At 42.1% G+C, this 56,556-nt stretch overlaps 3 protein-coding genes across 9 annotated transcripts; 2 read left to right on the top strand and 1 right to left on the bottom strand.

The window, feature by feature from the left end:
• The first annotated feature begins 3,766 nt into the window (after nucleotides 1-3,766).
• On the top strand, nucleotides 3,767-31,079 carry cep78 (centrosomal protein 78). 2 transcript variants are annotated; one of them, XM_020468965.2, is made up of 16 exons: nucleotides 3,767-3,927; nucleotides 13,709-13,974; nucleotides 14,072-14,241; nucleotides 14,326-14,398; nucleotides 14,490-14,593; nucleotides 21,844-22,018; nucleotides 22,167-22,280; nucleotides 22,465-22,529; nucleotides 22,670-22,775; nucleotides 23,482-23,596; nucleotides 23,769-23,811; nucleotides 23,944-24,078; nucleotides 24,289-24,366; nucleotides 27,936-28,105; nucleotides 28,352-28,487; nucleotides 28,669-31,079. In XM_020468965.2, exons 2-16 carry the CDS (start codon nucleotides 13,716-13,718, stop codon nucleotides 29,236-29,238), a joined length of 2,313 nt encoding a protein of 770 aa, XP_020324554.1. In that variant the 5' UTR covers nucleotides 3,767-3,927; nucleotides 13,709-13,715; the 3' UTR covers nucleotides 29,239-31,079. The 2 variants fall into 2 exon arrangements, with proteins under 2 accessions (XP_020324554.1, XP_020324562.1); XM_020468973.2 differs by having other exon boundaries at nucleotides 3,770-3,927; nucleotides 28,352-28,469.
• Nucleotides 31,080-31,249: 170 nt separating this feature from the next.
• Nucleotides 31,250-46,966, top strand: golm1 (golgi membrane protein 1). 3 transcript variants are annotated; one of them, XM_031818299.1, is made up of 12 exons: nucleotides 31,250-32,146; nucleotides 35,017-35,151; nucleotides 35,292-35,380; nucleotides 35,543-35,719; nucleotides 36,611-36,665; nucleotides 36,811-36,913; nucleotides 37,041-37,158; nucleotides 40,727-40,925; nucleotides 41,173-41,340; nucleotides 41,592-41,756; nucleotides 41,921-42,031; nucleotides 42,093-42,805. In XM_031818299.1, exons 3-11 carry the CDS (start codon nucleotides 35,372-35,374, stop codon nucleotides 42,028-42,030), a joined length of 1,104 nt encoding a protein of 367 aa, XP_031674159.1. In that variant the 5' UTR covers nucleotides 31,250-32,146; nucleotides 35,017-35,151; nucleotides 35,292-35,371; the 3' UTR covers nucleotide 42,031; nucleotides 42,093-42,805. The 3 variants fall into 3 exon arrangements, with proteins under 3 accessions (XP_031674159.1, XP_031674156.1, XP_020324544.1); XM_031818296.1 differs by lacking the exons at nucleotides 35,292-35,380; nucleotides 42,093-42,805 and adding an exon at nucleotides 46,311-46,966; XM_020468955.2 differs by lacking the exon at nucleotides 35,292-35,380.
• naa35 (N-alpha-acetyltransferase 35, NatC auxiliary subunit) lies at nucleotides 42,732-55,444 on the bottom strand. 4 transcript variants are annotated; one of them, XM_020468939.2, is made up of 23 exons: nucleotides 55,316-55,444; nucleotides 54,618-54,746; nucleotides 54,215-54,248; nucleotides 53,938-54,052; nucleotides 53,689-53,763; nucleotides 53,415-53,582; nucleotides 51,558-51,624; nucleotides 51,402-51,445; nucleotides 51,103-51,153; nucleotides 49,167-49,250; nucleotides 48,857-48,971; nucleotides 48,544-48,722; nucleotides 48,351-48,410; nucleotides 48,166-48,272; nucleotides 47,883-47,949; nucleotides 47,543-47,641; nucleotides 47,210-47,388; nucleotides 46,968-47,113; nucleotides 46,795-46,862; nucleotides 43,657-43,797; nucleotides 43,370-43,492; nucleotides 43,187-43,267; nucleotides 42,732-43,104 (listed from the first exon to the last, which is right to left on the bottom strand). In XM_020468939.2, the coding sequence occupies exons 2-23, from the start codon at nucleotides 54,736-54,738 to the stop codon at nucleotides 43,045-43,047; spliced, it is 2,184 nt and encodes a 727-aa protein (XP_020324528.1). In that variant the 5' UTR covers nucleotides 54,739-54,746; nucleotides 55,316-55,444; the 3' UTR covers nucleotides 42,732-43,044. The 4 variants fall into 4 exon arrangements, with proteins under 4 accessions (XP_020324528.1, XP_020324522.1, XP_020324534.1 ...); XM_020468933.2 differs by having other exon boundaries at nucleotides 42,737-43,104; nucleotides 53,938-54,055; XM_020468945.2 differs by having other exon boundaries at nucleotides 42,737-43,104; nucleotides 53,466-53,582; nucleotides 53,938-54,055.
• Nucleotides 55,445-56,556: the final 1,112 nt, after the last annotated feature.

The raw sequence follows: 56,556 nt of genomic DNA, 5'->3' as shown, positions 1-56,556 counted from the left end.
CTCATAGCCTGGTTCCTCTCTAGGTTTCTTCCTTGGTTCTTGCCTTTCTAGGGAGTTTTTCCTAGACACCGTTCTTCTACACCTGTATTGCTTGCAGTTTGGGGTTTTAGGCTGGGTTTCTGAACAGCACTTTGTGACATCAGCTGATGTAAGAAGGGTTTTATAAATACATTTGATTGATTGATCAGGGAGGTGCCCAAGATCCTGATGGTCACTGACAGCACTCCAGGGTTCCTCTGTGAAGATGGTTGTCCTTCTGGAAGGTTCTCTCACCTCTACGACACTCTACCAATCAGGCTTTCATGGTACAGTGGCCAGATGGAAGCCACTCCTCAGTAAAAAGGCACATGACTGCCCGCTTGGAGTCCGCCAAAAGGCACCTAAAGGACTCTCAGACCATGAAAAACCAAATTCTCTGGTCTGATGAAACCAAGATTGAACTCTTTGGCCTGCATGCCAAGTGTCACGTCTGGAGGAAACCTGGCACCATCCCTATGGTGAATCATAGTGGTGACAGTATCATGCTGTGGGGATGTTTTTCAGCAGCAGGGACTGGGAGACCAGTCAGGCTCGAGGCAAAGATGAACGGAGCAAAGTACAGAGAGATCCTTGATGAAAACATGCTCCAGAACGCTCAGGGCCTCAGACTGGGACCAAGGTTCAGCTTCCAACAGAACAATGACCCTCAGCACACAGCCAAGACAACACAGGAGTGGCTTCGGGACAAGTGTCTGAATGTCCTTGAGTGGCCCAGCCCGGACTTGAACCCGATCGAACATCTCTGGAGGGACCTGAAAATAGTTGTGCATTGACGCTCCCCATCGAACGTGACAGATCTTGAGAGGATCTGCAGAGAAGAATGGGACTAATTCCTAATACAGGGCTGCCAAAGGTGTTTCAAAAAGTACTGAGTAAAGGGTCTGACTAATTATGTATATGTGATATTAAAAAATAAATAAAATTGCTAAAATGTCAACCTGTCTTTGCCTTGTCATTATGGGATATTGTGTGTAGGTTGATGAGGGGGGAAAAACAATCCATTTTAGAATATGCTGTAACGTAACAAAATGTGGAACAAGTCAAGGGGTCTGAACTTTTTCCAAATGCACTGTATAGTGTAGATTTGCATGATGGTAGCTACTCAAATCATAGGGCGTTGCTGTGCTTCCTGTCTGGGGTAATTGACAGGATACTGCACTTCCCTAATTTCCTAGAGTACTTCTAATATGCAAATTGTAATTAAATGAGCAGCGACGGCAGCTTATAACCGTTTGAATTCAATCTTAAAAGAGATTCACTGGTCCATGCTTTTGGTCTAGCCCCCATTCCCGAAATATATTACAGGTTGGAATGCGCCCTGTGCTGTACCAGCACTGAAAAACAAATTATTTCTGCATGCGGGTAATAATGTTTAATTGACATGGTTATGATATTAATAGCTACATTAGGTGAAAGTTAATGGAACTAGTTATTGATGACCTCATTGATATTTCCTTTGGTTTGGTCATGTTTGTTACTGGGTTGGAATTTTCCATGACAAGTCTGCTCTATTAGGCATACAGAACAAATCATTTTACATGTAGAATTATTACCCTAGATTTCAAATTTTACCAGGAAGAAAATGGTTACCAAGAAAATACAAAGACTTTGAGATATCATCCTTTTAAGAATGTGCAGAGATTTTGTTAATAGTTCTTTACTTTCTTACCACATTTCCTCCGTCTTGAACACAGGTCAGATTAATACCATCGACCTCTGTGTTTTAGATTGTGTTATATTATGAACAGGAGGTTGGGAGTTCTGTGACATTTGACAAAGTGCCATACACACTTGTTTGTTTAATTGAACTACATACCAACTGAATTATATTTTACACTTATTCAAGGGTAATCTAGTTCTTAAATTGCTAAATATCTGTGTCCAGAAGCCTCCAGCAAGGAACTAAAACCTATTATTGAGCCATGCAACTTGGCTCATGTTTTTCTGCCCCTGAACAAGGCCGTTAACCCACTGTTCCTAGGCCGTCATTGAAAATAAGAATTTGTTCTTAACTGACTTGCCTAGTTAAATAAAAGTTCAAAAAAGGTACAAACAAATTCAAGCCCTGTGGCTCTTGTCTTAAGTAGAATAATGGTTATGAATTTAAACAATATATTTACAAGGAGAGGAACATCACATTTCAAAGGTACCAGGCTTTCAGTTCTTGAAAGACAAAATTACATTTCAGAGAATCATGCACCATAACATTCAACAGATGATTATTCTTTCACATCTAGTCTTGGAAAAGTACCTAAAATGTTTTTTTCCCCAGTATCATCACGAGCTGACTATAGAGACACAAAACCTCAAAATACGTCCATTAAGATTATTTCAAACCCTCCAGTACAATTGACACGGTCACCCAATTAATTTCAGTCATTAATTACACAACAGGCATTTTAAAAAACGTGATTTTCCTCAAATTCATGACTTCCTTGATCTCATTAGTAATTTAAATAAAAAATATGGATTTAAAAAAATAATTTATATAACATTTAGAATTCATAAGATTTATTTCATGCAAGTCATTCAAAATTAGTAGGTCATCTTAAATTCATATGAAGTACAGAGTAGATACGCTCCTTTGGAAACTAGAGGTGCTCCTGAGCAGAATGGACCCCCTTTTACTGCGACACAATGTACAGTATGTCCAATATGAAAAATGTACTGAACATCGTGCAATCGAGTGGGCTAATTAACAATGGGATTTAAAAGTGTTTTCTAACATGTATCAGTACAATGTTATTATTCATATTGTTATTACTATTATTATTAATAGTAGCATAAATAATGTTTTGTTATTTGTATTACTGTCCTTACCACAAATATCAACACAACAGACAACAATTTAAAATGTTTGACTGAGTTACAGTTCATAGAAAAATCTGTTAATTTAAATAAATGATGCCCTAATATATGGATTTCACATGACAATGAAAATGCAATTACCTGGCAACAGTTCTGTTGGGCATTCCTGCAGTCAGAATGTCAATTGCGCACACTCAAAACTTTAGACGTTTGTGGCATTGTGTTGTGTGACAAAACTGCACATTTTAGAGTGGCCTTTTATTGTCCCCAGCACAAGGTGCACCTGTGTAATAAGTATGCTGTTTAAACAGCTTCTTGATATGTCACCTCTTGTCAGGTGGATGGATTATCTTGGCAAAGGAGAAATGCTCACTATCAGGGATGTAAACAAATTTGTGCACAAAAGTTGAGAGAAATAAGCTTTTTGTGCTTATGGAAGATTTCTGGGATCTTTTATTTCAGCTCATGATACATGGGACCAACACTTTACATGTTCTGTTTATGTTTTTCAGTATGCTAATCATTACTTTTAATGCTGTTAACAATTTTTTTATTTTAACTTTATTTAACTAGGCAAGCCAGTTAAGAACAAATTCTTATTTTCAATGACGGCCTAGGAACTGTGGGTTAACTGCCTGTTCAGGGGCAGAACGACAGATTTGTACCTTGTCAGCTCGGGGGTTTGAACTTTCAACCTTCCGGTTACTAGTCCAACGCTCTAACCACTAGGCTACCCTGCCGCCCCATTGAACAATAATGTCAATGTTATAATATAATTTGTGCTATAAAAGCGATTAACTGTATTCATTTTTTCCTATTGTTAAACAACATTCTAAGTCTGCTAACATTTCAACATAAAATGTTACGAATTTCGACAATTTTGTATTACTTTTTACCATCTTCTTTGCGGGACTTTTATTTCGAAAGAAATCGCTGAGGTCACGGGTTTATTCTTGCTATGTCTTGCTTATGTACCATAGCCGTTATTCTTGCTGGCGGAACAGAGGTGGGTTTGCACAGTTTTGACTGTTGGCGCGGTTAGGAAACCAAGGAAACAATAACTCCTAGAGCAACTGACAGGTGAGCGGTTGCATGTTGTGTATCTTGGTAGCTAGCTTTACAATCATAAAACATTACAACATTTGAAAGTGAATGTATGTTTATTAATGATAGCTTGTGGTTTAACTGGGGCCATAGCTGGCTAACTGTTCACTATGTAGTCTGCAGCTAACTAACGTTAGCTAGCATTAGCAAGCTGTCATGGCTAGCGACTAGTAGGAACGTTGGATGGCATCTCATCCATCTGAAGCTTATTCCCAAATGCTATCAGTGTTTTAACGTTAACGTAGTAAGCTACCACCAACTTTTGTACTCTACAATGTGTTGCTTGCCAAGGTTGATGTATTTACATTTTTTTTTACTAACTAGCTAAATAGTTATTATTAGCCAGTTACCCCACTTGCAAGTTAATTAGCTATAGCTACATCAGCAACATTAAAAAAGTCACAATACAAGGCCCCAGGTAATTGTAGAAAGGTGCCAATAACCTGTATTCATGATATATGAAACATAATTGTCTACACATTAACAATGATTCATATTTGTTCATATTTAAGTGACATTTTCATTAAATTTGGGTTTTAAAACATTTTCAAAGGTCAAGTAAATGCCCCCAATGCGAATCACTGTATATGGAATACCTATTGGTTTATAGAGCAAAAACTATTTTGGTTGCTGATGTAAAAGTGTGGTGGGGAGTACTCAGTAGGGTCTGTAGAATCTATATATGGTGTAATTTCATGGGGTTCTGAATAATACAGATTGTTGCTGGACTTTTACTGTGGTCAAACAGCTTAAAATAGGGTGCCTGAACACTATACTGTACAAATATAGCACTGTGAAGGAAAAACAATAGATTGTGTGTACATGAAATGACACCCTGTATAGATGCTGGAAGAGATGGAGACTGCACACTGTAGAAAAAAAGGATTATATCCAAAACTGAGGCTTGAATGCAAAAAAAAGATGTTTACTAAAACATCATGGTTCCCAAAAAATCACAGTGCAAGAGTGCATAAATTAAAACAAAACACAAACGTTTCGCCATCATCCGTGTAAATCGTTGGCGCACAAACATGGCTTCTATTTCAAGAATAATTGCATATGTCACTTGATCAAGCAAGAAAACACATCTGAAAATCTATGAATTAGTACCTAGTACAATAGAATGCATGATCTAGATTAAATACAAAAGCAGACAGTGAAATATCATATAGTTTAACCATATATAGATGCCCCATGAAATGACACCATATACAGATTCTACAGACCCTACTGATTACTTCCCACCCCACTTTTATATTGGCACAAATTATATATTTTTCTCTCTCTGAGAGATGCAATGCCTATACAGTGATTTACATTGTGGCCATTGCAATGGGTGTAGTAAAAGGCCAGCAACACTGTATTAATCAGAGCCCCATGAAAGGACACCATATATAGATTGTACAAACCCTACAAAGTACTCCCCATATACTTTAACATCGGCACAAATAATTGTTTTTTTTTCTGTACAGTGCTATATTTGTACTGTATAGTGTCCAGGCACCCCATTTTAAGCTGTTTGGCCACAGTAAAAGTCGAGCAACACTTTCTAACTCATCTGATTTGTTTTCTACGGACTCTAGTGAGTAGACTGGACCCTGGTTTTATGGATACACAATCGATTGTTTTTCCTTTACAGTGCAATTTGTTTGTGCAACACAAAAATACAGTGACTTTTCTTAAACATTGCATTTCAAAATTGTATCCTTGAACAATAGCACTGGTAAATAAACAATAATATACAATCTAAAAAATAAATAATTATTTTAACATTTTAATTGTATATTTTTTACCAGTAGGCTAATGTTCTTGACATTAATTTACTTAAGCACCAACCATTTCTTAATGTGCTCCACCTTATAATATTCTTTATCTTTATAAAGTTGTTAAATAAAGTAGCAATTCTCTTTTAGTTTTTAGTGCTACTAAAATGTCCTTACAAGCCAGAATGTTGAATAAAATTAAATATAAACTTACTCTTCCGGTTTTCTGTGTGGGTTGTCCTTCAACTAGAGGTCGACAGATTAATCGGAATGGCCGATTTAATTAGGGCCGATTTTCAAGTTTTCATAACATTAAAAAAAAGTGGACACCGATTTATCCGATTTACACCTTTATTTAACTTGGCAAGTCAGTTAACCCCTCTGGGATCGTTTGGGACGCTAGCGTCCCACCTCGCCAACAGCCAGTGAAAGTGCAGTGTGCCAAATTCAAAACAACAGAAATCTCATAATTAAAATTCCTCAACCACACAAGTATTTTACACCATTTTAAAGATACATTTCTCGGTAATCCAACCACAGTGTCCGATTTTAAAAAGGCCTTTTGTCGAAAGCAGAGCATATCATTATGTTAGGTCAGCAACTAGTCACAGAAAGCATTCAGCCATTTTTCAACCAAAGAGAGGTGTCGCAAAAAGCAGAAATATAGATAAAATGAATCACTAACCTTTGACGATCTTCATCAGATGACACTCCCAGGACTCAATGTTACACAATACATGTATGTTTAGTTCGATCAAGTTCATATTTATATCCAAAAACCTCAGTTTACATTGGCGCCATGTTCAGAAATGCCTCCAAAACATCCCGAGAAATTGCAGAGAGCCACATGAAATACTCATCATAAACTTTGATGAAAGATACATGTTTTACATATAATTAAAGATAAACCTGTTCTTAATGCAACCGCTGTGTCAGATTTCAAAAAGGCTTTACGGCAAAAGCACAATATTCAGCCACAAAAGCAAGCCATACAGTTATAGCATTATAAATCTTCACTTACCTTTGCTGATCTTCGTCGGAATGCACTCCCAGGACTCCCACTTCCACAATAAATGTTTGTTTTGTTCGATTACGGCCATATTTATGTCCAAATACCTCCGTTTTGTTCGCGTTTAATTCACTATTCCAAAGGCACAATGCGCGAGTGCAAAATCCAGACGAAAAGTCAAGAGTTCCATTACAGTTTAAACATCGTTTGACATGTTTCTATCTTATAAAAAACAATCAATCAATCATAATCACTAGTTAACTACACATGGTTGATGATATTAAAGGACTGTCATTGCTCCAACGTGTACCTAACCATAAACATCAATGCATTTCTTAAAATCAATACACATGTATATATTTTTAAACCTGCATATTTAGTTAATATTGCCTGCTAACATTAATTTATTTTAACTGGGTCAATTGTTTCACTTCTCTTGCAACAGAGTCAGGGTATATGCAGCAGTTTGGGCCGCCTGGCTCGTTGCGAACTGTGTGAAGACTATTTCTTCCTAACAAAGACAGCCAACTTCGCCAAACCGGGGGATTATTTAACAAAAGCGCATTTGCGAAAAAAGCACAATCGTTGCACGACTGTACCTAACCATAAACATCAATGCCTTTCTTAAAATAAATACACAGAAGTATATATTTTTAAACCTGCATATTTAGCTAAAATAAATCCAGGTTAGCAGGCAATATTAACCTTGTGAAATTGTCACTTCTCCTGGCTCGTTGCAAACTAATTTGCCAGAATTTTACGTAATTATGACATAACATTGAAGGTTGTACAATGTAACAGCAATATTTAGACTTAGGGATTCCACCCATTAGATAAAATACGGAATGGTTTTGTTTTCGTAATGATAGTTTCCAGATTCGACCATATTAATGACCTAAGGCTCGTATTTCTGTGTGTTATTATGTTATAACTAAGTTTCCATATTTTATTTGAGGCTTAATTGATTTTTATTGATGTATTATATTGAGTTAAATAAGTGTTCATTCAGTATTGTTGTAATTGTCATTATTACAACAACAAAAAAGAAATTGGCCGATTGATTGATATCAGGGTTTTTGGTCCTCCCAATAATCGGCATCGGCGTTGAAAAATTATAATCGGTCGACCTCTACCTTCAACTGCTCAAAATTTTATACAAAATATCCACAGGAAAGTATTGTTTACCCAATGTTTTTTAGAGAGCTGGTATATGGTTCAGTTAATTTTATATTGGATATTCGGGTTTCTCATCAATAGCTATTGAACCAAGCATTGAAAATGGTATATTCTCAATCAAGGGGAGGATGGAGAACAATCCACACTTTTTTTTTTTAAAGATTGAAATCCCAAAAAACATTGAAATACAGTGCCTTGCGAAAGTATTCGGCCCCCTTGAACCTTGTGACCTTTTGCCACATTTCAGGCTTCAAACATAAAGATATAAAACTGTATTTTTTTGTGAAGAATCAACAACAAGTGGGACACAATCATGAAGTGGAACGACATTTATTGGATATTTCAAACTTTTTTAACAAATCAAAAACTAAATTATTCAGCCCCTTTACTTTCAGTGCAGCAAACTCTCTCCAGAAGTTCAGTGAGGATCTCTGAATGATCCAATGTTGACCTAAATGACTAATGATGATAAATACAATCCACCTGTGTGTAATCAAGTCTCCGTATGAATGCACCTGCACTGTGATAGCCTCAGAGGTCCGTTAAAAGCGCAGAGAGCATCATGAAGAACAAGGAACACACCAGGCAGGTCCGAGATACTGTTGTGAAGAAGTTTAAAGCCGGATTTGGATACAAAAAGATTTCCCAAGCTTTAAACATCCCAAGGAGCACTGTGCAAGCGATAATATTGAAATGGAAGGAGTATCAGACCACTGCAAATCTACCAAGACCTGGCCGTCCCTCTAAACTTTCAGCTCATACAAGGAGAAGACTGATCAGAGATGCAGCCAAGAGGCCCATGATCACTCTGGATGAACTGCAGAGATCTACAGCTGAGGTGGGAGACTCTGTCCATAGGACAACAATCAGTCGTATATTGCACAAATCTGGCCTTTATGGAAGAGTGGCAAGCAGAAAGCCATTTCTTAAAGATATCCATAAAAAGTGTCGTTTAAAGTTTGCCACAAGCCACCTGGGAGACACAACAAACATGTGGAAGAAGGTGCTCTGGTCAGATGAAACCAAAATTGAACTTTTTGGCAACAATGTAAAACGTTATGTTTGGCGTAAAAGCAACACAGCTCATCACCCTGAACACACCATCCCCACTGTCAAACATGGTGGTGGCAGCATCATGGTTTGGGCCTGCTTTTCTTCAGCAGGGACAGGGAAGATGGTTAAAATTGATGGGAAGATGGATGGAGCCAAATACAGGACCATTCTGGAAGAAAACCTGATGGAGTCTGCAAAAGACCTGAGACTGGGACGGAGATTTGTCTTCCAACAAGACAATGATCCAAAACATAAAGCAAAATCTACAATGGAATGGTTCAAAAATAAACATATCCAGGTGTTAGAATGGCCAAGTCAAAGTCCAGATCTGAATCCAATCGAGAATCTGTGGAAAGAACTGAAAACTGTTGTTCACAAATGCTCTCCATCCAACCTCACTGAGCTCGAGCTGTTTTGCAAGGAGGAATGGGAAAAAATGTCAGTCTCTCGATGTGCAAAACTGATGAGACATACCCCAAGCGACTTACAGCTGTAATCGCAGCAAAAGGTGGCGCTACAAAGTATTAACTTAAGGGGGCTGAATAATTTTGCACGCCCAATTTTTCAGTTTTTGATTGGTTAAAAAAGTTTGAAATATCCAATAAATATCGTTCCACTTCATGATTGTGTCCCACTTGTTGTTGATTCTTCACAAAAAAATACAGTTTTATATCTTTATGTTTGAAGCCTGAAATGTGGCAAAAGGTCGCAAAGTTCAAGGGTGCCGAATACTTTTGCAAGGCACTGTATATAAATTCACACAGTGTCAATTGTTATCCACCCTCCTAATTATCATGGCTAGCATAATATTGGACTAAAGAAGCTTAACATTACTCCTTAGACCAAGGACCTTACATGTTCTGTTTTAAAGGGAGAATTGGCTCTGGAAGCCAAAACAGCCAACTACTCCACCTAAAAGTGAATTGATTATCAATTGCGGTACGGTTCTAGAAACAGAAATCCCTCTGCTTTCATATCACATCAAAAGAATTTCACAAATGCAAAATACATATTTCCTGTACACGGTTTTAAGACAGTTGCTACCCACAGTATTTTTCAGTGACAACTTGTTTGTTGCATCTATCCTCCGTTCATACACAGGTGTTCTGAGACACAGAATGCTAATTAGTATAGGTAGTCAGTCCACTCTGTCTTCCGTCTGGTTTCCATAAAGCGCTGCAATATGGCCATGTGGGAACACTAACTCTAAAGGTGTGTATCAATTTGTTTTTTTTGTTAAAACATAATATCTAGCTGATATTAAAGAGTAGGTCCTTATGCTTCCAAAACCGTACCGCAAGCGATTGCGTGTTAATGTTCAGACCGAGTGTTGCGGCTCTTAACAAACCCTCCCCCCCTACAGAAAACGCCTTCGTCCGATGACTCTTACAGTATTTGTAATATAATGGAACTGAGAGTCATGATAAGGGTTGCAGAGGGTCGGAAATTTCCCAGTAAATTTCCAGAATTTTTGCAGACATTTACCAAGGGAAGTTAAGCCCTGGAATTCTGTTTAAATTCATCAAAAGAGTTAGCTTATAACAGTGAACCTTTTTTTGTGGGATTAAAATAAGACAATTCTAGGTCTGGTGGCATATTTTGGTTAAACTATCCCCAATTCAATGGAATTGCAACCCTCTGCATGCACAGTGCGTGCTACCATCACATGTGCAGTGCACTCTTCCATCACATTACTACACTGTCTGAGACAGGGACTACATGCTTACTGGTAAGTCTTGATTACAATGCTGGGTGGGGTGACTATATTTTATGTGACATACATAATTTTTTTGTTAACTTGTAATTAGTATGTTTAAATCATTTCTAACTTAACAATTTCTGCTAGTTAGTTCTTGCTACCATGTGTGTTTTAGCTTGCTTGAGCCTGCTAACTGAGTAGTGTTAATTCACCTGTTTCCATACATGTTTTAAGATGAAACATGTATCTTACAAAGGAATGGTTTAATCTAACTGTTTAACTATTTGTCTGTACATGGAATTGTATATGGTATTTTTTTCTAATCTTTACATGAAAATGACATGGGCACTATCTGATGTATGGAGACATTTCACTGCAGCTAATGTAGAAGGAAAAGCTGTGTACATTTGCAAATAATGTGCCAAATCATATGGGAAGAATGCAACAAAGATGCAGAATCATCTGGCCAAGTGCATAAAGTTCCGTCAGCCCTCACAACAAGCAACGTCTGACAAAAGTCCCTCTAGTTCTATTCGAGGTGAGAATGATAAATCAGACACCTTATTGATAGCAAGAGCTCATTGTCCTCCTGGAATCCGAAGTTTGTTTGACTCAATGGAGGAACGTAGTCAGAGAAAGGCTGATGAATGTCTTGCTCGAGCTGTGTATGCCACTGGTTCACCTCTGATACTCACAGGCAATGTGTATTGGAAGAGATTTCCGAATGTTCTTCACCCAGCATACACCCCTCCAACCAGACATGCTTTATCTAATCATTTGCTGGATGCAAAGTTCAGGTGGTCAAGCAAATCATAGAGAAAGCAGACTGTATTGCAATCATCTCTGATGGGTGGTCGAATGTTCGTGGGCAAGGAATAATTAACTACATCTCCACCGCTCAAACAGTATTCTACAAGAGCACAGACACAAGGGACAACAGACACACCGGTCTCTACATTGCAGATGAGCTGAAGGCAGTCATCAATGTCCTTGGACCACAGAAGGTATTTGCACTGGTGACAGACAATGCTGTGAACATGAAGGCTGCTTGGTCTAAAGTGGAGGAGTCCTACCCTCACATCAAACCCATTGGCTGTGCTGCACATGCATTGAATCTGCTCCTCAAGGAGAGCCAAGGAAATGGTTATGTATGTGAAGGGTCATCAAGTTATAGCAGCAATCTACCTCACCAAGCAAAGTGAGAAGAATAAGAGCACCACATTGAAGCTGCCCAGCAACACCCGTTGGGGTGGTGTTGTCATCATGTTTGACAGTCTCCTGGAGGGGAAGGAGTCTCCAAGAAATGGCCATATCATAGTCTGCCGATATGTACAGCCCCATCAAGAGGATACTCCTGGATGATGTATTTTGGGAGAGAGTGGTAAGCAGCCTGAAACTCCTGAAACCTATAGCAGTAGCCATTGCACGGATTGAGGGAGACAATGCCATCCTGTCTGATGTTCAGACTCTGCTTGCAGATGTAAGAGGAGAAATACGTACTGCCCCGCCCACTTCACTGTTGCTCCAAGCAGAGGAAACTGCAGTTCTGAAATACATCAAAAAGTGTGAATACTTCTGCCTGAAGCCCATACATGTTGGACCCCAAGTATGCTGGCAAGAGCATCCTGATCAACAAGGCCTATGGTGTCATCACTACCATGTCATGCCACCTTGGCCTGGATGAGGGAAAGGTTATTTGCAGTCTGGTGAACTACACTTCCAAGCAAGGGCTTTGGGATGGAGATGCAATATGGCAGTCGTGCCAACATATATCATCAGCCACCTGGTGGAAGGGACTTTGTGGATCTGAGGCTCTTTCCCGTTGCCTCAATCATCCTCCAAATCCCACCAACATCAGTTGCCTCAGAGTGCAACTGGTCCTTGTTTGGGAACACACACACCAAAGCACGCAACAGGCTGACCAATACAAGGGTTGACAAATTGGTGTCCATCCGGGCAAATTTGAGGCTTTTTGAGCCTGACAACGAGCCATCCTCAACAAGGTTGGAAAGTGACAGTGAAGATGAGGCCTCAGAGTCTGATGTTCAAGAGGTGGACATTGAGGAGGTCCAAGGAGAAGACATGGAAGCCTGAGAGGAAGACAACCAAAGTTTTAGTTTGTAGACTCATTTTACAGATGTATGTTGAAAATGTTTTTGGGAGATGTGATGGATCATTCAATATTGCTTTTTGTTGTTGAGTGAAATCATCCCATGTGAAGAGTCAACTCCTTTAATTAAAGTTCAATTTGTAACTAAATTATGTTAATTTTTTTATTGGAAGGATTTAATCATTTGCAACTATGTCTACTTATAATAAGGTAAAAGGTTTATGTTTCGGTCACCATATGATATATATATATATATATATATATATATATATATATATATATATATCCAATGCAAAAAACATCTACATTAAAATGGTATTAATTTTAATTTGCATATATTTCCTTCAATTCCCATATATATTCCTGTTAATTCCCACGGAAAGTTTCCACCTCTGAATAGTCCCCAAAATGTGCAACCCTAGTCATGATCAAGGGCTATGTCATGGTATGGTTGATTCAATGCTATTGAGGCGCAAACTGAATATCCAGTATAAAACTAACTTTACCCCTGTGCTGAACTGAACCATATACCTACCAGCTCTCTAAAAAGTTGAGTAAACAATACTTTCCTGTGGATATTTTGTCTCAGATTTCAAGAAGCTGATGGACAAAGCGCACAGACAACCGGTAGATTAAGTTTAAATATAATTTTACTCAACATTCGGGCTTATAAGGAACATCTTACAATATTTTTCAGGCATTAGTATAAGGCTATATATACCCATTTATTGTGTATTAAAGCCTGATTAATCAGACTAGGCATTAGCAAAAGTATTAGCTATGTTTGCCTAAAACTAAGGATTTATATAGCTACTTTCATTAAATAAAATGTATTAATATTATTTATATGATATTAAATAAACATTCAAGCCACAATTTGACGGAGACAAGTTCCTAAACCTCCATATTGCGTCCTTTTAAGTTAACTCTGTTTTTTCTGCCACTAGATTGGAAATGTTGGACACAGTCCAAATTCGGCGCAGAGGTGCCCAAGATTTCGAGGCATATTATGATTATGCATGCACTATGCAGGACTCAGTCCCATTGCCAGCAGTCAAGGCAAACCTGAGTCAAGGGATGCTTGACTTTAACGGGGATCGGCTCAAACTGACAGACTGGACACCCATACTCAACTCTCTGACCATCAATAAACAGCTACAACATGTTGCAGTCAGAAGCTGCTACCAAAGTGGTCTCAGCATCGGAGAGACAGGTAAACATCAAGTTGGCTAAACAACTTGAAGTAGGAGCCCCTTGCTTTATAACCTATCCTTATTCCTTGTACGGTCTCTTCTCATGACCTTTCTCAGAAAGGTACAGGGCTGGCAATAGGAAGAAGATTCCAGCCATCCGCTCCAAGGAGATGACGTTCAAACTGTGTAAAGCACTCAGGGAGTGTCTGACAGCTTCACCAAACCTCAAGACCCTCCAACTCCATGGTCTTCCATTTAGAGAGAGAGACCTTATCACTCTTACCAAGGTAGCAAGTTGCAGAGGCAGATTCACCTGAACCAACTTAAGGTTCTGCAAGGCACCCACTAATGCTAGTTTGTTGTTATTCCAGGGTTTAGCCAAAAGTGTCTCTTTGGAAAATCTCTCTTTGGCTCATTGTCCTATAGCAGACGAGGGGTTAGAAGGTGAGTGAGACGTAGTGGGAAAATGTGTTCTTGTGTGCAAGTTATGACCACATTATCTTTTTTGTCTGATTTGGTGTTTTCTAATGTTCAGCTATCTGCCAGAGTGTGAAGTACTCTCCATCTATAAAGACAGTGGATTTCACAGGCTGCAATCTGACCTGGAGAGGAGCGGAGCATATGGCCAACATCATCAAGGTACTGGACCTCTGTTATGAGCTTGGTCTTACCAACCCTTCCTTTGCAAATATTTATATATACACTAGATGACTGATCGGAGGCGCTGTGTTGAAGCCACTGTGCCTCCATCTTGGCACTCCCCACTGTTTGTAAAAAATATTTTGGCTGTAGAAATGCATTTATTAATGTCTACATTAGTTTTTCCACGTTTATTCTATTACAGACACCGTACTGCATACTTTTAAATTATATTATGAGATATAAATACTAATATAAACGCAACATGTAAAGTGTTGGTCCCATGTTTCATGAGCTGAAATAAAAGATCCCAGGAATTTTCCATATGCACCAAAAGCTTATTTCTCTCAAATTTTGTGCACATTTGTTTACATCCCTACTGGTGTGTATTTCTCCTTTGCCAAGATAATCCATCCACCTGACAGGTGTGGCATATCAAGAAGCTGATTAAACAACATGATCATTGCACAGGTGCACCTTGTGCTGGGGACAATAAGGCCACTTTAAAATGTGTCACACAACACAATGCCACAGATGTCTCAAGTTTTGAGGGACTGTGCAATTGGCATGGTGACTGCAGGGATGTTGCCAGAGAATTGAATGTTCATTTCTCCTACCATAAGCTGCCTCCAATGTCATTTTAGAGAATTTAGCAGTACATCCAACCTGCCTCACAACCGCAGACCACATGTATGGTGTCAGGTGTCACTGGGGCGACAGGGTAGCCTAGTGGTTAGAGTGTTGGACTAGTAACCGAAAGGTTTCAAGTTCAAATCCCCGAGCTGACAAGGTACAAATCTGTCGTTCTGCCCCTGAACAGGCAGTTAACCCACTGTTCCTAGGCCGTCATTGAAAATAAGAATTTGTTCTTAACTGACTTGCCCACATTTAAAAAAATAATTCTATTTTTTTTTTAGACCTTTTATTTAACTAGGCGAGTGGTTTGCTGATGTCAACGTTGTGAACAGAGTGCCCTGTGGTGGGGTTATGGTATGGGCATAAGCTATGGACAATGAACACAATTGCATTTTATCGATGGCAATTTGAATGCACAGCGATACGCTGACAAGATCCTGATGCCCTTTCTCTTTTTTTTACATTTTTTTAAGGTATCTGTTACCAACAGATGCATATCTGTATTCCCAGTCATGTGAAATCCATAGAGTAGAGGCTCATTTATTTCAATTGACTGATTTCCTTATATGACCCTTAACTCAGTAAAATCTTTAATTTAAGGGTATTTACATACACATTTACTCACCCAATGTGTATTTACATACACATTGGGTGAGCTGTTTAGAAATTAGAGCACTTTATTTTTTACATAGTCCACCCATTTTAGGGGACCAAAAGTATTGGGGCAAATTCACTTGTGTATTAAAGTAGTGAAAGGTTTATTTAGAATATGTCTCTAAACACTTCTACGTTAATGTGGATGCTACCATGATTACAGATAGTCCTGAATGAATCGTGAATAATGATGAGTGAGAAAGTTACAGACAAGTTTCACCCGCTGTGGATGTAAATACCCTCAAATTAAAGCTAACAGCCTGCACTTGAACCTCATTGGCATTATATCATTTTAATTTCAAAGTGCTGGAGTACAGAGCCAAAACGACAACAAATGTCATTGTCCCAATACTTTTGTAGCTCACACTGAAAGTATTCAGACCCTTTGACTTTTTCAAAATGTTGTTACGTTACAGCCTTATTCTAAAATTGATTAAATAAATACAAATTTTCAGCAATCTACACACAATACCCCATAATGACGAGAAGAAAAAAAACAGTTTTGATTAGAGTCCACCTGTGGTAAATTCAATTGATTGGACATGATTTGGAAAGGCACACACCAGTTTTGTAGAGCTCAGACACAGGATTGTGTCGAGGCACAGATCTGGGGAAGGGTACCAAAGCCTTTCTGCAGCATTGAAGGTCCCCATGAACACAGTGGTCCTCCATAATTCTTAAATGGAACAAGTTTGGAACCACCAAGACTCTTCCAGGGAGGTGAACAAGAACCCAATGGTCACTCTGACAGAGCTCTAGAGTTTCTCTGTGGAGATGGGAGAACCTTCCAGAAGGACAACCATCTCTGCAGCACTCCACTAATCAGGCTTTATGGTAGAGTGGCCATACGGAAGCCACTCCTCAGTAAAAGGCACATGACAGCCTGCTTGGAGTTTGCCAAAAGGCACCTAAACATTCTCAGACCATGGTCTGATGAAATCAAGATTGAACTGCTTGACTTAATTGCCAAGTGTCACATTGGAGGAAACCTGGCACCATCCCTACAGTGAAGCATGGTGGTAGCAGCATCATGCTGTGGGTATGTTTTTCAGCAGCAGGGACTGGGAGACTAGTCAGGATCGAGGCAAAGATGAGCGGAGCAAAGTACAGAGCGATCCTTGATGAAAACCTGCTTCAGAGCGCTCAGGACCTCAGACTGGGGCGAAGGTTCACCTTCCAACAGGACAACGACCCTAAGCACACAGCCAAGACAATGCAGGAGTGGGTTTGGGACAAGTGTCTGAATGTCCTTGACTGGCCCAGCCAGAGCCCGATCTAACATCTCTGGAGAGACCTGAAAATAGCTGTGCAGCAACGCACCCCATCCAACCTGACAGAGCTTGAGAGGATCTGCAGAGAAGAATGGTAGAAACTCCCCAAATACAGGTGTGCCAAGCTTGTAGCTTCATGCCCAAGAAGACAAAAGGCTGTAATCACTGCCAAAGGTGCTTCAACATAGTACTGAGTAAAGGGTCTGAATACTTATGTCAATGTGATATTTCAGTTAAAAAAATATATATAAATTAGCAAATAATTCTAAACCTGTTTTTGCATTGTCATTATGGAGTATTGTGTGTCGATGTTGATGAGGGTAAAAAAAACGATTTAATGCATTTTAGAATAAGGCTGTAACCTAACAAAAAATGTGGAAAAAGTCAAGGGATTTGAATACTTTCCAAAGGCACTGCATATACAAATTATAGTGTGTGTGTGTGTGAACTCAGCAAAAAAAGAAACATCCCTTTTTCAGGACCCTCCAAATAACTTCACAGATCTTAACACTGTTTCCCACGCTTTTTCAATGAACCATAAACAATTAATGAACATGCACCTGTGGAATGGTCATTAAGACACTAACAGCTTATAGACAGTAGGCAATTAAGGTCACAGTTATGAAAACTTAGGACACTAAAGAGGCCTTTCTAGTGACGCTGAAAAACACCAAAAGATAGATGCCCAGGATCCCTGCTCATCTGCATGAACGTTCCTTAGGCACACTGCAAGGAGGCATGAGGACTGCAGCTGTGGCCAGGGCAATAAATTGCCATGTCCGTACTGTGAGACGCCTAAGACGGCGCTACAGGGAGACAGGACGGACTGCTGATCGTCCTCGCAGTGGCAGACCACGTGTAACAACACCTGCACAGGATCAGTACATCCGAACATCACACCTGCGGGACAGGTACAGGATAGCAACAACAACTGCCCGAGTAACACCAGGAACGCACAATTCCTCCATCAGTGCTCCTACTGTCTGCAATAGGCTGAGAGAGGCTGGGCTTGTAGGCCTGTTGTAAGGCAGGTCCTCACCAGACATCACCGGCAACAACGTTGCCTATGGGCACAAACCCACCGTCACTGGACCAGACAGGACTGGCAAAAAGTGCTCTTCACTGACGTGTTACACTGACGTGTTACAGGGAAGACATCCTCCTCATGTGGTACCCTTCCTGCAGGCTCATCCTGACATGACCCTCCAGCATGCCACCAGCCATACTGCTCATTCTGTGCGTGATTTCCTGCAAGACAGGAATGTCAGTGTTCTGCCATGGCCAGCGACGAGCCTGGATCTCAATCCCAATCCCATTCAGCATGTCTGGGACCTGTTGGACCCCGCCCCCCCCCAGAAATGTCTGGGAACTTGCAGGTGCCTTGGTGGAAGAGTGGGGTAACATCTCTCACCAGATACTGACTTATTTTTTATTTTGATCCCCCCCCTCTTTGTTCAAATATTTATACATGTTACGTTTTCTGGGGAAAAAAACGCAGTTGACAGTGAGGATGTTACTTTTTTTGCGAAGTTATAAACTACTGTTCAAAAGTTTGGGGTCACAAATGTCCTTTCCCATGAAAACATCCTTGAAATGAGTTGCAAAATGAATAGGTAATATAGGCAAGACGTTGACAAGGTTATAAATAATGATTTTTAATTGAAATAATAATTGTGTCCTTCAAACTTTGCTTTCGTCAGAATCGTCTGCAATTGCAGCCTTGCAGACCTTTGGCAATCTATTTGTCAATTTGTTGAAGTAATCTGAAGAAATTTCCCCCCATGCTTCCTGAAGCACTTCCCACAATTTGGATTGGCTTGATGGGCACTTCTTACTTACCATACGGTCAAGCTTCTTCCACAACAGCTCAATAAGGTTGAGATCAGGTAACTGTGCTGGCCACTTCATTATAGACAGAATACCAGCTGACTGCTTCTTCCCTAAGTAGTTATTGCATAGTTTGGAGCTGTGCTTTGGGTCATTGTCCTGTTGTAGGAGGAAATTGGCTCCAATTAAGCGGCGTCCACAGGGTATGGCATGGCATTGCAAAATGGAGTGATGGGTCTTGAAGAAGGACGGCTATTTTACCCTGTACAAATTTCCAACTTTAGCACCCACAGAACATCACATTGCCTCCACCATGCTTGACAGATGGCGTCAAGCACTCCTCCAGCATCTTTTCATTTTTTCTGCGTTTCACAAATGTTCTTCGTCATCCGAACACCTCAAACTTAGATGTCTGTTCTTTTGCCCATATTAATATTTTCTTTTTATTGGCCAGTCTGAGATATGGCTTTTTCTTTGCAACTTTGCCTAGAAGGTCAGCATCCCGGAGTTGCCTCTTCACTGTTGACGTTGAGACTGGTGTTTTGCGGGTACTATTTAATGAAGCTGCCAGTTGAAGATTTACAGGGCATCTCTTTCTCAAACTAGACACTAATGTACTTCTACTCTTGCTGAGTTATGCACCGTTGCCTCCCACTCCTCTTTCTATTCTGGTTAGGGCCAGTTTGCTCTGTTCTGTGAAGGGAGTAGTGGCAATTTCTTGCATGGAATGGCCTTCAAGTTTCAGAAGAAAGTGCTTTGTTTCTGGCCATTTTGAGCCTGTAATCGAACCCACAAATGCTGATGCTCCAGATACTCAACTAGTCTAAAGAAGGCCAGATTTAATGCTTCTTTAATGAGCACAACAGTTTTCAGCTGTGCTAACATAATTGCAAAAGGGTTTCTAATGATCAATTAGCCTTTTTGAAATGATACTTGGATTAGCTAACACAACGTGCCATTGGAACACAGGTGTGATGGTTGCTGATAATGGGCCTCTACGCCTATGTAGAAATTCCATAAAAAATCTGCCGTTTCCAGCTACAATAGTTAATGTTGTAAATGACTATCTACACTGTATTTCTGATCAATTTGATATTTTAATGGACAAAAAATGTGCTTTTCTTTCAACAATAAGGACATTTCTAAGTGAACGGTAGTGTACGTACATTTTTCTTAATTTTTTACTATTTTCTACATGGTTGAATAATAGTGAAGGCATCAAATCTATGAAATAACACATGGAATCTTGTAATAACCAAAAAGTGTTAAACAAATCTAAATATATTTTGTATTTGAAATTCTTCAAATAGCCACCCTTTGCCTTGATGACAGCTTTGCACACTCTTGGCATTCTCTCAACCAGCTCTACCTGGAACGCTTTTCCAACCGTCTTGAAGGGTTCCCACATATGCTGAGCACTTATTGTCTGCTGTTCCTTCACTCTGCGGTCCAACTCATCCCAAACCATCTCAATTGGGTTGAGGTCGGGTGATTGTGGAGGCCAGGTCATCTGATGTAGTACTCCATCATCCTTCTTCTTGGTCAAATAGCCCTTACACAGCCTGGAGGAGTGTTTTGGGTCATTATCCTGTTGAAAAACAAATGATAGTCCCACTAAGTGCAAACCAGATGGGATGGCGTATCGCTGCAGAATGCTGTGGTAGCCATGCTGGTTAAGTGTGCCTTGAATTCTAAATAAATCAGAGTCACCAGCAAAGCACCATCACATCTCCTCCATGCTTCATGGTGGGAACCAGACTTGCGAAGATCATCCGTTCACCTACCCTGCATCTCACAAAGACATGGTGGTTGGAACCAAAAATCTCAAATTTGGACTCATCAGACCAAAGAACAAATTTCCACCAGTCCAATGTTCATTGCTCTTGTTTCTTGGCCCAAGCAAGTCTCTTCTTATTGGTCTCCTTTTATTAATGGTTTCTTTGCAGCAGTTCGACAATGAAGGCCTGATTCACACAGTCTCCTCTGAACAGTTGATTTTGAGATGTGTCTGTTCCTTGAACTCTGAAGCATTTATTTGGGCTGAAATTTTCTGAGGCTGGTAACTCTAATGAACTCATCCTCTGCAGCAGAGAACTCTGGGTGTTCCTTTCCTGTGGCGGTCCTCATGAGTCAGTTTCACCATAGTGCTTGATGATTTTTCAAATCAAACTTTATTTTTCACATGCGCCGAATACAATCGGTGTATTCCTTACCGTGAAATGCTTACTTACTTTGGACTGGTACTGGTACTGTACATACACACATTTTCCTTAAAGTATACTTTTTTTGAGAACTAATGTTCCTGTCCCCACTATAACAAAAGTATTACATGTAATTTTTTTATTTTAATACTTTTAATTGAAATACTGTAGAATTCCATTAATTCCTATGGAGGACCGCTCCTACTGGGGAGCACCAATATGGCCAACCGTTGGCTTCAAAGCCACACAATGGCTAGCAATCCAAGGTTTATATACTCTGAGTATACAAAACATTAAGAACACTTGCTTTTCCCATGACCGACCAGGTAAATCCAGGTGAAAGCTAGGATCACTTATTGATGTCACTTGTTAAATCCACTTCAGTCAGTGTAGATGACTGTGAAGAGATCTGTTAAAGTAGTTTTTTTTAAGCCTTGACACACAATTGATAAATGGAATGAGTATGTGTGCCATCTGTGACTGTCATTACAGTGAGCTCTGTAATCCCTCTAGTGGGGATGGTCAGTATGACATACTCAGAGAAGATCTGTATTGAAGTCATTACACATTCACATTCAACAATTGGGCAGAATTGTGCATCCTTGTTGTTTGGGGTTGTGTGTCTGACCTCCAGTTGAATGACCTCTCCCCTGCATTGCAGCATCAGGCAATGCGGAGACACAGTGCAGCCTGGGCCGAATCTCTGAGGTATAGGAGGCCTGAATTCGAGGGCATGGGAGGCCTCCGCCGGGTCACTCTCAACTGCAACACCCTGGTGGGAGACAGAGGGGCGGCCGCCCTCGCACAGGAACTGGCTGAGGACCTCTGGGTCAAAGGTCAGAGGACATGTTCAGTCTCATTGACCCACTTTCAAGTCAAGTTTCCTTGGGCTCGAATCCAGGGTTGTGTATATTAAGGAACACTATATCAAAACTTCTTTGTTAATAGTGCTATTGACTGTAGTTTTTTGCATTGTTTTCCTAGCCTTGGATCTGCAGAAGTGTGGTTTGTCCAACGATGGGACACGGTCTCTGCTGGAGGCTCTAAAGTCCAACTCTTCTCTCTGTGTCCTGGATATCAGGAGGAACCCCTTGGTGGGTAAGTTCCAACTGACACTGCTCTGATTGGATGGGATTGTTTTACTCATGGCACCTGTCAAAGGGGTATATTTTGGAAGTAGACATTTCAGAATGATCATATCTACTTGTTTTGCAGTTTTTTCCTTTGAGAGTTTGTTATAGGCCTAACATGAGTGGTTCTTACTCCTCTCCTCCTCGCACAGACAACGACCTGATGAAGTCCGTGATCGAAAGAGTTCTCATGAACACTAATGGTCAATCCTCTCAGGTAGGAATACATTTTCTCCTGGCCTATCTGGCTATTAAAGTAAACATACATACATACTGTATTATACATGTGTGAAGATGTGTATTGGGGTTGATGATGGTGGTTTCTCAGTAGTATGTGCTCTGTGTTTTATGTTGTAGTACTCCTGGATCAAGCCCCCAGCCCTCAAAGACTCACAGAAACCTCCCATCCTTAAGAGAAGAATACTGGGAAATACAGCTAGAGGAAAAGCAACATTTAGGATAGGTACTTTTGATCATCTACTCTCAAGGGAGTAGATATTTGTTTCCAAGGCATTCTCTCTTTGACCTTTGCCCCCCCCCAGTGATGCAGAGATGTGTTCATTATAGGCTCCAAACGGAAAACAATGGACTGAAATATAGAGGGCCCACCTAGACTTGTCCAATAGGAAACATTTATTTTGTTTCCGGTTGCATTCCATAATGAACACAATCCAGGTCACTGTTAACTCTCCCTTAGCCATCAGCCTCTCAATACTAAGCCTCCAAACTATACACTATAACAGTGGATATGTGGATATGGATATGTTTTAAATGGGTAAATGTAACTAGAGCCACCACATCCTTTCTGGAGCTAGGAAGTAGCATTATGGTTGCCCGGTATCTAAAAGTCTAATAGCGGTAGTTAACCAAAAGTCTAATAGCGGTAGTTAACCAACAGTAAATACATGTAACTAACTGTGGAATTAAACAATTCACTTATTTATAGTTCGTTCGCTACGGCATCCTCTCTCTTTGCTTGCTACCAGTGTACGTAATGCTTTGTTTGATGTGTGTGACGTATCGACTTTCATATCGTGTTGAGATGAAACTTCCCTATGTAGTTACCATACGAATGAACCCTGTGATGTTCTAATAATAATCACATTATTTTCAACTGCTGACCTCATATCATTTCCTGCTGGTGTTGACCATATATGGTTCTGCCCCAGGTCCTCGCAGGTTGTCGTTGGCCGGTAGGCGGAGTCCAGTTGTTGCCCAGCAGCCACACCCCTGCTCCAGCAGGTGTATCCCATGGCGCACTGCAGAACGTGCTGGACGACAGAGGTAAGGGCAGTCGTCGAGGAGAATGACTACAGGAATCTTCCTCCTACAAGATGAAACGCCTTTATTTATCTTAATTTCAATAATAAAGACTAAAATCAACTTCCATTGTCCTCCATGAGTGGTTGAATATCCTCTTCTTTTCATGTCCTTTCATGTCCTCCTACCTTGACAGAGGACTTCCTCCAGGTAATACAGTGGCAGAGCAGAGCTTTGAGGTAAGCAATCCATTTATCTAACACACTGTTAGAGACGAATTCTGACACTTTTTGGCCACATGTAATCCCTATGTGCCTGACCTGTATTGTGGTCATATGTTCTGTTGATGTCAAATATATGGTCTTCTTCAGGGGGCTGCCAATGTCAAGGTGACAATGGAGACTGAGTCAGAGGAGGAGGGAGAGGAGGAAGCGGTTGAGACAAAAAGTCTGTCACCACTTAGTCTTCATGAGAGGATCACTGTCAGACAGTACAGACGTGTACAGGTAAAGCCCATATGGTAGCAGACAGTGCACATACTGTACTTAGTGGGGCATTTTGAAAAGGAATTACTTCAAACTGAGGTGCATCCTGATTGACAAGCCCCACAAACACCAGGCATGTTTGCTCTCCCACTGACTGACGGGCAGGCAGACATACCGACACGTGTTTTGATTTGACAGTGATGGAGTGCAGTTCTCCTGTTTTTCCTACAGGTGGAGCTGGAGGAGTGTCGGCTCAGACTAGCAGAGGAAAGGAGGGCCAGAGTGAAGGCAGACACTCGTCTCATGGAGGTACGGACTGTCATCCCAACCTTTTGTACTAGTAAGACTAAAATGCAGAGTATACAATATTCTACAATTTTTGTGAGAAGATGGTATGACTTGCATACATGTACAGTACCAGTCAAAGGTTTGGACACTACTCATTCAAGGATTTTTCTTTATTTGTACGATTTTATACATTGTAGAATAATAGTGAAGACATCCAATCTATGAAATAACATATGGAATCATGTAGTAAATACAAAATTGTTAAACCATTCCAAATGTATTTTATATTTGAGATTCTTCAAAGTAGCCACCCTTTGCCTTGATGACAGCTTTGCACACTCTTGGCATTCTCTCAACCAGCTTTATGAGGTAGTCACCTGGAATGCATTTCAATTAACAGGTGTGCCTTGTTAAAAGTAAATTTGTCTAATTTCTTTCCTTAATGCGTTTGAGCCAATCAGTTGTGTTGTGACAAGGTAGGGGTGGTTTACAGAAGATAGCCCTATTTGGTAAAAGACTAAGTCTTTATTTTTTCACATTTTATTTAACCAGGTAGGCTAGTTGAGAACAAGTTCTCATTTGCAACTGCGAAGATAAAGCAAAGCAGTTTGACACATACAACAACACAGAGTTACACATGGAATAAACAAACATACAATCAATAATACAGTAGAAAAATCTATATACAACATGTGCAAATGAGGTAGGATAAGAGAGGTATAAGGCAATAAATAGGCCATGGTGGCGAAGTAATTACAGTATAGCAATTAAACACTGGAATGGTAGAATGTGCAGAAGATGAATGTGCAAGTAGAAATACTGGGGTGCAAAGGAGCAAGATGAATAAATAAATACAGTATGGAGGATGAGGTAGATTGGATGGGCTATTTACAGATGAGCTATGTACAGGCGCAGTGATCTGTGAGCTGCTCTGACAGCTGGTGCTTAAAGTTAGTGAGGGAGGTAAGAGTCTTCAGCTTTAGTGATTTATGGCAAGAGCTGCTCAAATAAGACAAGAGGAACTACAGTCCATCATTACTTTCAGACATGAAGGTCAGTCATTGCGGAACATTTCAAGAACTGAACGTTTCTTCAAGTGCAGTTGCAAAAACCAAGCGCTATGTTGAAACTGGCTCTAATGAGGACCGCCACAGGAAAGGAAGACCCAGAGTTATCTCTGCTGCAAAGGATAAGTTCATTAGTTACCAGCTTCAGAAATTGCAGCCCAAATAAGTAACCGATCCATCTCAACATCGACTGTTCAGAGGAGACTGCGTTAATCAGACCTTCAAGGTCGAATTGCTATAAAGAAACCACTACTAAAGGACACCAATATGAAGAAGAGACTTGCTTGGGCCAAGAAACACGAGCAATGGACATTAGACCGGTGGAAATCTGTCCTTTTGGTCTGAGTCCAAATTTGATATTTTTGGTTCCAACCGCCGTTTCTTTGAGATGCAGAGTAGGTGAACTTCGCATGTCTGGTTCCCACAGTGAAGCATGGAGGAGAAGGTGTGATTGTGTAGGGGTGCTTTGCTGGTGACACTGTCAGGGATTTCTTTAGATTTCAAGGCATACTTAACCACCATGGCTACCACAGCATTTTTCAGCGATACGCCATCCCATCTGGTTAGTGATTCGTGGACTATCATCGGTTTTTCAACAGGACAATGACCCAAATCACACCTCCAGGCTGTGTAAGGGCTATTTGACCAAGAAGGAGGGTGATGGAGTGCTGCATCAGATGACCTAGCCTACACTATCACCCAACCTCAACCCAATTGAGATGGTTTTGGATGAGTTGGACTGCAGAGTGAAGGAAAAGCAGCCAACAAGTGATCAGCATACACTAACGTTCAAAAGTTTGGGGTCACTTAGAAATGTCCTTGTTTTAAAAGAAAAGCAATTTTTTTGTCCAGTAAAAAAACATCAAATTGATCCAAAATACAGTGTAGACATTGTTAATGTTGTAAATGACCCTTGTTGCTGGAAACAGCAGATTTATTTTATTTTATGGAATATCTACAGGCGTACAGAGGCCCATTATCAGCAACCATCACTCCTGTGTTCCAATGGCACGTTGTGTTAGTTAATCCAAGTTTATAATTTTAAAAGGCTATTAGAAAACCCTTTTGCAATTGTTAGCACAGCTGAAAACTGTTGTCTGATTTAAAGAAGCAATAAAACTGGCCTTCTTTAGACTAGTTGAGAATCTGGAGCATCTGCATTTGTGGGTTTGTTTACAGGCTCAAAATGCCCAGAAACAAACAACTTTTTTCTGAAACTCGTCAGTCTATTCATGTTCTGAGAAACGAAGGCTATTCCATGCGAGAAATTGCCAAGAATTGCCAAGAAACGGGCGCCTCACAATTCCTCAACTGGCAGCTTCATTAAATAGTACCTGCAAAACACCAGTCTCAACGTCAACAGTGAAGAGGCGACTCCGGGATGCTGACCTTCTAGGCAGAGTTGCAAAAGAAAAGCCATATCTCAGACTGGCCAATAAAAAGAAAAGATTAAGATGGGCAAAAGAACACAGACACTGGACAGACAAATCTAAGTTTGAGGTGTTCGGATTACGAAGAACATTCGTGAGACGCAGAAAAAATGAAAAGATGGAGTGCTTGACGCCATGTCAAGCATGGTGGAGGCAATGTGATGGTCTGGGGGTGCTTTGCTGGTGGTAAAGTGGGAGGTTTGTACAGGGTAAAATATCTTTCCTTCTACAAGATCATTACTCCATTTTGCAACACCATGCCATACCCTGTGGACGGTGCTTAATTGGAGCCAATTTCCTCCTACAACAGTACAATGACCCAAAGCACAGCTCCAAACTAGGCAGTAACTATTTAGGGAAGAAGCAGTCAGCTGGTATTCTGTCTATAATGGAGTGGCCAGCACAGTTATCTGATCTCAACCCTATTGAGCTGTTGTGGGAGCAGCTTGGCCGTGTGGTATGTAAGAGGTGCCCATCAAGCCAATCCAACTGGTGGGAAGTGCTTCAGGAAGCATGGGGTGAATTCTTTTCAGATTACCTCTACAAATTGACAACTAGAATGCCAAAGGTCTGCAAGGCTGCAATTGCAGCAAATGGAGGATTCTTTGATGAAAGCAAAGTTTGAGGGACACAATTATTATTTCAATTAAAAATCATTATTTATAACCTTGTCAACGGCTTGACTATATTTCCTATTAATTTTGCAACTCATTTCATGTATGTTTTCATGGAAAACAAAGGACATTCCTAAGCGACCCCAAACTTTTGAACAGTAGTGTATTTGGGAACTCCTTCGACTGTTGGAATAGCATTCCTCATGAAGCTGGTTGAGAGAATGCCAAGATTGTGCAAAGCTGTCATCAAGGCAAAGGGTGGTTATTTTGCCTTGGTTACTACATGATTACATATGTGTTATTTCATAGTTGTGATGTCTTCACTATTATTTTACAATGTAGAAAATATAAAAAAGTAAAGAAACCCTTGAATGAGTAGGTGTGTCCCAACTTTTGACTGGTACTGTATGTAACCTATGCCCCTTTTTTATTCTTATCGTGTGTATTTTAATTGTCAATCAACTGCTCTGTCTGTTCAGTATGAGTTGGAGAATGCTCGGCTGCGCAATATCAACTTCTCCCTGTCGGAGGCACTGCATGCTCCTGCTACTGGCCCCTCCAGTGTTCTGGAGGACGATGCGGTTCTGGACAGCATCGAGAGCTCCTTCGGCAAGTTCCACGCCTTCCTGGACCTGCTCAAGGATGCTGGGTAAGCCTTGTGACTGGGAAAATCTATATTGGTGGGTTCACAAAGTTCCTCGGTAAAGAAAGAAATGGACAGTTTTTCTTTGAATGTGTGGAGTTTCACCTCAAAGGGACAAATATTGAGACTTACTTCTAGGCTGGGGGGTTTAGATGTGAGGGGACGTTACTTGTTGTGTAATGATTATCCTGCTTCTCCAGTGTTTATCTTGTGTATTCTAACACATACCCTATGCTCTGCTATGTCTCTCAGACTGGGCCAGTTGGCCTCCATGGCAGGGATTGACCAGTCCGACTTTGGCCCACCCCAGCTGTCCTCCAGTGTTGGACAGCCTCTTGTTGGGGCAGGGGACCAAGACACGGGAGATAAGGTTGATGCGGCACCTTCTGTAAATAGTCTCAGTGCGGTATGGGTGGTGTACAGTATGTATGTACTAAGATTGTCGTCAGGGATGGTGTTTCTTTGGTAGATATTCAAGTGTTAAGCAGTGTAGATTCTGAGTGTTGGTGGTGAATATCTGTCAGTAGCTTGGGTCCTATTCAATCTCATTCTCTGGGTTGTCTTTCCAGGGAGGCGTTGGCCCCAATGCTCCGTCAGAGGGCCAGCCCAACGGATTCATCCCCGGAGCTCCAGCCACCCTCAGAGGGTTAGGGTTAGAGGGTGAACCACAGGAAGTGCCCCCCGTCCCTGCTAGTGAGTTAGCCAGTGTGGCGAAATCTGGTGGAGAGAATCAGCAGAAGGATCCCTCGCCCTCACAACCGGAGGGGCGACAGGTGTCAGGGACTGAGAACAGTATCCATAGCAACGGCTACCATGGAAATGACTCGCATGCCAAAGGCTCCCATGGAAATGACTCGTATGCTAAAGGCTCCCTTAGCAATGACTCTCAGGGTAGCGGTTCCTATGGCAAAGGTTCCCGTGGTCGTAATTTCTCTCACCAAAGTAACGGCAAAGGCTCACATGGTTACAGTTTTAATTACAGCAACTGCTCCTACAGCTCCATCCACAGCAACAGCTTCCATAGTAACAGCTCTGTAAGGTCCAGTCTGAGTGACATGAGTGAGCGTTTGGAATCTGTTGGGTCATTGGGGTCAAAGGCTTCTGGAGAAGGCAGGGTAGGGTCAGGAGCTCAGAGGTGAAACTCTATTCAGAGTTTGAGATGTTGGAACAGATCTGCTCTCTAGGGAGCATGGGTGGTGAGTCTGATGATGGGTTCTGAACCCACAACTCTGCCCCTTGTTGAGTGTTTAAAAAAATATTTTCATGTTATATCTGTGTTTACCTTGTGCCATTGGTGCCAAATTGGAGTACTATTAAAAGGTTATTGTGCTAATGATGCCTAATCTTAAATGTGATTTTAGCCTTTTGTTAGATTAATACTTTTTGGGCTTTTTAGTATTTTTTTTTTTTACTGACTTTTTTATACTGTTTGTAAATGTATGTATATATTTTCTACAATAAACTTTGTTTAAAAAAAGTTTTTATACATTGATTGTAGGGCACTACTTTGTTTACACTGTTCAACCATATGCATTTGTTTGTTTACACTAGGAAAAGTTATGGGAAAAATCACTCTTGGTCATTCTACAGGGCTATTCCTGGGGTCAAAAACAATGGGCTCATTCGAGCGGATCACTTTTGTCAAGTCTGTGGCCATTGCTGGTCACTGCCTTTCAAAGTGTTGCATTATGGGGATAAAATATTTCCGACTTGCGCCTACATGTAGACTGCATGAACTTTACAGAAATCATGTGATCAAGGGTAATTTCGTTTTGACTGCAAGTTTCTGAAGTTGTTCTTCACCAACATAATGCTGCAGCCATTGCATGCATTGTGGGCAGTGTTGCCAACTCATTTTCAGGGGAAGTTGCTAGAGGCAGGTCAATTTGTTGCTAAAAGACGTTGTGATGTCATTGTGTGATGACGCCATTACGCAAAACTGCGTCATTACGTAGAATATACAATAACGTTACTCAAATTGACTGGCCATCTCGGTGAAAAATATGATTTGACATTTGTTAGTTTAGATTTGTTTATCATATTTTTTTTATTTGTAAAAGTAATATAAACACAACATATTTTATATTTTTAAACACAACACATTGAATTATTGAACAATTACACATTATTGAACAATTACATTTGATTTATTTTCTTTTTAACTAGTAAACCTACACATTCTGAACAATTTATAGTTTTATGCAGTGTATTGGTAGTTAACATGCTACCTAACTGATCAACAATTATAGGTACAAGCTAATAACAAGATATATATGCTATCTTATTGAACAAGCAACTTAACTCAAATAATGATGTGTGCGCTAGGCATCACTCTCCAGCTCTCTCCAGGTTGTTGTGCTGCTTGGCTGGCTAGCTGCTCAATGGTTTCCTCCAGATATTGCCACTGTTCTCGTTGACACTGCAGTACACACTGCCACCATCAGCTGTGTGTCTCCACCAGTTCCAGAAAGTCCACTCCTTGCATATGTACTGTAAATATGATGAATCATAGATTGGCAAGGAAATCCTCTTCGTCTTCACTGTCCAACTGCATTGTCACAGCTGGAACCAGCAGAAGAGGATGGAGTGGCCTTAAAGCTGTACGCTGCTGTGGTGCCAAACTGCTGCAGAATTGGTAGTTTATGCTGGTAACAGCTATCACCAGCCAGCTTCAGTCCATACCGCACCAGGAGTATGGAGTTGAGAGTGTGCAGTGACACTATTTCTTAACTTTGACTTGACTACACTCATTTGGCTGAACAGCTGTTCAACCTCCGCATTTCAGTGTGGCAAGGAGAGAGCAGTGAGTGCAGCTTTGCACAATTTTTCTTGTATTTCCCAGTAACAGTAACACTTAGGTGTGATTTTACCCTATTGGTCAAAATGATCCCTTCAGTCTTTCTCTCCACATGTTGAACACAATGTACCTGTGTTCTTTCTGCAGGTGTATTTATTGCATTCTACAGTGGTGCTGGTTTCACTGAAAATCTTTTGGAGCTCGTTTTTGAGTGTCTGTGTCAGAGATCTGCTGATCTCGCGCAAAGAAAGAGATGCTTGGGAAAGCTCATTTTCACCCAAACATAATTATAAAAATGCAACCAGAACCAGTCAAAACAAAATACATCAAATGTACTTGTGTAATTTGGACCTGAGCAAATATCTATACAGATGAAAGCCTCCGGGTCAAAATGACCCACAACATCATGTTTGTATACAAAATCTACAGACATTCCACAACACATCAGTTCGTGTCCACATTTTGAAATTAGGTTCATGACCTAAAATGAGGAAAACTCATTTAAATCCATGGAGAAAAAGAGACATTAACTAGCATTTTAGACAACTCAAACGTGGAAATGGCTAAAATTGACCCGCAACATAATAGTAGGGTTAGGGTATCTTTACCTATACTCAAGTATGAGAATTGGGTACTTTTTCTACCACTGCTATCAATTTCTATGGTTTAGCGCAGTAGTGCGAAAAGGGCGTCATTGATTAGAGGGGAATAATGAAAACCAGAAGTGTCCTCTCCTCAAAATGTGTGGGAGGAAAAGTAAAAACAATTAAAGAAAATGATTGTACTAAAGGTATAGTTGATAAACTATGTCCTTTCAATTTGGCATCCATGCCATTTTCTTGTTTTGTTTGTCTCTAACGTGCTTGTATACACATTCCATGGGACTACTACTTGCAGAAAAGGGCTGATACAGCTTCCATAGATGGCTGCCTGCTACTTTTAGCAGGATCGGTGGTATCTGGGATATTGGGTACCTACCCAATTGAAGTAAGTTGTGGACATCCCAGGGAAATAGAATAGCACTAACCCTTGTTACAGTGTTGGCATCACTTGACTCCACTTCCGCGTTTTCAAGCAAGCCAGCGAAACATCACAGCTTCCTCCCCCTCCCAACGAGAATGGAAATCAGACTGCAACAGTGCTGAATATTAATTGAACTAGCTATGTAAAGTCTCGTAGCTAGCTTATAAATTGAACGGACCATTCACTGTCAAAACATATCCTTGCTTAAACAGTGAAGCGGCTTTCAGGTAAGATTTGTCAACAACTAGGTACGCTAGCTAGCCTTAACGGTTGTTAGCTAGCATAAAGGTTGGCTACTGTACATGAATCAGTGGCACAGTTGTTTATCAGAGGCAGACTCAGATGTTGATGTCCTGAGATTTGCTCTGTGTTACCCTCACTTTTCAGAATACATTTCACTGATTCAAAATATCATAGTTAGCTAAGCTAAAGTTGTAACCATTTCCAGATATTATATTCTAGCTAGCTACTAACGTCGTAACTTGGCTACATCATGCTTAGCTAAGCGCTAGCTAACGTTTGCTGTTTTAGCCACATAACTAGGTAACTAATTTGTCTGTTCTGTCAACTATTCAAAAAATTTTATCATGTCGGATCAGTGTTTTGTAATTACTTTAAACAAATCAGATTAATCTGACCAAATTAGCGACCAATATATTAGGCCACACAATAACCCATATCGTTGAGTTTAATCAGCTACTGCTAAAAGCGCTTAGTCTCGTACGAACCATTCTGACTTTGCGGATACCTTGACGCGAAACAATGTGAGCTCGCGAGATCAGGATGGTTCGTACAAGGTTATGAGTCTCTTACTCGAGCTAGCTTGCTCAACTGGTTGTTTTACTGTCCTTGTAGTATGTACACTGAACAAGAATAGAAACGCAACATGCAACAATTTCACACCTCATAAGGAAATAAGTCTATTTAAATAAATTCATTACGCCCTAATCTACGTATTTCACATGACTGGGAATACAGATCTGCATAGGTTGGTCACAGATACCTTTTTAAAAGTAGGGTCATGGATCAGAAAACCAGTCAGTATCTGTTGTGACCACTATTTGCCTCATGGAGCGCGACATATCTCCTTCACAGAGTTGATCAGACTGTTGATTGTGGCCTGTGAAACGTTGTTCCACTTATCTTCAATGGCTGTGCGAAGTGGCTGGATATTGGCAGGAACTGGAACACGTCGATCCAGAGCATCCTAAACATGCTCAATGGGTGACATGTCTGGCGAGTATGCAGCCAGTGGAAGACATTTTCAGCCTCCAGGAATTGTGTACAGATCCTTGTGACATGGGGCTGTGCATTATCATGCTGAAACAACATGAGGCGATGACGGCAGATGAATGGCACGACAGTGAGCCTCAGGATTTCGTCACAGTATCTCTGTGCATTCAAATTGCCATCGATAAAATGCAATTGTGTTCATTATCCATAGCTCATGGCTCCCCATACCATAACCCCACCGCCACTATGGGGCACTCGGTTCACAACGTTGAAATCAGCAACCTGCTCGCCAACACGACGTCAGAGTGCTATCTGCCCGGTACAGTTGAAACCAGGATTAATCTGTGAAGAGCACACTTCTCCAGCGTCCCAGTGAGCACTTTCCCACTGAAGTCAGTTACGACGCCGAAATGCAGTTAGGTCAAGACTGGTGAGGACTATGAGCATGCAGATGAACTTCCCTGAAATGGTTTCAAAATGTATTCGGTTGGTCAAACCCGCAGTTTCATCAGCTGTCCGGGTGGCTGTTCTCAGACGATCCCGCAGGTGAAGAAGCTGGATGTGGAGGTCCTGGGCTGGTGGGGTTACATGTGGTCTGCAGTTGTGAGGCCGGTTGGACATACTGCCAAATTCTCTAAAATTACATTGCAGGAGGCTTATGGTAAAGAAATGAACATTCAATTCTCTGGCAACCGCTGTGGTGGACATTTTCAGTCAGCGTGCCAATTGCTCGCTCCCTCAACTTGAGATATCTGTGGTATTGTTGTGACACAACAGCACATTTTAGTGGCCTTTTATTGTCCCCAGCACAAGTTGCACCTGTGTAACGAGTATGCTGTTTAATCAGCCTTTTGATATGCCCCAGCTGTCAGTTGGATGGATTATCATTGGTAAATGAGAAATGTTCACTAACAGTGATGTAAACAACTTTGTGCACAGTTTGAGAGTAACTTTTTGTGCATATGGGACATTTCTGGATTTTTTTCAGCTCATGAAACATGGAACCATCACTTTACATGTTGCGTTTATATTCAGTATGTTGAGGTGCCTACTTTCTCCTGACATTACCGTGGTTTGAGCAAGCCCCATTAGCAGTATTGTTAGCTAGCTAATCGGATCGCTATCATTACCTATGTAGATATGGTTTGACAGAGGTAGGTAATTTGTTAATCGTGAAGCATGATTCATGATTTGCATGCTCTTCCAGTTGTTGGTTTCATGCATTATCAGCTCCCTATAATTCCAGATACTAATAAAACTGTTCCTGTACCAGTTATTTGCATTGACTAACTTGAGAGGCAGACACACAGTACAGACCTGAGCACAACAGTTTATGACATGCAAGAAACCCGAAACCTTCTGCAAAGAACTCATGTAAAAAAAGGTCTACCCAAACCTATTTCACAGCCCACCCACCAAGGACTGTAGACACCCAGATTTAAAGGGATATTTCTGGATTTTGGCAATGAAGCCCTTATCTAGTTTCCCAGAGTTGGATGAACTTATGGATACAATTGTTATGTTGTCTCTACATCCAGTATGAAGGACGTTAGAGGTAGTTTCGCAAGTCAATGCTAACTAGCATTAGCGCAATGACGAAGTCCATCGTATATACGAGCATGTTAGCAGTTACCATAGACTCTGTCATTGGGCTAACGCTAGTTAACAACTTCCTTCAAACTGCACGCAGAGACCTACATGAGTATATCTTGACTCTGGGGAAGTAGAAAAGGGCTGCATTGCCGAAATCATCATTTATCCCTTTTAACCTTTCACTGAACTGCATGATAGATTTTTATGCCTTGTGGTCACTAGGGCCCTGTTTTGTAGGTGTTTAACCAATGTCTCTCACTCTCGTCTTCAGGAGGAAATGGGGGGGTTGGGTAATGGTCGTCGAGGGGGGCGGTCTCCTCCTCTTATGATTGGTGCTCTGATCGCTTGTGTCCTTGTCCTGGGTTTCAACTACTGGGTCTCGAACTCACGGAACTTGGAGTTACAGGTGTGTATGAGCTTTAATCAAATATATTTATAACTAAACCAAGATAGTTAATCTGTGTTGTTAACAGTGGGAGGGTGGTGGTGTAACTAATGGCTGGGTTTAGGTTTAGAGAAGGGCATAAACTAATCCCAGGGTTACAGTCCGTGTTTTTGAAGTGGATTGGAAACGAGGCCGAGCCAGTTGGAGAAGTTGTATGGAGAAAGGCAAGCTGTTTAGATGAATGAATATGGTAAGCTGAAGTATGTGATTAGAACAAGGGCCATGTCACAGAGAGCAGAATGAGTAAGCTCATTTCGTACCGCTTTAAGTGTTTAAAGATTCTCTAAGCCTTTGTTTTGAATGATGCTACACTGACCCTGTGACACCCTGCGTGTGCTGTGGTGGCGGGCAGACAAAGCTGTACGAGTTGGAAGCGCAGATGCGTCGGGCGGCGTCAGAACGTGGGGCAGTGGAGGTGAAGAAGAACGAGTTCCAGGAAGAGATTCAGCGGCTGAAAGAGGAGAGCAGCCGCATGCAGAGCCTGAACAAGAGGCTGGAGGGAGTCCACAACACCTGTAGCCAGGAAAAGGTAGTTTACTGTACTGGAGTGTACTCACCTGAGCACGGCATCATAGATGGATGCATAATACACACCTGAGCACAACACCACTTCTAACTTGCACACACACAGTTGCTCATCAACACGCAACCCTCAGGACAATGCAACATGTAAAGTGTGATCAACACATTTTGTATATTCTAAACGTCATTGAATCAGTGCTAGGGATTTTCTGCCACTCAAGTCCAAACCGTGTAATAAAAAAAGGATACATTTTCAGACTGGAAAAACTCAACTTAAATGACTAAAACCAGAGATGAAATATGTAGAAAAGATCATTTGCCTATATATTTTTCTTTAATCATCTTTGAGATTTTACAATCACCTAAATAAAAGATAGACTGGAAGAAATGAAAATTCCAAAAACAAGGAATTTAGCAGTAAAGGATCACCGCATTAGCCATGGTAAAATGCATTGAATTGCAGGACATTTGCTTTAAAACGGCAACAGTTTCTCAGCTCCATGGCAAACTGTGTAGAATTGCAGGAAATTCACTTTGTAGTTTTGAACGTTCCTTTCAGCTCCATGTAGAAATCTGCAGGAATTTGGCTTATAATGTTTAAAAATAAAATAATCTACACTGCCAAGATGTGGCCTCTAAAATTAGTGCTATCAGTTTCTTTGTGATCGGACTGTACTGAGTTGCCCATACTGTATAGCCAGTCCCAAGTTTTCCTCCCTCAGATAGGTTCCTTCATCCGTAGATCAGTGTACCTATTGTTTATGGAGTGTGTTTGTGTGTGAATTCCCAGTAAAGGTGTGATACCATGGCAGCATGGAAAGGGAATTGTGACCATCTGAGTACCTACTGGGTTCACACACACAGATCCCAAAAAAACGAGTTGTCTGTTTTCCTTTAGGCAAACCAACTGATAAATATATCCTCCAGTACCAAAGTAATACAGGACCTGAAAAGTAAGATGCTTTTTTTTTTTTTGCTTCTGCCTACCTGTCTCTTTTCTGTCTTTAGTGTTGTGAAATCTCACTCTCTTAATCCAAAGTGTATTATTTTTTTATCCCCAGTCAGGACTTAATACTACCTGTGAATTTGTCTCTGCAGATCAGTTAAATGAGCTAAATGAGGACCTGGGTAAAGTTCAGAAAGAGTTCCAGAGTTGCCAAGGCAATCTGAACACCCTGAACAAAAAACTCACCTATGACATGTAAGGCCCTCTATGGAACGTGTATGACAGATAATCATGCATCACACTTTTAGGGTCTTATGTGACCTTGTCAGAGGTAATTTATCAAATCTTAATGTGCAAGTAATAACATGTGGTGTTTGTATAGGACTCAGTGTAACACTCAGATACTAGCACAGAGGGAGGACTGTGCTGAAAAGGTGGCTGCAGCCAAGCGGGAAGTTCAGAAGAAACTGGAGATGAAGAACCCAGCAGTGTCCTCCCAGGTAAACCGGTAACCATGTTCAACGCTCACATCGTAGACCAGGGATCATCAGCTAGATTTAGCTGTGGGACGAGGTTTTTCTTGAGCGGATGGTCGGGGGACACAATAGTTTGTAGACTTGAAAATTGACCGCAAGAAGCCCGAACGGATCATATTTGACAAATACACTGTTCAAAAAAATTAAGGGAACAATAAAATAACACATCCTAGAAATATTCTTATTAAATACTTTTTTCTTTACATAGTTGAATGTGCTGACAACAAAATCACACAAAAATTATCAACCCATGGAGGTCTGGATTTGGAGTGACACTCAAAATTAAAGTGGAAAACCACACTACAGGCTGATCCAACTTTGATGTAATGTCCTTAAAACAAGTCAAAATGAGGCTCAGTAGTGTGTGTGTGTGTGGCCTCCACGTGCCTGTATGACCTCCCTACAACGCCTGGGCATGCTCCTGATGAGGTGGCGGATGGTCTCCTGAGGGATCTCCTCCCAGACCTGGACTAAAGCACCCGCCAACTCCTGGACAGTCTGTGGTGCAACGTGGCGTTGGTGGATGGAGCGAGACATGATGTCCCAGATGTGTTCAATTGGATTCAGGTCTGGGGAACGGGCGGGCCAGTCCATAGCATCAATGCCTTCCTCTTGCAGGAACTTCTGACACACTCCAGCCACATGAGGTCTAGCATTGTCCTGCATTAGGAGGAACCCAGGGCCAACCGCACCAGCATATGGTCTCGCAAGGGGTCTGAGGATCTCATCTCGGTACCTAATGGCAGTCAGGTTACCTCTGGCGAGCACATGGAGGGCTGTGCGGCCACCCAAAGAAATACCACCCCACACCATGACTGACCCACCGCCAAACCGGTCATGCTGGAGGATGTTGCAGGCAGCAGAACGTTCTCCACGGTGTCTCCAGAATGTCACGTCTGTCACATGTGCTCAGTGTGAACCTGCTTTCATCTGTGACGAGCACAATGCGCCAGTGGCGAATTTGCCAATCTTGGTGTTCTCTGGCAAATGCCAAACGTCCTGCACGGTGTTGGGCTGTAAGCACAACCCCCACCTGTGGACGTCGGGCCCTCATACCACCCTCATGGAGTCTGTTTCTGACCGTTTGAGCAGACACATGCACATTTGTGGCCTGCTGGAGGTCATTTTGCAGGGCTCTGGCAGTGCTCCTCCTTGCACAAATGCGGAGGTAGCAGTCCTGCTGCTGGGTTGTTGCCCTCCTCCGGCCTCCTCCACGTCTCTTGATGTACTGGCCTGTCTCCTGGTAGCGCCTCCATGCTCTGGACACTACGCTGACAGACACAGCAAACCTTCTTGCCACAGCTCGCATTGATGTCCCATCCTGGATGAGCTGCACTACCTGAGCCACTTGTGTGGGTTGTAGACTCCGTCTCATGCTACCACTAGAGTGAAGGCACCGCCAGCATTCAATGTGACCAAAACATCAGCCAGGAAGCATAGGAACTGAGAAGTGGTCTGTGGTCACCACCTGCAGAACCACTTTTTTATTGGGGGTGTCTTGCTAATTGCCTATAATTTCCACCTGTTGTCTATTCCATTTGCACAACAGCATGTGAAAATTATTGTCAATCAGTGTTGCTTCCTAAGTGGACAGTTTGATTTCACAGAAGTGTGATTGACTTGGAGTTACATTGTGTTTAAGTGTTCCCTTTATTTTTTTGAGCAGTGTATTTCACCTCTTGCTTACATTTGTATACAATCACATGTCTATATTACGCGTGGGAATTATTGAACAACATTAAAATCACTTGGTGCTATAACAAAATGTTTTGCTCAACTTGAGGGGCCAAAGAAAATCATTTGATCCGTGGGCCGCCAGTTAGGTAAGGTCTACGACAGGGTTCCCCATCTCCCATTAACTGGCTCACTCATTAAGTACATCCAGGGATTTGACTCACAATCAGAACATTACCCGACATGACCCTGAACAGTGGCTGCCTGGCAAAAGTACCAACACAATTTCCATAATCTGATGTACTGAGTTTAGTTCACCATTGTATCTATCCACCACTGATAAAAGACCCTGAACATCATGCAGTATAGCTTGGCTGACCTGTGTGTGCACAGTGGTGAGAAAAAGTATGTGACCCTTTGGAATTACCTTGATTTCTGCATGAATTGGTCATGATCTTCATCGAAGTCACAACGATAGACCAACACAGTCTGCTTAAACTAATAAAACAAGCAATTATAAATTCAAATGTAACACACTGTGTAAACATTCACAGTGCAGGGTGGAAAAAGTATGTGAACCCTTGGATTTAATAACTGGTTGACGCTCCTTTGGCAGCAATAACCTCAACCAAATGTTTTCTGTGGTTGCGGATCAGACCTGCACAACGGTCAGGAGGAATTTTGGACCATTCCTCTTTACAAAACTGTTCAGCAATATTCTTGTGATGTCTGGCGTGAAATACTCGAGGTCATGCTATAGTCGAATCTGACTGGGCCGCTCCAGAAGGCGTATTTTCTTCTGTTGAAGCCATTCTGTTCTCGATTTACTTCTGTGATTTGGGTCGTTGTCCTGTTGCATCACCAAACTTCTGAGCTTCAATTGGTGGATGGGTAGCCTTACATTCTCCTGCAAAATGTCTTGATAAACTTGGGAATTCATTTTTCCATCAACGATAGCAAGCTGTCCAGGCCCCAAACCATGATGCTCCCTCCTCTGTACTTTAGAGTTGGGATGAGGTTTTGATGTTGGTGCTTTGCCTTTTCTCCACATAGTAATGTGTGTTCCTTCCAAACAACACAACTTTAGTTCCACAGAATATTTTACCAGTAGCACTGTGGAACATCCAGGTGCTCTTTTGCGCATTTCAGACTTGCAGCCATGTTTTTGGACAGCGGTGGCTTCTTCCGTGGTGTCCTCCCATTGAACACCATTCTTGTTTAACCTCCTGACAGACACGTATTGTAGGCTCAATCGAGATGTTAGCATGTTTCCAGAGATTTCTGTAAGTCTTTAGCTGACCCTCTAGGATTCTTCACCTCATTGAGCATTCTGCTCTGTGCTCTTACATTTTATCTTTGCCAGACGGCCACTCCTAGGGAGAGTAGCAACCGTGCTGAACCTCTATAGGCAATTCGTCTTACCGTGGACTGATTAACTTCAATGCTTTTAGAGATACTTTTGTAACCCTTTCCAGCTTTATGCAAGTCAACAATTCTTAATCTTAAGTGTTCTGAGATCTTTTGTTCAAGACATGGTTAGCTGACTCCTGATTCAAATTGTATTGGTTTAGCAGATGTTATTGCGGGTGTAGCGAAATGTTTGTGCTTTTAGTTCCAACAGTGCAGCAATGAGCTTTTGGAGAAGTCATTAGCCTAGGGGTTCACACACTTTTTACAACCTACGCTGTGAATGTTTAAATTATGCATTCAATATAGACAAGGAAAAATACAATGTGTTTAAGCACAATTTGTCTTATGACTTAATACATTTTCTTGCCACTATGTCATTAGTGGTTTTGTTTGGTAAATAAAAAATACACAAGATGAAATTGGATACAACTGACTATTTTCCCTGCAGACAAATGCAGCACCCACACAGAAAATTGGCTCCACTGAGGTGGGCGTGCCAGATAAAGAGGGGCCTGGGAAGGCAGGGCTGGATGACACTAAGACTACTCCTGTCCACGGCCACGCCCCTGAACCATCAGCGGCCAAAGGTCCTGCAGTGGACCTCAAAACCTCAGAGCTGGAGACCAATGAGATCGCAGTAGACAAAGGTACAGGACAAGATGGCTGCTCTCATTGAGGGTGGAAGGATCTGGGCCAATAAGACAATTTCACACCAGCTCTCCCACTTCCTTATCAACTCATCTTTGACATGACATTACATACACACCATTTATACCACAGTCATATTCACCATTACCCTTTAAGCAAGTACATGTCTTGAATTGGTAGTTTTGCTTCTGAGAGGCTGACATGTGTATGCTGTCTGATACGAACTGGATGCTGCCCTTTGTCTAGCTCTCGACACTCCTGCGCTATCCCCTAAAGAGTCCCTGCCCTCCGCTGATGCTAAGGGGGACCAACCGGGGCCTGTAGAGGGGGCCAGTAAGCCCCGGAAAAATAACCTGACCGAGGACACTGAGCTGGAGGTGATGGAAACACACGGAGGAGAGCCTCAGATAGAGGGTATGACTCGCACAACCCTGCACCCACCATCTCAGAAACTGTACAACCTCCTCCAGACCAGACATTCCACAAGTCCAGGGAGGATAAGCCAGTTTGTCATGCCATAATTAGAAAATAGTGTACTTTGTGTGAAAGTATCTAAAATGGGAAATAGTGAAACCTAGTATTGCCAAGGTTTTCGACCTTAACATAGTCGTGATGTGAGAAAGATGTGAGAAATGGAAACGGACGCCAATCTTTTTCCCCTCCAGATGCCGACCCTGGTGCTGATGACATTCAGCTTAGCCAGTGGAAGGAAGAAGAGGCTCCTATTGGTCAGGAGAAGGTGGAGGATCCTGAGGAGGATTACGACGCAGACAAGCCGATAGTGGGCGGGGTCGACCCAGACCAACGGAACCAGATGGCTGAGAACATAGGTGGGTCACACTCGTATAGGGGGGGGGGTCCTACCGTCACACTCACATTTCTCTAGTAGAGGATACTTATCGTAATGAACGAAGTCAGCAAAATGCCTGCGATAGGTGATTGGTATAGTCCCAGCTCTAATGTATAGTAAAGATGCTGATGTGTTCACTCGTAGATAAGGAGGCTGAACGGGAAATGCAGGAAGAGCTGGCGGACTACAACGGAGACGACGAGAACGAAGGAGAGTTTGAGGCTGACAAACAGGCAGAGCTCGCTCAGTTCTGAGGTAACACACACACACACAGTCTGTTTTAGTGATATAAATATCTAATTTTTGGTCTTGTTAGGTGGTTGGAGAAAGGTGGGAGCTAAGACCCTCCTCAATCCACTACCGAACCAGGAAGGGACTACAGCTCCTCAACAGAACTGTTGTCAAGACTACCGTCTGTGTAAGACTTCTGCTCTTTCAGTGAAAGCATCTCACGGTTCGCCTTAATATACTCAAGTCTTCTGCAGTGAATGTATATTTTGTCAGGAAAACAGACTTTGGATTTCAGAACTGCTATAACCATGGGTGAAACGATAGTTTGTGATAACATCCCAGATCGTGCTGATAGAACTGTACTCCGATTCACACTCTAGTCTTGATAGTGACTTAATGTGCAGTTTGTTACACTTAGCAGTTCTTACAGTAGTTTCATAAACCAATAGAAAATGAGATGTCCTGCTGTATGACAATGTGAATAAGGTTTTTGTTTCATAATTTGAAATGTTTGCAGGGATCATTCAACCCTAAGCTTGATGGTCATGTAACTATTTTGTAACTTGTTGGTAAAAGTGGCCTCTGTGCACCAGGCAGACCCACTACTGTAAATGTTTCAGATACGATTTTTTTTTTTTATAGCCCACTCAAAATGGTAATTATGGTTGAACACAGGTTTTTTTTCTTTCTATTTAGATTGTAACAATGGATTTGTTGCTTACTGAACTGTTAAATAATCTGTTTTTTATTGAGGAAATGTAGCACAGAAGGATGACAAAATAAATCATTTTAATACCATAGTTGGACAAGTTTGTTTTTGGTATTGTGGAGGATGTAGTTCTTCTGTCCTTTGGGGGTCAGGACCAAAAAGACAATTGGGTAAAGGATGATCTTGTCCTGGTCAACCAACTTCAGACACTGTCTCCCTCTGTCCTATCATTGCGACCGCCCACAGTTACGCAGATGGAAAAAGTTGGTGTACGGAGACCGGGTCAGGGAGGTGGGTACGAGTTGTCATAGTAATGCAGGGCTCTGATTCAGATGATCTTGACCACAGGGAAGTACTTGTGAGTGGAGAAATCAAACTCCGGTAGTACCTAGAAATGGGGAGTACCATTTGATCAATGGTTCAATTTCCCAATATATTTTGTAGTGCGTTTTGCTCCTCCCATTTGTTACCTTTGTCTCCTTCTTGTGCCCGCCGGCAAGTAGTTTCATGACCACAATGTTGGGTTTGGCCACTTTTAGGATGCGATTCACCTGCAACAACCAGCAATGTAAAAAAAATAAAAAAACTCACATTTTAGACCCACAAACTTGAGGCACAACCTCTCACTATTAGGGGTTAAAAGGCTTACTGACCTCTGGGTCAGGGCTGGGGACGTTCTCCAGGATCAGTTTGGCCTGCTGGAAGTGTTTACTGGCTGCCATGTAGAGGTCAGCTGACTGAGGAGGAGGACTGTACTTCTTCAGATCAGACATCTCCTACAGCCAACATAAACCGAGAGGCACAGGTCGTCTTTTTAATCTCCGCTATAACATGTAATTCCTGAGCTATTCTGTGCAGCATGTCTGCAATTTAAGTCAACCTGGAATGCACCACACATGCATACAATCAGAGCTAGCAATGGTTGGTAACACTACTGTACCTTGAACTGGACGTAATGGACTGGCGGGGGAGTGACCACACTGTTGAAGGGGGCAAAGCGATGCTCGTATCGCACCTGCTCGCTGTCCAACTCAAACTGCGGCTTCCGCACCTTTCCGTCCATATCCAGGGCTATCATAGTCTGCACCAACAGACAGGAGTTCAGTGTGTGTGTGTCCATCCAAGTGAGGATGCCTTTCACTTCAGCAGTAACAAATTCATGAACTTCTTTGAGGAAAAGATCATGATTATTAGAAAGCAAATTACGGACTCCTCTTTAAATCTAGGTATTCCTCCAAAGCTCAGTTGTCCTGAGTCTGCACAACTCTGCCAGGACCTAGGATCAAGAGAGACGCTCAAGTGTTTTAGTACTATATCTCTTGACACAATGATGAAAATAATCATGGCCTCTAAACCTTCAAGCTGCATACTGGACCCTATTCCAACTAAACTACTGAAAGAGCTGCTTCCTGTGCCTGGCCCTCCTATGTTGAACATAATAAACGGCTCTCTATCCACAGGATGTGTACCAAACTCACTAAAAGTGGCAGTAATAAAGCCTCTCTTGAAAAAACCAAACCTTGACCCAGAAAATATAAACTATTTTATTTTACCTTTATTTTACTAGGCAAGTCAGTTATAAGAACAAATTCTTATTTTCAATGACTGCCTAGGAACAGTGGGTTAACTGCCTGTTCAGAGGCAGAACGACAGATTTGTACTTTGTCAGCTCGGGGATATGAACTTGCAACCTTTCGGTTACTAGTCCAACGCTCTAACCACTAGGCTACCCTGCCGCCCCATCCGCCTATATCGAATCTTCCATTCCTCTCAAATTTTAGAAAAGTCTGTTGCGCAGCTACTCACTGCCTTCCTGAAGACAAACAATGAATATGAAATCCTTCAGTCTGGTTTTAGACCCCATCATAGCACGGAGACTACACTTGTGAAGGTGGTAAATGACCTGTTAATGGCATCAGACCGAGGCTCTGCATCTGTCCCCGTGCTGCTTTTGATACCATCGATCACCACATTCTTTTGGAGAGATAGGCAACCCAAATTGGTCTACACAGACAAGTTCTGGCCTGGTTTAGATCTTATCTGTCGGAAAGATATCAGTTTGTCTCTGTGCATGGCTTGTCCTCTGACAAATCAACTGTAAATTTCGGTGTTCCTCAAGGTTCTGTTTTAGGACCTATTGTTTTCACTATATTACCTCTTGGATGTCATTCGAAAACAATGTTAACTTTCACTGCTATGTGGATGACACACAGCTGTACATTTCAATGAAACATGGTGAAGCCCCAGAAATTGCCCTCGCTAGAAGCCTGTGTTTCAGACATAAGGAAGTGGATGGCTGCAAACGTTCTACTTTTTAAACTCGGACAAAACAGAAATACTTGTTCTAGGTCCCAAAAAGCAAAGAGATCTTCTGTTGAATCTGACAATTAATCTTAATGGTTGTACAGTCGTCTCAAATAAAACTGAAGGACCTCGGCGTTACTCTGGACCCCGATCTCTCGTTTGACGAACATATCAACTGTTTCAAGGACAGCTTTTTCCCATCTACGTAACATTGCAGAAATCAGAAACCTTCTGTCCAAAAATGACGCAGAAAAATTTATCCATGCTTTTGTTACTTCTAGGTTAAACTACTGCAATGCTCTACTTTCCGGCTACCCGGATAAAGCACTAAATAAACTTCAGTTAGTGCTAAATACGGCTGCTAGAATCCTGACTAAAACCAAAAAATGTGATCATATTACTCCAGTTCCTCCCTGCAATGGCTGATATCAAGGTTTTACTGCTAACCTACAAAGCATTTCATGGGCTTGCTCCTACCTATCTCTCTGATTTGGTCCTGCCGTACATACCTACATGTACGCTACGGTCACAAGACGCAGGCCTCCTAATTGTCCCTAGAATTTCTAAGCAAACAGCTGGAGGCAGGGCTTCCTCCTACGGAACTCCATTTTTATGGAATGGTCTTCATACCCATGTGAGACGCAAACTCGGTTTCAACATTTAAGTCTTTACTGAAGACTCATCTCTTCAGTGGGTCATATGATTGAGTGTAGTCTGGCCCAGGAGTGTGGAGGAGTGTGAACAGAAAGGCTCTGGAGCAACGAAACGTCCTTGCTGTCTCTGCCTGGCCGGTTCCCCTCTTTTCACTGGGATTCTCTGCCTCTAACCCTATTACAGGGGCTGAGTCACTGGCATACTGGTGCTATATCATGCTGTCTCTAGGAGGGGTGTGTCACTTGAGTGGGTTGAGTCACTGATGTGATCTTCCTGTCTGGGTTGGCGCACCCCCTTGTGTTGTGCCGTGGCGGAGATCTTTGTGGGCTATACTCGGCCTTGTCTGAGGATGGCAAGTTGGTGGTTGAAGATATCCCTCTAGTGGTGTGGGGGCTGTGCTTTGGCAAAGTGGGTGGGGTTACATCCTTCCTGTTTGGCCCTGTCCAGGGGTATCATCGGATGGGGCCACAGTGTCTCCTGACCCCTCCAGTCTCAGTCTCCAGTATTTATGCTGCAGTAGTTTGTGTCGGGGGCTAGGGTCAGTTTGTTATATCTGGAGTACTTCTCCTGTCTTATCCAGTGTCCTGCGTGAATTTAAGTATGCTCTCTCTAATTCTCTCTTTCTCTCTCTCGGAGGACCTGAGCCCTAGGACCATGTCTCAGGACTACCTGACATGATGACTCCTTGCTGTCCCCAGTCCACCTGGCTGTGCTGATGCTCCAGTTTCAACTGTTCTGCCTGCGGCTATGGAATCCTGACCTGTTCACCGGAGGTGCTACCTGTCCCAGACCTATTATTTGACCATGCTGAACATTTGAACATCTTGGCCATGTTCTGTTATAATCTCCACCCGGCACAGCCAGAAGAGGACTGGCCACCCCTCATAGCCTGGTTTCTTTCTAGGGAGTTTTTCCTAGCCAACGTGCTTCAACACCTGCATTGCTTGCAGTTTGGGGTTTTAGGCTAGGTTTCTGTACAGCACTTATAGATATCAGCTGATCTACGAAGGGCTATATAAATAGATTTGATTTGTGTGTGTGTGTAGTCTTGATAGAAAATGGGACTACAACTGAGCCAGGACAGAGTACATGTTTAGGACAAGTGTGTGTGTACACTTACCTTGTACATGCCGGCACACATGTTTTGGTAGGCTTGGCTCATGGTGATTTCTCTGCTGAGGGGGCGAGCTGCAGGCAAACACATTCTTATTGAGGAGCATGTTATGGCTGGGTGGCGGCAGTGTAGTACCAGATGGATTAAATTAAATGTAAATACTGTGATGTAATCCTGACCTCCTTGACCCTTCTTCTTCTTCTTGGTCTTCTTGCTGCTGCGTCCTTTCTGCTGCTCCTCCAGGAGGCGCTCCTCAGCCATCTGAGAGCTGTCCGCCCGACTCAGAGTGGACATGAGCCATGCATACAGGAACTCTGACAGATACCTACACACCACCTCAGTCAAGCATACCTCAAGTGAACACCGAACATATTTTCTTACGGCACAAATCGGTCAAGTGTACACATGGTCACACACTCACCAGTAGATGTAGTAGTACTCGTGCATGCTGTAGAGTTCCAGCTCGAAGCCGCTGAGCAGGTACTGGATCATGATGCGCAGGTTGTGGTAGAGGATCCAGGTGCCCAGGCAGGCCAGATGCTGTCTCTGGGGCTCCAGCTTCATCAGCAGGCTGTGCAGCGCTGCGTCCACCTTCTCTGCCTGCAGGGGACGCCCCCACACCACAGTCAACCACAGGAGAACAGCAACATACAGTCAACCACAGGAGAACAGCAACATACAGTCAAGCACACCCCCATTAGGTAATTTACAACGCTAAACAGCAATGCATACTCATACGGTCTCTCTCTCACACCTCATCCTGCAGTGTGGCAAACTCCTCCAGGATGTGGCCTAGTTTGTCTCTCTGCCGAGCGCGGTTGTGTCCGTGAATCTGGATGAGACTGCAAAAGGGCTGCAGGGAAACAGTCCAGGGTTGTTTTACTCCATTGTTTGGGAACAATATTATATTTACAACTATCATGTTGATATCAAGGACTGTCAGAGCCACAGCTTCATCTATGCATTTGAGTGGTTACATTTCCCCTTATGCTAACCAAGTGGAGGGGATGCCATTTGGGCTGGAAAAAAACTAAATGAAGGATTGTGGCATTAATATAAGAGAAGGTGTATTGGAATGCAGCCAGGTGACTTACTCTCGAGCAGTGTGCGACAAAGGAATCAATGTAGTCCTTGGCCTGGTGGTTATTATACAGGCAGCACCTGCAGAGGCAGTGCATGGATCAGTCAGTTTCAAAGACAGAGGTAGATCTTGAACTCGAATACCTCAGAAATGCATCCTTATTTCCATGAGATATTTGAACGTAAGAATGCCACCATATACAAATACCAATTCAGATCTCTAAGGACTTCTAGGAAGGAAGGATGCATTTGAAGGTAGGGCCATAGAAAGAAGCACTCCAATCTTCTATGACTTACTTGGAGGAGAGGACTGGTGGGCTGACAAAGTACCTCAGAGCATCTTTGATCATGTCCTGCATTGGTTGGGTCCCAAACACTTTCTTATTATCAATCAGGAACGTTGTCTAGAGACAGGGAGGGTATTCATCAGAACTGGATCCGAGAATTGTCCAGATGCAGGGATGAGGGAGAATGTTCCTTACCTGCAGCAGAGACCTGGAGAGGACGCAGGGGGACTGCTCACTGAACTCACAGAAAAAGTCCTGAAAGCAGAATATTAAAACGACATTACTACAACCTTTAACAAATGCTTGAACAGGCAAACCATTATACAAGTATTGTCAGAATTTTATATTACAGTAATGTTGAAGTACAATAGTATTATAGATGTAGTACCAGAATTCCATGAAGGTTAGTTGTGTTGATGACCTCGCACACGGTCTTAATGCGGTTGATGAGCTTGCTGAAGTAGTTGATCATCTCCTCCCTTTTGATGATCTTGGCGTAGCGGGGGAAGGTGGGGGGCAGCAGTCTCTGGTTCACAAGTGGTTCAAACCCCATCATGATCGGGTGATCTGGAACGCAGGGTACAGAACTGTGAGTGGTTCACTTGCGGTTAGAGATTTTCTAAGTGAGTGAAGCATTCATTTTATGGTAGTGAGTGACACATTGGGCCTAGGTGCCATTGTGGAGTGTTTGTGTGTGTTACCTCCTTTAGTAGTATCGTTCTGGGACTGAATGCCATGTTCGATGCTGGAGCGGAGGGCTGGGAGGAGATCTGCTGCCTGCTGCATGAGTTTCTGAGCTTCACTCACTGAGCTGGTCTGACAGAGCCAACATGACATCACATGCTCAATCAAATAAATCAACCATTTGTTCCTTTTTTAGTAAAGCTAAGCTAAAACGTGTGTGGTGTGCTTCTACATCTGCATTGCTTGCTCTTTGGGGTTTAGGCTGGGTTTCTGTATAAGCACTTTGACATCTGTTGATGCTTTATGAATACATTTTATTTGTGTTACCTCTTTTTTCGTGAAGGCGATCAGCGCTGTCAGTAGAAGGCGTGTGAACTTGATCCGACTGAAAAGTGCCAAACACTGCTGATGCTGAGAAAGGAGGCAGAGAAACAGGTTAATAACAAGTCTCTCACACACTATACAGTGTACAAAACATTAAACACCTGCTCTTTCCATGACAGACTGACCAGGTGAATCCATGATCCCTTATTGATGTCACCTATTAAATCCACTTCAAATCAGTGTAGATGACTAGGTGGAGACAGGTTAAAGAAATATTTTTAAGCCTTGAGACAATTAAGACATGGATTGTGTATGTGTGCCATTTAGAGGGTGAATGGGCAAGACAAGATATTTAAGTGCCTTTGAAAGGGTTATGGTAGTAGGTACCAGGCGAACCGGTTTTAGTTTATCAAGAACTGCAACGCTACTAAGTTTTCCTGTGTTTCAAGAATGCTCCACCACCCACAGGACATCCAGCTAACTTGACAACTGTGGACAGCATAGGAGTCAACAAGGACAGCATCCCTGTGGAATGCAGATTTAGCTCTGTCGTAAAATGGCGATTCTGACCATCTAGAGACCTCTCCATTTTGGGGGATGGGTGCTTTAATTTTTTTTTTTTTACAGCTGCATATTCCAGGCTTGTCTCAATGAAAGGCTGCCTCATTCCCACGCTCTGGTGGACTGGCCAGGGCAGAAGGCAGGGGTAATAGATATTGCTAATCCCAAATGGACCCCTACACTACAGCCTATGCACTCTGACCGAATTGGATGTAGAGATAAGGTTGTAAGTTGTCCTCTGATAGGATAGGAGGGATTCTCACCATATTGCTAACACCTATCAAATCCTCCATAGATCTCCACAAGTGCATAAGGTTTAGGGGTTGATTTGAGATTGGCCATAGATGCAGTAAAGAGGTCAAACTGTGGGGTATAGAAGGGGGATGCCAGATTGGCAAACATTCAATAAATCTAACAAAGTGGATAGATATGTCATGATTGATGTATTGCAACAGGCCCACAAAGTGGATAGATATGTCATGATTGATGTATTGCAACAGGCCCACAAAGTGGATAGATATGTCATGATTGATGTATTGCAACAGGCCCACAAAGTGGATAGATATGTCATGATTGATGTATTGCAACAGGCCCACAAAGTGGATAGATATGTCATGATTGATTTATTGCAACAGGCCCACAAAGTGGAAAGATATGTCATGATTGATGTATTGCAACAGGCCCACAAAGTGGATAGATATGTCATGATTGATGTATTGCAACAGGCCCACAAAGTGGATAGATATGTCATGATTGATGTATTGCAACAGGCCCACAAAGTGGATAGATATGTCATGATTGATGTATTGCAACAGGCCCACAAAGTGGATAGATATGTCATGATTGATGTATTGCAACAGGCCCACAAAGTGGATAGATATGTCATGATTGATGTATTGCAACAGGCCCACAAAGTGGATACTAAAGTCAGATTTTGATATATTTGGCTATTTTTGCTGCATAACATTTAGAAATGGTTCCTTTTCAGGTTTAGAAGAAGTGATTGCTAAATGCCTACTCCCGTTCTTATAAGCTGGTAGCATAGCTAGCATACAGAAATCGGTGGTGGTAGTCAAAGTAGTTTTTAACTGTAATGCATTTGATTGGTGACGCTGACATGAACATGTATTGGGGTTGACATCCATACCAGCTTTATACAGATGTTTACCTCAACATAGTGTGGAACACACATAGGCTATTGTTTCAAAATGTAGGCACATTTTACTGGGGGGCAGTTAGGAGATTCAGGATCTTTCCCCCATGCATTTCTATTGTTTGGTTTGAGTTCCATTGACAGCTTTACCGCATCTATTGGATGGGAGAAATTATGGGGTGTACTGGTTGATATACTCCGAGACCGAGTGACTGATAGTCTTACCTCCAACTCCACCTCCGGGTCCCGCTGCTCACCCTGGCGACTGCGTGTGCTCTACAGGAGATGAAAGATAGAGGGGGAAAAAAGAGGATAAGGAGAGCGAGGAAGAGGAGAACGCGTGACGGGCGAGCTGTGGAGTTATGTTAGTGGCACAAAGAGTTGTATACACTAGCGCCATCTCAGCTAAGTATCAGATACATTATTTAGTCATGTATTTCGTCACTTTGCCAGAGTCTGGTTAGCTGTATTCGCACCGGTTGTGAGAGTGTTAGTGGATGGTGAAAACAGTAGTATGCATGTACCTTAACTTTCCTCTGTAACTCATCCTCCACATCCTTTAGCATACCTGTTGGTGCCATTGACATGTATAAAGTTAACTTGGCACACACACATCACTACATTATTATTTTATACCTGCAATGCCAAACATGGAACTTAAGCCACCACATGAAAATCACCTGTAACCCGCAGGTCTGTCACATTGTTGGCCATCTTGAAGCCGTACGTCATGGCCTGGAAATCTTCCTAGAGACAGGACATAGAACAGGATCTTAAATATTATACCTAGAACTAAACTAAGCGTTGTTTCAGATCAGAAGACCTAGGAGGAACAGTGGACATACAGTGCATTCGGAAAGTATTCAGACCCCTTGACTTTTTCCACATTTTGTTAAGTTACATCCTTATTCTCAAATTGATTAAGTAAAACATTTTACTCAGCGATCTACACACAATACACCATAATGACAAAGAGAAAACAGGTTTAGACATTTTTGCAAATGTAATACAAATAAGAAAACATATTTATTCAGACCCTTTCCTATGAGACTTTCCTATGAGACTTTCCTATGAGACTTTCCTATGAGACTCGAAATTGAGCTCAAGTGCATCCTGTTTCCATTGATCATCCTTGAGATGTTTCTACTTGTGGTAAATTAAACTGATTTGACATTATTTGGATAAGCACACTCATGTCTATATAAGGTCCCACAGTTGACAGTGCATGTCAGAGCAAAAAACAAGGCTTGAGGTCGAAGGAATTGTCCATAGAGGTCCGAGACACAAATCTGGGGAAGGGTACCAAAACATTTCTGCAGCATTGAAGGTCCGCAACACAGTAGCCTCCATCATTCATGAATGGAACAAGTTTGGAACCACCAAGACTCTTCCTAGAGCTGGCCACACAGCCAAACTGAGCAATGGGGCAGAAGGGCCTAGGTCAGGGAGGTGAACAAGAACACGATGGTCACTCTGACATAGCTCCAGAGTTCCTCTGTGGAGATGGGAGAACCTTCCAGTAGGACAACATTCTCAGCAGCACAACATTCTCAGCAGCACTCCACCAATCAGGCCTTTATGGCAGAGTGGCCAGTCGGAAGCCACTCCTCAGTAAAAGGCACATGACAGCCCGCTTGGAGTTTGCCAAAAGGCACCTAAAGGATTCAGACCATGAGAAACAAGATTTTCTGGTCTGGTGAAACCAAGATTTAAATTGGCAGCATCATGCTGTGGGGATGCTTTTCAGCAGCAGGGACTGGGAGACTAGTCAGGGTCGAAGAAAAGATGAACAGAGCAAAGTATAGAGAGATCCTTTATGAAAATCTGCTCGAGAGCGCCAAGGACCTCAGACTGGAGCGAAGGATCATTTTCCAACAGGAAAACGGCCCTAAGCACACAGCCAAGACAACGCAGGAGTAGCTTCGGGACAAGTCTTTGAATATCCTTCAGTGGGCCAGCCAGAGCCCGGACTTGAACCCGATCGAACATCTCGGGAGAGACCTGAAAATAGCTGTGCTGTGACAATCCCCATCCAACCTGACAGAGCTTGAGAGGATCTACAGAGAAGAATGGGAGAAACTCCCCACATACAGGTGTGCCAAGCTTGCAGCATCATACCCAAGAAGACTCGAGGCTGTAGTTGCTGCCAAAGGTGCTTCAACAAAGTACTGTGTAAAGGGTCTGAATACTTATGTAAATGTGATTTCAGTTTTTTATATATATATATATATATACATTTGCAAAAAAAAATGAAAAACAAGTTTTTGCTTTGTCATTATGGGGAATTGTGTGTAATTTGATTAGGGGGGAAAAAACAATGTAATCTATTTTAGAATAAGGCTGCAACGTAACAAAATGTGGAAAAAGTCAAGGGGTTTGAATACTTTCCGAATGCACTGTAGTTGGACTGTGTCCCATAGACGGGACTATAGGATCTGTTGGTGGTGTCTTGCTAATTTATTTGGCATGACAGAGTGTGTGAGTGATAGAGAGAGAATGTGTTCCGTGCAAAAGCCCAAAGAGACCAAACGTCTTGCCTCCTCGAACACGGCGGCTTTGTTGACCTTCTCGCGGGCGATGTCGCACACCTTGAGGATGCCCAGAGTGAAGGCCTTGAGGGCAGGGTCCTCGATCAGGTCGGGGTTGTGGACGTAGAGGCAGGTGAACACTGTCTGGGCTAGGGAGTGACCCTCCAGCCAGGTGATCTACACACACACAAACAACATAAAAGTACTTACGTTTGTTTTGATTGGTAATTATTATGCATAGTGGGTTGATGCAGTTTGGTATTGATAAAGAAATACAACTGACCAAGCAGCAGAAACAGGTGTCCATGATCCCAATCAGCTCAGGAAGACTGAGGTTCCTCACTCTGATAGCACCATCCTGGAGAGAGCAAGAGAGGAGAGAGACAAAAAAGGAGAAGAGAGCGCGAGCGACAGAGAGGAAAAGGAGAGGTGGGGGAGAGTCTTAATGGACTATAATGCACCTCACTAAAGGTTCAACATAAAATCAACATTTTCATTTCACAGTCTGAAACTCCAGGAATCAGAGCCATACCTTGACTGCCTGTTCAAAGTTGAGGACTTTCCTGTTGACCTGATTACCAATCATCCCTGCGTCCATCTTAGGGTCCATCATCTCAATGGCAGACATAGCCTCGAACAGGCCAAACCTGCTGAAATTGCTGCCATTAAAAGACCTAAAGCTGTGTGTGTGTGTGTTGTCTAGTGATAAATAGATGCATGTATATTGCAGCACTTCAGTATTTCACTAACACAGCACATTCGAATTAATGGCATAGAGAACAGTGTGAGAAACAAACAGAAACACTCACAACTTGTCATGGAGCAACTCCCCAAGGTTGAGCTCTGTAAATACAACACGAGAAAACAAATACAAGAGTACTCAGTCATCTGAACTATGCTAACCTGTGCCATCCAGCTTGCATTTCAGACTGGTGGCACCAAATTCCCACAGAGCTGAAATCACTGGGTCTACATTAAGAATGACTTTACTGTATTGGCCTTTCTTTTACTGGTTGTGCAGATTTACACCAATCTTTTGATGAGAAACCTGATTTACCAGGGAAGGTATTTCAGAACTGTCCAGCAAACAAATGAGAGGAACAAGTATCATAAACCCCCGATACACAATTCAAATCATCAGCACATCCTGAAAAACGGTGTTAACACATGTAACAGAACACACAGACAGACACACGCACACTGAGTTTGTACCTTTGCATGCCCCTTTAAATTCATGTGTAATGTCCACCCAGTTTGCATTGTTCCTCATCTTCTCTGGGACACCCAATCCCCATCCTACATCGTCATCCTCTACTGATGACTTCATCACCATGGTTACAGCTGAAAGTAAAACCAGGTTGTCAAATTCAAATAAGATAAAAATGTATAGAGCTATTGATGCAAGGACTGACCATCCATGATATAAAATGTATAATTTTACCCATGTGTTGAGACTATACAGTGTTCGTTTACATGTACGTTGTTCACAAACATCATTTGAGTAAAACAAGGTTATATGGGTTCTGATTGGAGTACAACTCAGTCACCGGGGGAAGGTCCAGGGGGAACTCAGCAGGCTATCATTTCTGCCAGTCAGAGTTGACTGTGAGGTCTGTGGATTCATTCAATACGATAACTAGCTAACCGCAATTTGTAATGAGGCACCGGAGTCAAATGTCATTGCACTAGCTAGCCAGTGTTAATAGCTAGTTATGGTAAATATCTTTGCTACGATTCTTTCCGAGCTGGAGCATAATAAATCAGTCGAGCTGGCTAACGTTAACTAGTTTGGTCTCTGCATCAACACAAATGTTTAATCATACATATTAATCAAATTGCATAAAACATTTGGGCATATTCTGGGGACATTTGATGGGATCTTTTCGTTGTAAAATCACATAGCTACATACCTTGCTAACTGCTAGCGCTGCTAGATACTCGTCGGAGGCTCCTCCTTCTTCGGCGGGGTTTATCGGCGGTTGGCATCCAACGTGATGGTGCATTACCGCCATCTACTGTACTGGAGTGTGAGCCAGGGACAGAGAGAAACTAAATCCTACCTGCCAGCCCCGTTGCTCTAAAATATATATATATATATATATGTGAGACTATATCTAATGATGTTCTTCTCAAAATACTCTTTAAACTAATTTCCTGTATCCCCTTCTCCCTCATAGATCTCAGCCGCTCTTTTTCCCTCTGATACTGCCCACTCTGTAGCAATACCAGCTCCACAGTCTCTGTTTCCTGGCAATAATCACACTTTCCTGTTGGATGCTTTCCTATCACATTTAAGGTATTTTTCAACTGGCTGTGTCCCACCCTTAATCTTGTAAATATAGCCTCCTCTCTTCTGTCCCTTCCTGCCGTTCTCCCCTCCCCGACTTTCCTTTGTACTTGAAATAAATGCCTGCCCTTAGTATCTCTATTCCACTGCTCCTGACATCTCTACACCATCACTGTCCATATCAGGCTTTTTGCCTCTGCCTTGCTCGTTGAAACTACAACATCAACATCCCCACTACTAAGTGCTTGTTTAGCCAGTTAATCAACTGCCTCATTCCCCTCCACCCCCATATGAGCTGGGACGCAAGTAAATCTTATCTGTAACCCATCTGTCTAATCCTGCCATAGGTTTGTAGCACCTCATAAAGCAGGTCTTGTCTGCTATGTGAGCTGGACTGGAGACTCTAACACTGCACATGAATCAGAGCAAATAACTACTCTGGTCAGGTTGACTTCTTCCACCCACTGCAAGGCCAACAGTATGGTCATCAGCTCTGCCATGTATACAGCTAGATGATCAGTTATACATTTCCTGACTTCCACCCCACATTCCTGCACTACAAATGCTGACCCAGTACGTCCTGTCCTTGGATCTTTTGAACCATCTGTGTAAATGGCAACAAAATCCTGATACGTCTGCATATTGTGTATCTTAAACAAATCAGATGGATCAACACCCTCTCTATCTTTCTGTAGTCTCTCCAACATTTCTAGATCAACTACTGGAAGTGGGAGTAACCATGGTGGATTTACAGGAATAGCTACCATTGGACTAAACTCCCTTCCATACAGTCCCATCCCCTTCGCCTGGGTATTACCCACCCACCCAAAGCTTGTGTTCTGTCTTTGCTCATGTTCCCAGCGT

Source organism: Oncorhynchus kisutch, linkage group LG3 (genome assembly GCF_002021735.2).
Source record: "Oncorhynchus kisutch isolate 150728-3 linkage group LG3, Okis_V2, whole genome shotgun sequence".
Lineage (NCBI taxonomy): Eukaryota > Metazoa > Chordata > Actinopteri > Salmoniformes > Salmonidae > Oncorhynchus > Oncorhynchus kisutch.
This window is presented reverse-complemented; position numbering and strand designations above follow the sequence as displayed.

Excerpts from the sequence above, each read along its gene's own strand:
- cep78 (XM_020468965.2), top strand. The coding sequence starts at position 13,716 with ATGTTGGACACAGTCCAAATTCGGCGCAGAGGTGCCCAAGATTTCGAG. Across the intron at positions 22,530-22,669 it reads CTAATGGTCAATCCTCTCAG|TACTCCTGGATCAAGCCCCC; the intron begins GTAGGAATACAT and ends TTTATGTTGTAG. Across the intron at positions 23,597-23,768 it reads GAACGTGCTGGACGACAGAG|AGGACTTCCTCCAGGTAATA; the intron begins GTAAGGGCAGTC and ends CTACCTTGACAG.
- golm1 (XM_031818296.1), top strand. The coding sequence starts at position 35,023 with ATGGGGGGGTTGGGTAATGGTCGTCGAGGGGGGCGGTCTCCTCCTCTT. Across the intron at positions 36,666-36,810 it reads AGTAATACAGGACCTGAAAA|ATCAGTTAAATGAGCTAAAT; the intron begins GTAAGATGCTTT and ends TTGTCTCTGCAG. Across the intron at positions 40,926-41,172 it reads TGAGATCGCAGTAGACAAAG|CTCTCGACACTCCTGCGCTA; the intron begins GTACAGGACAAG and ends CCCTTTGTCTAG.
- naa35 (XM_020468933.2), bottom strand. The coding sequence starts at position 54,738 with ATGGTGATGAAGTCATCAGTAGAGGATGACGATGTAGGATGGGGATTG. Across the intron at positions 54,056-54,214 it reads GAGTTGCTCCATGACAAGTT|CAGGTTTGGCCTGTTCGAGG; the intron begins GTGAGTGTTTCT and ends CAGCAATTTCAG. Across the intron at positions 48,972-49,166 it reads TCGCCTTCACGAAAAAAGAG|ACCAGCTCAGTGAGTGAAGC; the intron begins GTAACACAAATA and ends TGGCTCTGTCAG.